Source organism: Pelobates fuscus, chromosome 10, assembly GCF_036172605.1.
Source record: "Pelobates fuscus isolate aPelFus1 chromosome 10, aPelFus1.pri, whole genome shotgun sequence".
Classification (NCBI taxonomy): domain Eukaryota; kingdom Metazoa; phylum Chordata; class Amphibia; order Anura; family Pelobatidae; genus Pelobates; species Pelobates fuscus.
In genome coordinates, this window is record NC_086326.1 from 107,607,555 (window position 1) to 107,679,643 (window position 72,089).

At 41.5% G+C, this 72,089-nt stretch overlaps 2 protein-coding genes across 2 annotated transcripts; one reads left to right on the forward strand and one right to left on the reverse strand.

Annotated features, from left to right (window-relative positions):
- Positions 1–13,960: 13,960 nt before the first annotated feature.
- On the reverse strand, positions 13,961–25,060 carry MED19 (mediator complex subunit 19). The gene is made up of 6 exons (XM_063434824.1): positions 24,489–25,060; positions 19,981–20,103; positions 18,529–18,662; positions 14,713–14,803; positions 14,530–14,627; positions 13,961–14,087 (listed from the first exon to the last, which is right to left on the reverse strand). The coding sequence occupies exons 1-6, from the start codon at positions 24,745–24,747 to the stop codon at positions 14,031–14,033; spliced, it is 762 nt and encodes a 253-aa protein (XP_063290894.1). The 5' UTR covers positions 24,748–25,060; the 3' UTR covers positions 13,961–14,030.
- A 192-nt stretch (positions 25,061–25,252) lies between these two features.
- Positions 25,253–52,808, forward strand: TMX2 (thioredoxin related transmembrane protein 2). The gene is made up of 8 exons (XM_063434823.1): positions 25,253–25,514; positions 27,392–27,452; positions 27,595–27,708; positions 30,886–30,962; positions 31,080–31,186; positions 31,897–31,962; positions 50,232–50,361; positions 50,609–52,808. Exons 1-8 carry the CDS (start codon positions 25,326–25,328, stop codon positions 50,750–50,752), a joined length of 888 nt encoding a protein of 295 aa, XP_063290893.1. The 5' UTR covers positions 25,253–25,325; the 3' UTR covers positions 50,753–52,808.
- The last annotated feature ends 19,281 nt before the right edge of the window (positions 52,809–72,089 follow it).

Genomic DNA, 72,089 nt, shown 5'->3' on the forward strand with positions numbered 1-72,089 from the left:
AGTAGATCTAGTGAGAAATCTTGCCAGAAATATGATCTTCACAATTTCCGCCAGACGGCGCTATGGCTTAGATCTTGGGCGGCTGACGCCTCATCCAAGAATAGTTTATGTTCCTTACCATTTCATGGGAATATGTCGTTCAGTAAGAACCTAGACGAATGTATTAAAAGGGCTGCCGAAGGGAATAAAGCCTTTTTACCGCAGGAAAGGAAATATAAGGGGTCCTTTCGTGCCCGTAGAGAATACCATTCCTTTTGGAATAGTAGATCGTACAAACCCGGAAGAGAATATGGCAGATTTCAAACTGGGAGAGGAGCCCAATCCGGAAACAAGTCCCGAGGCACTTCCTCCTCCAAGGTCTCTAGGAATTTAGGACTATATAACCCCCAGGTCAGAAGGAGTCGGGGCTTGTCTTCTTCAATACCAGTCCACATGGGCAGAATCCACAAGCGACCTTTGGGTGTTGGATATTACTCGGAGAGGATACCTTCTAGAATTTTATGAGCGACCTCCCAACAGATCTTTTCATCTCACAAAGTGGCCAGGGGACAAAGAAGCGTATAGCCCTACAGAATTTCATTGCATTCCTACAAGCAGAAAGGGTCATCATAAAGGTGCCGACATGCGAAAGAACTCAAGGATTTTACTCTCACATCTTCCTTACGAAAAAGTCCTCAGGAGGATGGAGACCTATTCTAGATCTGCACAGATTAAACAAACATCTACGCAAAAGTCCCACCAAAAGTTCCTGACGTTCATTGTAGAAGAAGGCCACTTCCAGTTCAGAGCCCTTCCGTTTGGTCTTAGTACAGCCCAAGGACGTTCACGAAGGTATTAGTGGTTCTGATCGCAGAGCTGAAGAAGCAGAATATCGCTATTTTCCATTATTTGGACGACATCCTGATCATAGGAAACGACAGGGATGCATTAGCCTCCCAAGCTATCACCAGCATTCAGTTTCTACAAGCGCACAGCTGGAAAATCAATGCCAAGAAGAGCCACCTCCACCTAACTCAATCTATGATATATTTAGGGGCTCAGTTCGACACTCGGCAGGGTACAGTTCAACTTTCTCTGACAAGAATTGCAAAGCTTAGGAAACAACTAAGGAATATGCTAGTATCCAGAAGTGCTCCTGCAAAGACAGTGATGATTCTCCTAGGATCTATGTCCTCCACAATAGGTCTGACCAGGTGGGCACAGTGGAGGATGAGACCATTCCAAACAAATTTCCTGCGGCAGTTTTCTTACAAGAATCTTCTCCAACCCATCAAGGTCTCCATGTCTGTTCGCCATTCTCTGATCTGGTGGCTGAGCAAGGAACACCTATCCAGGGGATGTCGCGTGGGTAACAGTAACAACAGATGCCAGCCAACGGGGATGGGGTGCCCATTGTCTCCACAGCTTTGCGCAGGAGGAATGGAGATTCGCGACAAGCAACGTACATTCCAATCTTCTAGAGCTACTGGCAGTCCTCAAAGCTTTTAAGCACTTCTCTGCACATCTCAGAGGGCAGTGGGTAAAAATAAGAACAGACAACACCACTGTGGTATCCTATATTAATCATCAAGGGGGAACCAGGAGCGACAAGATGATGGAGATTATGAAGCATCTGATGTGGTGGGCTTAGAGAATTCTGGCAGGTCTTACAGCCAACCATTTACCAGGAAAACAGAATCAACTGGAGGATTACCTCAGCAGATCCAGGATAGACCCAGGGGAATGGTGCTCATCAGACAAGGCGTTCTGCACTATTGTAGAAAAGTGGGGTCTCTCGCAAGTAGACCTACTGGCAACTCGAGCCAACAGGAAAGTGGAGGTTTTCTTCGCGAAAGAGAACAACCATCTAGCACTGGGAAGAGACGCTCTGTCCAGTCCCTGGAAATTCAGCATGGGATATGTGTTTCCTCCATTTCCACTGATATTCCCAATCCTGAGGAGAATGAGAACAGAACGAGTATCTCTCATCTTGATAGCTCCTTGCTGGCCTCGGAGGCCTTGATTTCCCCTCCTACAAAGTCTCTGTGTGGAACCTCCACTTCAGCTCCCAGGAGTTCAGGACCTACTGTCCCAGGGCCGGTGTTACATCCATCTTCCCTCAATCTCATGGCATGGAGACTGCAAGGGAAGGACTTGCGAGCAGAGGCTTCTCTCGGGCAGTGGTAGACACTATGCTGAAGGCAAGAAAGCATTCCACTTCAGCCACCTACTATAGAGTATGGGAAGTTTTTTCCACCGGGGCTCTTTCTAAGTGCATTGATATACAGAATCCCTCTACCACGGATATTTTGGAGTTCCTACAGTCTGGTCTTGATAAAGGCCTACGTTTTAATACGTTAAAAGTACATGTTTCGGCATTATCCGCCATGACCAATCACAGGTGGGCTTTGGATGTTATCAGGTTCATTAAGGGAATTCTTAAAATAAAACCTCCAATTAAGCCATTGGTCCCCTCTTGGAATCTAACTCTGGTCCTCAATGCCTTGAAATTGGAACCCTTTGAACCTTTCGAGTTAATCCCCCTGCATTTTCTTTCCATCAAAATGGCCTTGTTAATTGCCTTAGCTTCCGGCAGGAGAGTGTCAAAACGTCATGCCTTATCCATTGAAGAACTCTTTATGGTCTTCCACAAGGACAGAGTTATCCTCCGTACAGTTCCTGAATTTAGGCCGAAAGTCACCTCAGCCTTTCATATCAACGAAGATATTGTTCTTCCATCTCTGGGGTCTTAACTCCAGGAAGAGGAGGGTAAAGCAGACCTATCTTCATTGGACCTAGTAAGATGTCTTCGGATATATATTGAAAGAACCGCCGCATGGCGCTCTTCCAAGAGTCTTTTGGTCTTTCATAGCGGTTGTAAAAAGGGCATGCAGGCTTCCAAAACAACCATTAGCAGGTGGATAGTGGCGGCTATTATACAAGCCTATCAATCTTCAGAATGTCCGGTTCCTGCTGGGCTTAAAGCCCATTCTACTAGATCCCTGTCATCCTCCTGGGCAGCTGCAGTCTCTCCTGAACTCATTTGTAAGGCAGCCACATGGTCTTCAACCAATACATTCATTAGGAGTTACCAGATTGATGTCAGAGCAGGACGATCAGATCAATTTGCTAAGTCCGTTCTGTCAGTAACTGATGAGGGATTGTCTCTTTGGATATTTGTCAATTAATGATGGTGCTAATACACTTGTGCTGCCATGGATATAGCCAGGAAAAGGGAAAATTTATTCATACTTACCGTAATTTTCTTTTCCTGGACATTGGCCATGGCAGCACAAGGGTCCCACCCGGGCATATTGCTGGAAACAAGACTAGGGAAGGAGCGGTAGGAGGTGGTACTTATACCTCTTAATTATTAATCCTGTCCAATAGGGATAGGGAGGAGCTACCCAATGTTGTGCTGCTATGGCCTATGTCCAGGAAAAGAAAATTACAGTAAGTATGAATAAATTTTCATATATATATATATATATATATATATATATATATATATATATATATATATATTTGTGCTCGGAATTTAAATACGTAATGGATAGTAACTGTGAGCAAAGTTGGTTGTGGTGTGCAGAAAACAACGTACGAGTGGGCCTGTAAATAAAAGAGGGCAAAAGATAAATTCGAGAAATACACACTTTATTGCATATTTTTACAAGACCAAGTTCCTGAAAGCTTGGCGAAGCTCTTTCTCCGGCTGTGGAATATATGCAGTATATATGGAGGATTTCCACCGCCCCAGTCTCTTGACGATATGGACCGGTGTGTTAGTGCTAGAGGCTGCAGAGGCGGCTCCTATACGGAAGGAGTGCCCGGAGAATGCAGTCGGGTTGTGTCCGAGCTTAGATAACAGAGATCTGATCTGAACCATCAATTTTGCTGTGGTTAACGGGTGCCCTTGTAGTGTTAAGAGTGGAGAGTCCGGTAGGTGACCGTGCAGAGTTGACCGTAGGTGGTCTAGTACTTTTACCGGACACCAGGCATTATCAGTAGGGAAGAGAGGAATTATAGTAGGGTGTAGTGACCGGTTGGTTTTAGTTGTAGGGATCGAAAGTAGGTAGTGATCATCTATTTTAGTGAGATGTGATATTTTAAGGCTTAGCTTAATATCTCCTTGACAAATTACGGTGAACTCTCTAGGTCTGAGAAAACCGTAGAAAGCGAGATATATGGCTGATTGCTTCTAAATAGGATAAAAAGAGAGGACATGTACACAGGTAATCAGTATCCCCACGGATATGCCGCTGAACGCTAGAGCTGAAATGGTGTCACAATTATAAAGTAAGGGTGATCTCCCCCGTGTCTACAGGCATACCCAATGCCACTACCCAATAATCACTTATCCTTTCAGGCTTTAGAAAAGGTGACCCAAAATTCTAGAAAGGGCAATTTTAACTTAACTCTTCTTCGGAAAGAGTCCAGGTGGATTTATGAGTTCAAGACCTTGACCCCAGGGGGGATGAATGAAGAATTCAATTTTACCCCCTTTATTCATTAATCCACCTGGGCTCCTGTTCCTAGCTATTATTGAATACATTTAGATTCTATATAAATGTTTCGATGTTGCCACTAGGTACCACTGGGGTAGGCCAGATGTTTTGACTAATCCATAGTCACTCGTCTGTCCTCAAAACAACATCGATCTCACCCTATCTCATTAGTTGAAATGTTGTGAGCTCCCACATTTATGGACTCTGAGGCTCGATGTGAAAGTCTTTGTAACATCGAGCCCAAGTCCACTAGTCCTCTAATCTGCGATTTGTCCTTCCCATCAGTTGGGACCTAGTGGCGCTAGAGGGATTCCATTGTACAGTCACTCACTTCTATCGTTATCCTAGTGATATTCACCATATTCAACAGTATCTATTCATTAATCTTTACAATTATGGTTATTTTGACCATTAACTTATTGGCATCTTTGCAAATTATCCACCACTATTAATATAGTGTTGTGAATCATCCATAACAATCTTGGGGTTATTTTCCCGGGCATTCATCTCTCAATTCTGAGTGAATACATGTTATATTTACTATTTAACTAAAATGATATCAAACCCATAAACATCATGATATATGGACTGTGCATCACTCGAATACTAGGGTTAGTGTTCTATTTCCCACACTGAGCGCTTAGCGCAGGTTGAGCACTACGTGTTACATTCCGATAACATGTATCGGTTTGTTAACACTTATTGGTTGTACTAATTCACTTTGCCATGGTCTCTGTTATAATCATAGAAATGCTCTGGTTCTTTCTCTCCTGTTTTCTTGCTTTCAATTTTGGATCCCTGAAGGGGTTAACCTACCTCCTACTCAGCGCTCACACTGACAGGAGTGATCTCCGTGTCAGTGTCGAGATCTCACTATCTGCTGGTTTAAGCAAGGTAAAATTCGGCAGATCCCGATACTATTTCATCACACTCTATCGGGTGCACTACATATATACCTGGCCAGGGCCATTCTACAAATCCCTCCGACTATGTGGACACAAGTGCTCTAGTTTTTTCCTTTTCCCTATTTGGTTTTCATTATTGGACCCCTGAAGGGGTTAACCTATGGGACGTCAATATCACGTAGTGACATCACATCCCTACCTGATGTGGATTGGCCGATAACGGCTGATAGGTTTCTAGCTTTCCTCCAATGAAAACGCATCACTTACCTTCAAATACCGGCTCAGTTCCCGCACATCGGCTCCCCTCTGATGAGCTGCGGGCGAAACGCGCGCGCCAGGGGCTGACGATCCAGCTATATCACCATTTTTTGTTTATCATGGCATCAGTGATACTATGGGTCCAGAGTTGACTTCAACTCCCACTAGGAGAAACCCGGATAAGTGGCTACGGTCTTACGGTTATGTTGCAGTAGTACAAATCTTTACAGCATTAATTATTGTGTTGGCTGTGTTTCATCTTGTCTCCCCCGGGTTAACTTTGAAGTCTCTTTCTGACTTATTATGGAGTATCGATTTAGGGTACACTATTAATTGTGGCACCCGTGCATATATGTGTTAGGCTGTATAGGGTATCCTATGAGACATAGGGGTGTATACCTTATTAGCACTTGTGCTATACCATGCATTAAGGTTGTACCAGTTATAGTGGTTGTGTTAGCGATCTTTACTTAGGAGTTCCTCACTCCCAGGGTCGCTCAAACACTTCACACCTATTATCTATTATCTATGCCTACATCATATGTCCAAGTGATTTATCTGATACCTTACACCCTTGAGGTCTCAGTTTTTCATATATTTTTACGTGCGAAATTACTGCTCTTTTGCACATAGCTATTCATGAGAGGACACTGAAAACTTCTGAACAGGACCTCTCTCTAGATTCAGGCTTGAACGAACCAGTGTATAGACTTAGGATTGCCAATAACAGTACACTATTAAGTCCCACTTATGGCCTTAGGGATCTATAGAATGAGGTTTCTGTACACATGGGTATGCCTGTAGACATGGGGGAGATCACCCTTACTTTATAATTGTGACACCATTTCAGCTCTAGCGTTCAGCGGCATATCCGTGGGGATACTGATTACCTGTGTACATGTCCTCTCTTTTTATCCTATTTAGAAGCAGTTTGTACTTCCAACGTGGTGGGGGTCTACAGAATTGGGTTTTAACCCCTCACACGCTGGAACATCTGTTATAATCCGCAAAGATCATTATATTTACTACACATTATCAGTTTTTGTCACTGCATTCTATTGGAATTATAACAGGTTTTATTGGTTTACATTCTTTGGTGGTTTTCACCTATTTTTATTAATATATTATTAAAGGTTACGTATTAATGACGCAGGGCACTCATCCTGTTTCTGCTTTGCTTGTTACTACCCTGGTAGTTTTTTGAGGGTTATCCCCTGCCCATTGAGTGCTCGTTCAAGGCTTCCTTTCCTCCTTTTTGTCTGCTATATGGCAGATTTGATCACCGTATTTATGCCGATGTCGAATGGGGCTGTGTCAAGGAGATTGCTAAGTGACCTGAAGATAGGCCCATCTATAGGTAATCTAATGGAAGTGAGTGGAGGTGAAACCTTTGATATGCCTTTCAAAACCTTTTTGATGGGGTATGAAGACAGGAAAGGAGTGTTGTTAGGAAAATAGGTGAGGCTGTGGTGCTGGACCCCCGTGAGATAAAGTTTAATGGTGTTGTGAGATAGTTTAAGGTGTAGGTGGCAAAAAGAGGTAAAAGCCACCATGGTTTGAATAGAGAAGTCACCTTGTAAACCGAACTCTGCAGTGAATTTATTAAATATTTTAAGAGCCCTATTGTAAGTGATAGCCGTGTTTGGTGATAATGCTTGGTGAGTGAGTGCTCTAGCGTGGTTCAAGAGTGGTTCAAGAGTGTGCTTAATCCAGGATTAGTTCGTGGAACCGTGGTGTCCTGGATGGTTGTAGGTGAGCCGTTGGGAGTGCCACAATGGGATAAATTTCAAATAGTGCCGAGGTCTCTCTGAATCCTGGCAAGGCATCCGTATCAGAGGGCCAATGGCCCCTGAACCAGTGGTTCCCGAAAATGGCTGCAAAACCGGTATTGGCTGCTGCGTCTGTGTGGATGATGGGTGAAGAGGTGGAGAGAGGGGGGATAAACATGGAGATTCCATTCCAGTCCTTCAAAAACTTCCCCCACATAGCTAAGTCAGCCTTGGCGTGGTGGTCCAAAGAAACTGTGCCAGAGTCCGGAACTCCGTGCATCAGGCAAAGAAGTCTGGAAATGAAAGATCTTCCCTGCGGAATGATGCGCATAGCGAACTTTAGGGATCCGAGAAGGGACTGAAGTTCCTTCCTAGTGCAAACATCATTCCGCAGGAACAAGTCTATCTCCCCTCTCAAACGTGCCAGTTTGTCGTGAGGGAGGCTAGCTCTGAGGTTAACCGAGTCCAGTTCTATCCCCAGAAAGGTAAATTTAGTTGTGGGGCCTATAGTTTTGGCTGGGGACAAAGGGACTCCAAGTGTAGCAAATAGTGCAGTAGTGCTTTTGATTGCTGTGGGTGATGGTGACCCTGGCTCTATAAGTAAAAAGTCGTCGAGGTAGTGGATAACGGAGTGACACCTGGTGATGTTCAGAAGTAGCCAGCATAATGATTCTGTGAAAATGTCGAACAGTTTGGGGCTGCTACGAGAACCGAAAGTGAGTCGTGTAGAGAAGTAGTATTTCCCACACCATTTAATACCGTGTAAGTGCCAGAGTGAGGGGTGCATGGGTAGTAATTTAAAAGCGTTTGTAATGTCCGTTTTGTTAAGCCAGGGTCGGTTACCAGATGATATGATGGACTGTATGGCGTCGTCGATGGTTACGTATTGAAGTGAAAATTCGTCTGCTGGAATGAGTGCGTTTATGCTAGGAACAAAAGAGGAGTGCGGTGCCGATAAATCAATAATTAGACTTTTTTATTAGAATATTTGTGAATAGCAATACCAATGGGGTTAGTGCGCCAGGAGGAGAATGGTGAAGAGGTGAAGGGGCCTATCATGAACCACTGACACTGACTTGTGGTAGTCATAGAAAGAGGAGCCCCCATACTTGATGCCTAGATCCACCACCTTGTGCAGATAAAGGTCTAATTCTTCTCTCCTGTGGGGGTACACCGTGCAAATAACATCTCGATATATCCCGAAGGCTATCACAAACTGGGGTATTGACAATTTTTTATTAAGCCTGGGATCCCTTGTCTTGAGCACCACAGAAATGTCACCATAGTTGAAAGCCTTGTTCTCAAGAACATCCTGAGAGGATATGAGCAGAGACACCAGACACACATCCTTCCCGTCTAGGATATCTTTCTTGATAGAGTCAGGGACGGAGTGTGCTGGTGACTCAAATGGTGTAATGGCTGTGCCTGGTGCTGGGGGGGGGGGTATTGGAGGGCCTGTTGGTATGTCGGGTACAGCCGTGATAGGGACTGGGACTACCGTGATAGGGGCTGGGACTACCGTGGTAGTACCTGGGGAGGAGATGGCGCTCTCCACCTTAGATAGCCTGTTATTGAGGGTCTGTAGATTGGCCAAGATCTCTGCCAGGATATCCTGGTTGGCCGTGCTGTAGCTTGGTGGTTGTCCTTGGGAGCTAGTGCCTGGCCTAGGCTCGGGGGCTTGGTGGGTCAGTAGCCTATAAAGTTCAGCCTTTCTGGCTGTGGCCAGAAAGGGGATTCCCCTGAGCCTAAGTTCGGCCGTAATTTTGGGAATAGTCCATGCTCTCAAGGACGTGGGGGTTGAAAGGGTGAGTGAATCGCCTGGAGACTCGGGTCTGGTTGGCGTGAACGGTATGTCTTCTGTCAGTTCTTCAGTTGGCATTGGTTCTTGGGACATTCTAAAAAGGAATTATTATGTGAAGATATATTAGTGAGGGAGTAAGGAAGTTGGGGGTGTGTGGGGGGTGGAGTAAAAGGAAGAACTGGACTGTAATGCTAGATGCCGAAGCGAAGAGTTTAACTGTTGAATGTTTGGGTAGGTGAGGCCCTGCTAATGCCAAGTGGCGGTGAGAGGCTCTACCTATGATTTGGCTTATGACGTAGTTGCCACAGATGTGGTGGCAGGATGTTGGCCTCTCGGTGACAGTAAAGAGAGATCAAAACGTGTGGCCGTGACAGGTGAGGCCCTGACTAGAGCCCTATAGTAGGGCATGCAAGGTTTCTAACTATGATTTGGGCGTGGGGCCGTACCTCCGTGTTGAGGTGGGGTGGGGGTGGAATGCCTCGCGGGATTGGATTTCCTAATAGGGTGAGCTAAGGCATTAGCCTAGACCCTTGTAGCCAGTTCGACTGTATACTAAAGGGTATAGTGCGAGGACTGGAGAGGTATGTGGATACTAACCTTGACTGGTCGCAAATGGTCCCTGGAACCTTTTGGTAATATTAATGTAGTGAGTCTTGTCTTGTAGTTGTCCTCGAGGAAGAATCCTGGGGATTTAAGACAGATGTTGGTGTATTTAAACGTATCGTGGTGGCGTATGATTTGTATTTGTAAGGGGCGTGACGTGTGATCCTGCGTTGAGGGATCTGGAAGGTTTGGGGTGTGTGAATTGGATGATTTAGATATTTTGAGAAGGCTGAATGAGGCCTTGGGTTGGACAATGGACGTATTTGGGAAGGGCGTAAGTACCTGAAGGTATGGCTGAGTACCGGGTCAGGATTTGGTGTTTTTCCAGAGCCTGAAGGCCGTAAGACCGTATGTCTGGGTAGAAGATAAAAGAGTTAACGTACCGTGGGCGTAAGCCTTTGACAAAGTAGTAATAAAAATTGAGACCACGTGATGTCTTAGTATGAACAGTTGTAAGTTGAAATAGAGAACTATACCTTAGTTAGACGTACAGAGATTGTGTTAAACGTAGTAGGTTTTACCAGTGTAGAACCGGTGGAAGCCTAGGTAAATACTGGAGCTAAGGGTTAACCGAAGAAAAATTATAGTAGTTAACAACAGATGTGGTAGTATGTAATAAAAGCTTAATAGTTTAAATTAATTTTTTTTTTTTTTTTTTTTTAGGCCTAGACCTTGATGACTCAAAGTGATAAAAATACCATACCTGTTCCTGTAATAAAGACCTTGAAATAACAATTTTAGCACAGAAAAGCGAGAAACCGATGCACTCTGTAAAACCAAAAATATGTGACAGCGTGATTATATGGGAAATGATTAGTGCATATGTCGATGTACCGGGTATTATGTTTAGACAAAGAATTTATTTGTATACGTTACGTATGACAGTATGAATTTATAGGTTATATATATATATAGGAACCGTATGTTTTATAATGGTAGTGGATGTTTGTTTAGTAAAATAAATGTAACTGATTAACATAGATGGAAAAATCAAAAGGCTGGTATTTAAATAAGTTAAATATATCTTCAAACTGGTGAGTAGGTATCAGTAGTAACCGAACATGGAATATACATAAAAGCAGGTAGAAATCGTGTAAAATACGCCTAAGTGCATACCGTAGCCAATTATAATAATATTTAACGGAATATGTGTTAGAGCATAGTGTTCGAGCTTAATTTATACGAAATACATAGGTCCTGGTTGACCGAACGGAACAAGAGGATACCAGTAATGATATGGAGTATAACTGTATATGCTAATTCGGTAGATTACGTACGAAAATGTAAACGAGGTGAGAAAAGTGCAGAGTGACTGTTTAGTGTGAACGCTGAATTGTATGAATGAGCATGTAATAGTACGAGTAAGTTTAGAGGGAGCCTACCCCCACGTTTTTAGGCCCGAACGGCGGGAAATAGCGGAACGCTATTTCTTACGCCTAACTCACGTGTACGTGCCGGTCTCGTGACCGGAAGCCGGGTACCTCGACCGGAAAACCGATTGGAGGGCCTTGAACGGACGGAGAACTGTATCAGGACGTCAGACTGCTGGAAACACGAGAAATTCTGGCAGGAAGCTGGACCGGAAGTGCTGGTTGTAATGGAGACAAGACAATCAGCTGAACTGCAGAGGTGAGTAGGGGCTGGGAGTTTAAGTAGGGGACTTACTCCTCCCACAAATTCAGGCCTCCACAAGTTCAGGCCTTTTAACATTATATATATATATATATATATATATTGTGATAAAGTGAAGGCAGAGAGGCCTTTTAACCCCAGGGGGAGTTAGTGTAGTTTGTGTTGTAGGCAACACAAAGCTAAGTTTAGTTATGGGCCCCTGGGGTGGAGCATTTTGAGAGCAGGGTGGACCAATGCTCCACTCCACAGTTTAGTGGGTTTCTTGGGAGACATATATCCAGGCCAGGGTTTTTTGGACTGTCTCCAACCCACGGCTCACCTGCAGATAATCAGCTGTAGCAGTGGGAATAAACCCCTCCCTGCTAGGCAGGTAAGGGGAGATTGCTGGCTTCCTCCCAGGAAGCAGGTAGGAGAGAGGCTGTTCTCTCCAGTGAGAGTGTCAAGGAGACTAGGCACTAGGAGTGCAGAAGGAAGCTGTCAAGGCTGGCTTGGAGCACTGGGAGTGGAGAAAGGAAAGCAACAGACTAGCTAGCAGAGTGTTGCTATCTAATAAGGTTGGTGCGATATGTTTTTGTTAGTTTAATCCTGATAGAGAGGGATATTAAAAGTGAGTCAGTGCTCAGACGAGCTAGGTTTTTGTTTAAAGGGGAAACCTGTTATATTTATGTTTTAGTTGTGTTGCTGTGTGGACTTGCCAATAAAGTTGCCTGGATTATATGAAAACCAAAGGACTGTGCCTGTTGTTTACCCTAGAGGACCGTGCTACCTGCTGACAAGGATCACTATATATATATATATATATATATATATATATATATATATATATATATATATATATATCTGCGCATGCTACATCAACATTCAGTACGATTCCCTGAATTAAAGGGACACTATAGGCTTCAAAACAATTTTCGCTTAATGAAGCAGTTTTAGTGTATAACTCACACTCCTGCAGTCTCCCTGCCCAATTTTCTGTCATTTAGGAGTAAAATAACATTTGTTTCTGTTTATGCAGCCCTAGCTATACCTTTCATGGCTGTAACTCACACAGCCTGCATGGGGGGAGGGGGCGGAGTTGAATGTTCATTTGTTAATTTACTTTAGAAGTTATTCCCTACTCTCTAAATTGGACTTTAAATTACATACACAGTAAGACTCCTGCAATTGTGAATTAAACAGAATGTGCAATAAAGTTTAAAATATATACATACATCTCTTTACAGGAAGTGTTAAGGAAGGCCATGCAAGTCACATGCATGGGGGTGTGATGAAGGCTGTATATACCAGTGATTTAACTTCTGAAAATGGCGCAGAATTGAGCAGTGAGACTACAGGGGCATGGTCTATACACAAAAACCACTCCATTAAGCTCCATTGTTTTGGTGCCTACAGTGTCCCTGTAACACTAAATTGAATTTAGTTAATACCCCATATACAGGGTTAGTCATGACATTCTGAATCTACCCTAGATTACAGCAAATAGTTTAAGAAAAATATTAATAAGGTGAGGCTTGCTTTACCGATTATGGTACCAGGAGTGCCCCGGGGTCCTACGCATTGTAAGCAATCAGTATTAGAAACATAGAAACATAGAATGTGACGGCAGATAAGAACCATTCGGACCATCTAGTCTGCCCAGTTTTCTAAATACTTTCATTAGTCCCTGGGCTTATCTTATAGTTAGGATAGCCTTATGCCTATCCCACGCATGCTTAAACTCCTTTACTGTGTTAACCTCTACCACTTCAGCTGGAAGGCTATTCCATGCATCCACTACCCTCTCAGTAAAGTAATACTTCCTGATATTATTTTTAAACCTTTGTCCCTCTAATTTAAGACTATGTCCTCTTGTTGTGGTAGTTTTTCTTCTTTTAAATATAGTCTCCTCCTTTACTGTGTTGATTCCCTTTATGTATTTAAATGTTTCTATCATATCCACCCTGTCTCGTCTTTCCTCCAAGCTATACATGTTAAGATCCTTTAACCTTTCCTGGTAAGTTTTATCCTGCAATCCATGAACCAGTTTAGTAGCCCTTCTTTGAACTCTCTCTAAGGTATCAATATCCTTTTGAAGATAGGGTCTCCAGTACTGTGTACAGTACTTCAAGTGAGGTCTCACCAGTGTTCTGTACAATGGCATGAGCACTTCCCTCTTTCTACTGCTAATACCTCTCCCTAGAATGGTTTAACTTCTTACCTTGGACCTGCTGGGCTCCATTTCCCATCTCCTCTTTAGAAAAGCAGAAGTCTGCAGAGGAGGAGTAGAGCAGCAATTGGCAGAACCCAGGTAAGTGGTCAAAACCATTCTAAATCTGTTTGACTACTTACCGTTGAGGGAGAACCAACGCACATACGAAAACATAACCAAGACAGCACGCTGTAGTGGTTGTGGTGCTTGCCATCTTCCTTTAATGATATCTGGATTTTCACCTGTGTATCTTCCTAGATTGTTACACTTCAATAAAGTGGTTTTGAATAAAATGAATCAGGAAAGTGGCAAACACTAGGTAAAGATTAGTGAGTTTTATTTAAAAAGAAAACAATGTAAAAAGGGGTTTGTAATATGCACAACAGCCATTTAGCGAACACCACTCTGTGAACCTGCTGCTCCTGGGTGCTCAGGGCTATGGCGACTCTAAAAATAAAAGGGAAGAAATAAATAAAACATTTCAAATCTCTCGTATAGTATATGTTAGGTAAAAGGATGACAGAGCTCTAGATTATAAATATAAAGCTAGAATAATCACTTGTAGCACTAACAGGATTATGCATGTTATCAATACTAAGTTTCTTGGATAGGAAAAGCAGACATTTTACTTACTGTAAATTATTTTTTCCTTAAACAGCCTGTAAACAAAATAATTAGCATGTCCCTTTCCTTCATACATTAAAGAAACACTATAGTCAGCAGAATAACTACAGCTTAATGTAGTTGTTCAGGTGTCTACAGCCTGTTACTGCAGGGTTTGTAATGTAAGCACTGCCTTTTTGGAGAACAAAAAAAGTACATTTTTCATAAAAGCAAATGGTCATGAGTATCCCATTAGTTTTTTCTTCTATTGCATATATATGCTCACCTTCTTTTTCTTTTTATCTTTCTTTTTCCTACGTCTTTCTGGGTCATCTTCTCTTTGCTTCTTCTTCTTTTTCCTGTGATCAGAATCGGATGGGGTTTCTAAAACATGGGTAAAGACCGTTATCAACAGGAATAAACAAATTCAAAGAAAAAATAAAATTATAATAGAAGAAGCAGCACAGACCTGGGGGTGCTGGCTCCTGTGTCCTAGTTTTGTGTTTTTTATTCTTCTTCTTTGGGGGTTGTATGTGCATCAAACGGCATTGTTCTGGGAGCTGAAAAATAAAGACACCATATTATATAATAGATAACACACAAATAAATTAAGTTTTCTTTATTTTCAGCTGGTAATGCTCAAAACCCCTTGATTCAAACAGATGTTATTAGTTAGTTATAAAGTAAAATAGGACAAAAAAAAAAGCCAATCTACTTCAACATTTCACATATGTTTTTATGCTGTTCATCCAAAAACAGGGAAAACCACCCCAAACAAAACAAAAGTGAAGCATTTTTTAGAGGTGCTGAAAAAACTGGAAAAAAACTTTCTTGCAATTACCTTTTCCTCTTCACTAACAAGTGGTTAGTAGCACTATGCCAGGGGTAGGCAACCTTCGGCACTCCAGATGTTGTGGACTGCATCCCCCACAATGCGGATAAAGCATCATGGAAGTTGTAGTCCAAAACATCTGGAGTGTCGAAGGTTGCCTATGCCTGCACTATAAGAACTATTATAGTTCTAAACATCTTGCTCTGTTTTTCAGCTTGCTGGAGTGCTGTGTGTGGCTGGAGCCTGCCTTTATTTTTATTTTTTTAAATATACCCCAATAGAAAGAAAAAAAGGCCAAAAAAAATTTAAACAATTTTCAGTGGTTTCATATTTGCGTTAAGAAGAAATTATCCTTACTAGGCATCAAAACACTCTGGGGTGTCCTATTAATTGATTCAGATGTAATAGAAGGAATGTGTATATGGAAACGCTGACAGTCATAAATAGATTATTTTCACATAGGAGATTGTCTAAACATTGACAAAATATAGAATTTTGGCTTAAGCCTCTCAACTATGTTAGGATGTAGAGTAAAGGTTAATGCATTTTAGGGTTAGAGACAGGTTAGGGGTAAGGGTAAGGTAGGAGGAGTATGGTTATAGTTAGGGGGAGTGTTGGTAGAGGGTTAGTGTTCACTACCAAACATTTAGATCCTAACCACAGGAAGCATTTAACAATCAGGACTGATACGTGAATCTAGCTATAGATATTCTTCATTAGTTGCACATGATGTGTAAAAAATATTATAGGTAAAAATAATTCTGTATTCCCCTAATTTTTTTTACTTTTTATTCGCACTTAATATTGAGTTAGGTATACATATAGGATATTAAAAGAAAACCATTTCTATCCTTCAAAACATGAAAATCAAAAAAGCAATATTTGGCAATACGTATGGGGTCAATTAAAGAGAAATACTTAAATTACGGTGGAACAAACACATAGCACAAATCCTAAGCTTTGTTTTAGAAGCCTCCATCCTTAAAGAAGTGGTCTGGGTGCCAGGTCCTTCAGGTCTTAACCCTTCAGATGTAAACACAGCAGTTTCCTATTACGCCCTATTTTAAGCTCTTAACGCCGCCGGGCGTAATAGTACGCCCTCAGGTTTTTGTTACTTACCCGGTCGCCGGCGATCCCACGCCGGCGATCGCGGTTGGGGGGAGGACTCCCAGGGAGCCCCCCGCGGCACGTCCTTCCTCCTGGGGGCCCCTCGGCCATGTGAGAGTGAGGTCCTTGCGAGGACCTCACAATCACATGGGCGGGTTAGCTGGCTCAGGCATTGCCAGCAGAGGGGCTAACTGAAATGTCAACGTTTCAGTCAGTATAGACTTTTCAAGACAATTCATGCAATGAATAAACCATGATTATATACGTTACAAAATAATTCTTATTGGAGGGCGAAAAAAATGAAAACGAGGTCAGATTACGTCATAATTGACGTGATAGAAAAATCTTAACCAGGTGATTCTTGACTCAATCAGGGTCAAGGAGTGAATTAGTACTAATTAAATATGCAAAAAGCTATTTACAAACTCTAAAGATAAAAGCTAAAAAAGAATAATAATTATAATAATAATAATAAATAAACCTAAAAAATACTCACTATATCATAAAATCCTGCTAACTAATGGGATTCCTGATTCTTCCGTCTACCAGTTTTGTGGTGCATATAAGCCAAATATGTATATCAAGGCAAAATCAATCTATATCATCCCTACCAAGGAATCTCCTAACACTGTACATCAATTATATTACATTTGTAACAAAGAAACGTATCATTTTGAGATCATAATATCCTACAAACACTTTATAGGTAGCAATATTATCTTCTATTCAAAAAACAATAAAGGGCAGCATTTATTTTGATATATGACAAGACTCCAGAGTGCGCTCTACTTGGATATTATACATTGGTCAGAGATTGCTTGCACCGGAGCACGAAAAAGACCGGGAACATTGAGTGCTGGGATCGGGGAATATATATATATATATATATATATATATATATATATATATATATATATATACACACACACACACACACACTGTCTATGTGTATTTTACTGATATATATATATAAAATTACACGTAGACTGATACGGATTAAATATATTATATATATATATAATTTTACATATTATAAATAAAAAAATATTCAGCGAAGTCTCCAGAGTACAACAGTACCCCTCATGTACAGGTTTTATGGTGTTTTCAAAAGTTACAGCATCAAATATAAGGCTTGTGTTTCATTTTTTTCACATTAAAATTCGCCAGATTGGTTACGTTGCCTTTGAGACCCTATGGTAGCTCAAGAATGAAAATTACCCCTATGATGGCATACCATTTGCAATAGTAGACAAACCAAGGTATTGCAAATGGGGTATGTCCAGTCTTTTTTAGTAGCCACTTAGTCACAAGCACTGGCCAAAATTGGCGTTTTTTGAATTTTTCACACACAAACAAATACTAACGCTAACTTTGGCCAGTGTTTGTGACCAAACGGCTACTAAAAAAAGACTGGACATACCCCATTTGCAATATCTTGGGTTGTCTACTATTGCAAATGGTATGCCATTATGGGTGTAAATTTAATTCCTGGACTACTATACAGTCTCAAATGCAACGTAACCAATCTGGCGAATTTCAATTTCGAATGTAACGTGCTATATGTAACCCTGTAACTTCCCAAAACACCATAAAACCTGTACATAGGGGGTACTGTTTTACACGTGAGACTTTGCTAAATACAAATGTGTATTTTATTGCAGTAAAAGCAAACAGTATTATGACATTGACAGTTAAAATGTCATGTAGAACGAAAAAAATCAAAAAAAAAATCTTATTTTCTCCCATTTTTTTCATATTAAATTATGTTTCATAGCTAAATATTTGATATTAAATGAAAGCCCTGTTTCCCCTGAATAAAATGATATATAATAAGGGGGGGTGCATTTAAAATGAAAGAGGTGAATTACAGTTGGACAGACATATAGCACAAATGCCAGGTTTTGTTTACGTTTTGTTCACAACGCGTACATTTGGCTCAGTCCTTAAGGGGTTAATCCAAGCTCTAGTGGCTGACTTCCTGACAGCCGCTAGACGTGCATCTGCGATCGCATCCAGCGTGCAGAACGTCCATAGGAAAGCATTGAGAAATACTTTCCTATGAACTGTTAGAATGCGCGCACAGCATGCGCATTCCGCTCCACTCGGGAGCTGACCTCGGCGGGGAAGGATAGGTCACCAGTGCCGAGGGAGCCCGGCTCTGGATAAAGGTAAGCTGCTGAAGGAGTTTTAACCCCTTCAGCACCAAGGGCGGGGGACCCTGAGGGTTGGGGCACCCTTAGGGCACTATAGTGTCAGGAAAACGGGTTTGTTTTCCTGACACTATAGTAATCCTTTAAAAGGTGTTAACATAATTTTCCCTTCCAAAACCCAATGGGCAAAACTCACCGGTCCAGCATGAAGTCTGAATCCTGTTAGCAATGCGCCTGTCAGCGGGGTGAATGAGTTCCCACAGATTGGTGGCTTCTCAATCAATGAACGCAAGCTGCTGTTATCCTGAGATCCTGGAGTATCAATCATACCTAGGAAATATCCAGAATGCCATCACTGAGCACGCTATGAATATCAAAAGAATCTGTGGCCAAAAAACAATATGCATAACATGCACCAAAGCCAATTTAAAAGTGTGCCTTGAACCAACATACCACCTAGAGGGGACAGCATTTTACTATCCTACCTGGAGTGAACTGCAATTATGAACAATTTGACATAGACATAGTGGCAAAATGCAGTCTTCTCTAAGCTTAGCAAAAAACACCACAAGCTTTATATTTGTCACATGGGAATGCAAGCTCCGTTAGGCCTCAAATTCAGTGCCAACTGCTTTGTAAGCCTGTACAGAGAGCTTAACAACGTTGTTTTGGTGCATAAAAATAAAAACTTAAGACTGCAGGCAAATGATCTATGCACCAAAAAAAAAAAAAAAAAACACTTTGTTAAGCTCACTGTGGGTTATTTTTTAACATTCTGCATATCTTAACAGTTGAAATTTTAAATTGAAACTGAATTTGATTTTAAACATATCTCCTGCTCTCTCAATTGCTTGGTAATGCAAAGCAGCCTCCTGTGTGAGATTAGAAAAAGTTAAAAAGAAAAGAAAATCACAAATTCACAGGAACAACATTTTTTTGAAACCAGCAGACTTTCCCAACAAACACATTTTGGGACCCACTCATTCAAAATTTGAGGTTTTTTTTTTTTCTTATTCATATAATTTGGAAAACTTTGGACACTGCGTGTCCTTATAAAGTAGTAATTGGTGAGCGGGGATATTCCTCCCTTTCTTCTCAAACAGATATAATGTCTTGCATCAGCTATGGCACTGTCAAGTTACTACAGTTTCTTCTTTTGACAGCAGTAGGATAAGGGACATGAGACAGGACAAAGATCCTCCTTCCACCACAGACCATGCAGTCAGCATGGATTGTTACAGTGCTTTAAACATCCCTGTAAGTTTCCAGCTATCAACGCACATCCCTACATCTTAAACCACAAGTGCAGAGACCAAGGTTAGTTAGTTCTTACCAAAACCTGTGTTACTTAGTTTTTGTATTGGATTTGTCACCGTTTGTGACGGATGACAAACTGCAATTCTTTGGGATACTCTTCAACACCTTTTTTTCCCTCAATCATACGCCATACATTCATCAAATGTTCAACTTTTTTTTTTTCTTTATAGCTTACTCTTCAAACCGCTTGACAACATAAAAAAAAACATGGGTACATCTAACAAATAGCTAAATTTTTGTGTGTATATTTGCAGATATCTGAGCTTGCAACTCTAAAATAAGGAACTCATTTTCATAGCCCACACCAGTGCTAGCTTCTCATCTTACTCACCTGGAAGGTCAGGAAGAAAATTACTGAGCTTTTCTTTAACTTTTTTGCCACAGAACTTACTGAAGGAATGTTCTAGGTTATAATGTACTATGAGATTAACACTACCCGTCAGGTCTGAAAGCCCTGTGTGAAAACAAGATAAAAAAAATATGTTATATTAGTAAACTATTACAATATACATCTTAGAACAGTTGTAAAAGAACATTGTAAAAAAACAGTGGGTTATTTTTTTTTCACATTCTGCATATCTTACCAGTTTTGATTTTATTCTACATTGCTGCAATGTTGCATAGTTTGTTTTATGTTCAGAGGCAGATGCTAAAATGCCCCTGCTTTTGTAACAATAGCAAGTCCCTATTTGCAAACCCAACAAAGACACTTAAAGGGACACTATAGTCACCCAGACCACTTCAGCTCAATGAAATGGTCTGGGTGCAATGTCCCTCGGGTTTTAACCCTTCACATGGAAACATAGCAGTTACATTTGGGGTTAACCCAGCCTCTAGTGGCTGTCTTCTGGACAGCCGCTAGAGGCTCGTCTGCGATGCTGGATGCGAATTTCGCATCCATCGCGCTGACTGTCCATAGGAAAGCATTTGAATATGCGCGCGGCACTTGCCGCACATGCGCATTCAGCTCCACTGACGTCGGAGCTGACGTCACCAGCGGTGATTTATAGTAAGTAACTGAAGGGGTTTTAACCTTATGAATTCAATAATTTTATGGAATCATTCCTTAAGAAAATGGTTCCATGCTGACACCACAGTATCTCATAGTTTGTGCATAATTATTCAGTAACAATTTCACGCTGCAAACCTTGGGCATCGTCTAGCAAGAATACTGTGTCTGTGTACATACACAAGCTCATGAGTTGAGTACTTATCGAGTAGTTAGTGTTCATATTTGTTTGTGTGAAAAATGCAAAAAACGAATTTGAAAGCTAATTTTGGCCAGTGTTTGTGACTAAGTGGCTACTAAATAAAAAGACTGGACATACCCCACTTGCAATACCTTGGGTTGTCTACTTTTGCAAATGGCATGCCATCATGGGGGGTAATTCTCGTTCCTGCACTACCATACCGTCTCAAGGACAGCATACCCAATCTGGCAAATTTAAATGTGAAAAAAATTAAATGCAAGTCTTATATACCACTCCACGCTATACTTTAAGAGCCACTGCATAGGTTCCATAACAAGTAAGCATTTATATAATTTTATAATGTACCTAATGTATATTATTCAAAGGTACTACATTATATTATTTCATCTGTGTGTTTTTGTCTATATGCCCCAGATTAATGACTGGGATCAACAGATACAGCAAGAATCCATAAATGGAATTGATACAGCTCACACGTAAAAAAAAAAGTGGAGGTCTTGACAGCTCCATCCACTTGTGAGTATATTTCCTTTTATCTCTCCCACTGTGTGAAAAATACTACACTATATACACTTCTCCATTTTTTCACTTTCCCCGTCATCAGCTGAATGCGTGCGCGGCACGAGCCGTGCGCGCATTCAGCCCAGGGCCGGCGCTACCTGTAAGGCGGACTAGGCAGCCGCCTAGGGCGCCCCTTGGGAAGGGGCGCCGCCAGGAGCGCCGGCCCCCCTAATGCTGCAGCCGCCCGAGCGCTCTGTAGAGAGCCTCAGGCGGCTGCAGGTTTGCCCGGGCTGGTGCGTCCATGAGGGCGCACCGCCCGGGCACAGCATGAGGAGAGGGAGGGGGCTGACAGGAGGGAAGCGCTCAGCGCTCCCTCCTGTCACTCCCTCTCTGTAGCGTGACCGAGCGCAGTATAGTCCGCCGGTACAGGGAGCATCTGTCTCCTGTACTCGGACGGACTAACAGGAAGTGAACACTGGTGTTCACTTCCTGTTAGTCCGCCGGGTACAGGAAACAAAAGCTCCCTGTACCCGCGGACCATGATACAGAGCTCGGCCACGCTACTATAGAGGTAGGGGAGGGTGGGGGGAATAAATAGAGAGGGGGGGGGGAGATAAATACACGGAGAGGGAGGGGAGGAGGAGAAATCAATGAAGAGGGAGGGGGGGGGGAGAAATAAATGGAGAGGGGGGGGGAGGAGAAATAAATGGAGAGGGAGGGGAGGAGGAGAAATCAATGAAGGAGGGGGGGGGAGAAATAAATGGACAGGGAGGGGAGGAGGAGAAATCAATGAAGAGGGAGGGGGGGAGAAATAAATGGACAGGGAGGGGGGAGAAATAAATGGACAGGGAGGGGGGAGAAATAAATGGACAGGGAGGGGGGAGAAATAAATGGACAGGGAGGGGGGGGATAAATGGACAGGGAGGGGGGAAATAAATGGACAGGGAGGGGGGAAATAAATGGACAGGGAGGGGGGGAAATAAATGGACAGGGAGGGGGGGAAATAAATGGACAGGGAGGGGGGGAAATAAATGGACAGGGAGGGGGGGAAATAAATGGACAGGGGGGGAGGACAGGGAGGGGGAAATAAATGGACAGGCAGGGTGGGGGGAATAAATGGACAGACAGGGAGGGGGGAATAAATGGACAGACAGGGAAGGGGGAATAAATGGACAGGGGGGGGGGAAATAAATGGACAGGGAGGGGGGGAAATAAATGGACAGGGAGGGGGGGAAATAAATGGACAGGGAGGGGGAGGGAATAAATGGACAGGGAGGGGGAGGGAATAAATGGACAGGAGGGGGAGGGAATAAATGGACAGGGAGGGGGGGGGGATAAATGGACAGGGAGGGGGGGGGATAAATGGACAGGGAGGGGGGGGGGATAAATGGACAGGGAGGGGGGGGGAATAAGTGGACAGGCAGGGTGGGGGGAATAAATTGAAAGGGGGGGGGGATAAATTGACAGGGAGGGGAATTGACGGGATTAGGAGGGGGAATGAGAGTGGGGAGGGGAGAAGAGAGTGACAACGGGGGAGACGAGAGTGACAAGGGAGGGGGAGAAGAGAGGGACACGCAGGGGAGAAGAGAGTGACAAGGGAGGAGGGGGGAGAAGAGAGGGACAAGAGGGGGGAGAAGAGAGGGACAAGAGGGGGGAGAAGAGAGGGACAAGAGGGGGGAGAGATTGACATCCATCACACACACACAATGCACCCCTTGCACACAGAAAAACACACAATGCATTACACACAGACACACACACACAAGCAATTCAACCCTTACACACAATGCATCCCTTACACACACAGAAACACACAATGCATACCTTACACACACTCAATGCACCCCTTACAGACGCACACACTGCATCCCGTACATACACAGAAACACTCATTGCAGCCCTTACACATACAAACACAGATTCACACAATGCATTCCTTACTCACATATCAGGACATCCCCTACTCCTGTGAACAAACTAATTGGTGGAACATTAAGGTGGACCCTGGGGCCCAGACCTTGAGCTGTGCAAAGGGCCTTAAAAAAAATGGAGCCTTCTTCCTGTTCTCCCAGAATACAAACAGCCTCCAGAGAGCCTGTTCTACACCAGACCAGTGGAGCCAGACTGCAGGTAGAGCCCATCACCATCCTCATCTGATTGTAAGTAGGCAATCTAGTATATTATTCGTGGCACTAATCTCTAATTTACCTCACATTAAAGGGACACTTTAGTCCCCAGAACCACTGCAGCTTAATGTAGTGGTTCTGGTGTCTATAGCCTGTCCCTGCAGGCCTTTTAATGTAAACACGGTGGCACTGCAGCACTTGCGTTAGTTAACATGGGGCATTGTGATGTCATATCGGGGGGGGATGGGGGGCGGCAAACTTTACTTTTGCCTAGGGCGGCAAAAATCCTTGCACCGGCCCTGATTCAGCCAGTCTCATAGGAAGCATTCTTAATGCTTTCCTATGGAGGCTGGTGTCTTCTCACTGAAAATCAAAGTGAGAAGCGCAGAAGCACCTCTAGCGGCTGTCGATGAGCCAGCCACTAGAGGCTGGATTAACCCTAAAGTAAACATAGCAGTTTCTCTGAAACTATGTTTACAGCAGAAAGGGTTAATCCTAGATGGACCTGACACCCAGACCACTTCATTGAGCTGAAGTGGTCTGGGTGCCTATAGTGGTCCTTTAAAGATTTTTTTTTTTATCCCATTAAAGTGTAACATTTTAATTATACTGAATCTTGATCTTTATAGTTAGAAGCATAGATATATTTAACATATTTTTTGTTGTCTTTTTTTCAAATGTATATCGGAAAATGGTGAAGTAATGTGCATACAAGCTGTGACTACAAAAGGCTGGATTTAATATGGACGTTTAAGGATTATTTTACCAACATCTTTACAATCAGAGACCATTTTATAAATCTTTATTGTGCACTGTTCTAAGTTTTGCCATATGTCTGACAGGGTCAGATTGTGACAGGGTGAGATTTCTAAGGTTTTATTTTATAGGTCTCCTATTTTTCTCTACCGTTTTGTTATCACTACGTTAGTTACTGGACGGTCTCCCTTTATTTATCGGTGCTGGCAGTAGGGTGGCACCGCTCACTGTGTGCCCGCGCTCACCCGGCAGCTCCCGGAGGAGGTAGAAGGGGCCAGACGGGGATCTTCGGGCTGAGTCGTCCCCGGCGGAGCCCACGGAGAGCGGCGGCGGAGGCGGCAGCGGGGGGCCGGGCACCGAAGAATTCGCAGTCCCCGTCACTTGGGGCTTGCTCGACCCGAACCCGCCGCTGGACGCAGGGACGCCGGATGGAGCTCCCGGAACGGACGGCAGAGGCGGCGGCGGCTCCGCGGAAGCGAAGAGTGCTGAGAATCCCTCCATCATCGCGGGTCAACAACCAGGAACATCAATGCCCCCCTCCCCGCGATAACATCAATCAGAGCCGGCTGCGGTGGTCACGGAATCCGTGCCGATCACATGGCTGCCCTCGGGAAAACGGGAATATAACTGGCTTGCTGCCGATTCGCTGCTTCCAGCTCTAGCGAGCTCTAAATCGGTAAAGTCGTCTTTCCTGAATGGCGTTTCTTATAGAAAAGTGTCTCCAGTGCCTTTGGCTGTAGCTCAATGTAAACCGTCCATGCGTTTGGAGCCTGGTTTCTACGAAACTCAACGGAAATGGCTCCTACAAAATGGCTCCTGTACTGGAGACGCTGCGAGTAGTCGGTATCTAGAACATCTATGTTATAAACAACGAAAAGCATGTATCCTTGTCGCTGATTGGTTGTTCTAGTTCTATACGAGTAGTTTGGGATTGGTTGTAGTTTTTACCCCCTCAGTATCGTAGTTTGTGATTGGCTGGAGGAATACTAGGGTTGCGTTCTGCGATTGGCTGTTGCCTCTGTGCCTTTGCCATTGGTTTGCTGCGGTGGTGGTGTTTGGGTGCACGGTGTGTGTGTGGAGACATGGCAGTGCTCACTCCGATCCTCGCTATTTTGTATTCGGCTCCCGGACTATGGCGCTGGGTGTCACAGCCCTATTACCTACTCTCCGCCCTGCTGTCCGCCTCATTCATCCTAATTCGGAAGGTCCCCCCGGTCTGCGAACACCTGCCGACACAGCGAGAGGATGGGAACCCCTGTGACTTTGACTGGGTGAGGGCATGCCTGCCTTTAGAGGACAGTCTGTGACTAAACCTCCAGCAAGCCATTGGGCTCACAGGCCCTGATTGTATTAACCCCTTAAGGACACGCGACATGTCATGATTCCCTTTTATTGCAGAAGTTTGGTCCTTAAGGGGTTAAAGGGAAACGATTGACCCTCGTTTATTAGAGAATTAAAAAAAATCCTAAATAAAATGAAGATAAACCTGTTAAGTTGGTTATTTAGTGGGTCTGCTAGCTGCTACTGGCCATTGCCACCATAGGTAGGAAGATACTTATCCCACATTCCGATCCCATAATCAACTGTGATCCACCAGGAGTATATGGGATAAATATTAATTCCCCCGGAGTAGTTACCACCCATCATAACTCCTATACTCTCTACAAACCTATAGTCATACTATTATCACCAGCATTTATAACTAAAGCATAGGATCTCTCTACAAACCTATAGCCATACTATTATTATCATCAGCATTTATAAAGAAGGCATAGGATCTCTCTATAAACTTATAGCCATACTAATGTCATAAGCATTTATATAGAATGCATAGTAGCTTTTTATAAACCTGATAGCCATGCTATTATCATCAGCATTTATATAGAATGCGTAGAATCTCTCTACAAAACTGCCATACTATTATCACCAGTGTTTATATAGAAAGCATAGACCTCTCTGTAAACCTATAGCCATACTACTATTATCACCAGTGTTTATATAGAAACCATAGACCTCTCTATAAACCTATAGCTATACTATTATTATCATCAGTGTTTATATAGAAAGCATAGACCTCTCTATAAACATATAGCCATCCTATTATTATCATCAGTGTTTATATAGAAAGCATAGGACCTCTCTATAAACTGATAGTCATACTATTATCATCAGCATTTATACAGAATGTGTAGAATCTCTCTATAAACTTATGGCCATACTATTTTTATTAGTATTTATATAGAATGCATGGGATCTTTTAGAAACTGATAGCCATACTTTTATCATCAGCATTTGCATAGAACCTCTCTATAATCTTATAGCCGTATTATTATTATTATCAGCATTTATATAGCACTAAGTTATTAAACAGCACTTTACAATATTATAAAGCAGGAACTTTGACAATAAGACAATTTAAAAATGTTACAGAAACGTTACGTTGATGAGGACCCTGGTTGAAAGAGATGACAATTTAGACTGCCCAGTTAAAGGACCACTATAGGCACCCAGACCACTTCAGCTTAATGAAGTGGTCTGGGTGCCAGGTCCATCTAGGATTAACCCTTTCTGCTGTAAACATAGCAGTTTCAGAGAAACTGCTATGTTTATGTATGGGTTAATCCAGCCTCTAGTGGCTGTCTCATTGACCGCCGCTAGAGGCACTTCCGCGCTTCTCACTGTGATTTTCACAGTGAGAAGACGCTAGCGTCCATAGGAAAGCATTGAGAATGTTTTACTATGGACTGGCTGCGCGCGAGGGAGCCCGGCGGTGGAGAAAAGGTATGTGTTTAAGCCCTTCCTCACCCTAGAGCCCGGCGAGAGGGGGACCCTAAGGGTGGGGGGAACCTAGAGACCCTATAGTGCCAGGAAAATGAGTGTTTTCCTGGCATTATAGTGGTCCTTTAACTGTATAGTGGGAGGGGCGAGCTCAATACGTACATGTGCACATGTGCGGCACAACAAACATCATGTGTGTGTAATTGTATTATTTACTTATTTATAAAAGATGTAAACATGGTTACACTTTTCCTCAGTGTACAGTTGATTTCATTCATTGAGAAGCAACATTGTTTGCTTCGTTCACACTAATGCAGTCATCTCTTTTACTTGCCACATTTCTACAATGTTTGACTTCTTTGTATTTCAGAGGGAGGTGGAGATCTTAATGTTCCTCAGTGCTATTGTCATGATGAAAAACAGACGCTGCAGTGAGTATCACTGTAGTCTTAGTGTAATGCATATTTAACCATTACGCTTGCATGTTGATTTTCTTAAACTAAATGAGTGCATTTGTTAAAAGAAATGTCAGTAGCTAATTTTTTTTTATATACTCTACTTTCATTCGCACAGTCACCATTGAACAGCACATAGGAAATATCTTCATGTTCAGTAAAGTTGCCAACACTATCCTCTTCTTCCGCCTGGACCTGCGTATGGGACTCTTGTATGTAACACTCTGTCTAGGTAAGAAACCATGAACATTCCCTGTGTAGTGGTTGGCAGTATGCCCAAGTTGACCTTTCTGTGATGCAGAATGCAAGATGTTTGGTTTTCCCCCTAGACAGAATTACTTGTTGATTCACTGTCAAAATGGTATAATACAAACATGCTAAATAATGTGTAATCCCCTTGGAAACAAACAGAATGTCTCTTAACATTTGGCACTTTGCACCGAAAATATCACAGGTTTTGTCTTGTTAAATTCCACCTCACACTCCCAATGTGTTATGTATTTATAGGTAATTAACTTAAAAAAAGTGGTCAGGAAAGTATTGTCATTATAAACAACACACTAATGCTTTATCTTATACGAGTGCAGCACTTTTACAGTGTCATTCATATAATGCTTCAAAGGGAACGCCTGTGCACTCCAAGTGGTTTTCGAGAGCAGACTTTATTAGATAGAGCAACATTTCAGCACTGCAATTGAGCCTTTATTAAGCTTGATAAAGCCTCAATTGCAGATCAGAAACATTGCTATATCTAATATAGTTTGCTAAAAATAAATGCTTTGAGTGCATAGGCAATTTCTTTGAAGTACTGTTTCGAGGTTGCACCCAGATTGGTCTATTTTAGAAGGATGTGCAATCCCCATCTTGTATTTGATTCATAAAATGCTTAAAATTTCAAGCTTGCAGTTTTAAAGGGACACTATAAGCACCAAACCAACTGTATAGTCTAGCTGCTCAGGAGTTAAATCACTTTGTTTATGCAGCCCTAGGCACACCTTCCCTGCACGTGTACAACACATTTCCTGCAAAGAGAGATCTAATGTCTCATATCTGACTTAGCTAGGTTTAATCACTTTACACACTAGAAAATTAGATGGAAGTTGCACAGGTGGGCTGAAATAGCTGAATAGGATATATTCTCTCCACCTCTATTATATTTTCACTTCTGCCATTTAGGCCTAAAGTATAGGGTAGACTGATCTACAGCTTTTGTCCCTTCTCCCTGTACAATAAGGCTCCATTAAAAAACCTTCAGGAGTTTTGACAATTTTTTTTTTTTCTTATTCCTCAACCCTCGGCCAGTTACTTGAGCGAGTGTTTGGTAGCTTTTATGTATCTCTCACCAAACACCAGAAAAGTGTAGGGAAGATCAATGTATATTTTATTATTAGAAACACAAGTGGAGCATAAAACATAACATCAGGTTTAGTTGAATTACACTACTGGTGTCTGAGTGTCTTAGCAGCACTAACTCAACTAAAGGGCAGGCTCTACTGAGAAAATTAAACTTTCCTACAAAATCTAAAATAGATTTTAGAACGTAAGATTTATACAGTATTAACCCCTTATATGTTCACCTGTTCTGTTAAGTGTCACAGAGGGCTGGACAAGAGTAACCCAATTTTAATTTAAAAAAACTAAAACTTTATGCAGTGTTGTTTGTTTATTTTATATATATATATATATATATATGTCCCAGCACTCAATGCTCCCGGTCTTTTAATGCTCCGGTGCTGTCTCCAACCAAATTGTATACGATACTAGTAGAGAGCACTCAGGAGTCTTTCAAGGTAAATTTCATCTGTTGCTTTATTGAGCAATTACAAATTCACACAACGTTTCAGTCTGTAAAATACTTTTACAGACCGAAACGTCGACTGGAACGTTGTGTGAATTTGTAATTGCTCAATAAAGCAACAGATGAAATTTACCTTGAAAGACTCCTGAGTGCTCTCTACTGGTATCGTGTGTGTGTGTGTGTGTGTGTATATATATTAAACAAAAATCTGCACACCAGACAAGCCATAAGACTTGTTTTTCCCACAGAAATCACAAATCTGCAGGGATGTTACTATCGCAAAGAGTTCAGGGTGGGCATTTGCAAATTAGTTCAACAAAGAATCCCATTTTTGCGTTATTCCATTTTAAACATGGATTCCTTTTGTGTTTGCTGTATACAACAGCTTGAAACACAACTTAGGAAAAGATGCAATGCCAATGAACCACTCATGGACAGCTCTTTCATTGTTAATGCAAATCATCAGCATGTGTGTGTGTGTGTGTGTGTATGTGTGTGTATATATATATATATATATATATATATCTACATCTGCGTGCGCACTTGCACCTTAAAAAAATCGGTTTCTCGCACATCTGTCAATCAGTTCTTAGTGTAGACCTCTATGCCGAGGATTGAGTGACAAGTTAGAACAGTAAATACCTCTATAGGTGGTTATCTTGCTCTCTGTAGCCTTGCTATTTCTCTGACAAGCATGTCTCACAATTGCTGGGGGAATGTAGAAACTGAATGAATGTCACTCTTTTCTGATGCCCTTGCAATGGAGCCAGAGTTTCAGCGATTGCTTTGTTATGGGAGTATCCCCACATTACAGAAGGGCAGGACTGGAGGGTGGATGTTAGTAGCATAACACCTTCAAGCATGTCGACACTTGAACACTATAGAGGAAATTAGTAAATTCATAACGACTCCTGAAGAAATTAAATATAATTTATCTTTATGCTTTAATTTTATATTTACTGCTTTAGGAGCTGTTGTACGTTAAAGTGAACTTGTCATGACTATTTACACTTTTTTAAACCTGTTTTGTACTTCCCTAGCCTTACATTTCTGATTCCCCAATGTCTGCATGAACATGTCTTCATACACCTGAACCCATGTTTAAAAGGATACTTTAAGCACCAAAACAACTTTAGCTTAATATAGCAGTTTTAGTGTATAATCATGCCCCTCCGGTCTCACTGCTGAGTTGCGCATGTGTATTGGATCCTCCATTTGTGTGATGTCACTGAAGGAGGAGACACAGACAATGCAGGGGGACTTTAAAGCTGGGTTTAAGATGAACGGGGAAAAAAAGGGGTGAAGGGCAGTGGGGTGGCACCTAAAAAAGTAGGGACAGACGCATTCTATAGAGTTTGAAATACAGTTTTATATTCCTAACACAATAGTGTTCCTTTAAGGTTAATATTTTACGTTGACATAGCCTTTAGGCCTCGTGATTGAGTTATATTCACATACGTAAAAGTTAATTTATGTTCTCTTTCCCAAAATAAACAAGTCTCATTTCAATGTAGCAAAAAATGAGAATTTCGTAACTTTTATCATGACAGAAATCAGACTGGGCATACAACCTACCGGTATATGCTCTTATGCTTTCTCTTTTCCTTTTAGTGTTTCTAATGACGTGCAAGCCTCCTCTCTATATGGGACCTGAACATATCAAATATTTTAGCGACAAAACCATAGAGGTAAATGTATTTTGCACACTATCTGTCCTTTGAGAATAATGTTGTTTATTTTGAGCAATACTTCATGAATTGGTGCTTGTTTTTAAAAATGTGCATTTTTTTTTTCTTCTTTCAAAGGAAGAGATGCAGTCTGATGGACGTGTATCATGGATTGTAGAATACTTTGCCAACTGGTCATCAGAATGTCAATCATTTGCCCCTATATATGCAGAGTTATCTCTGAAGTGAGTGTGAGTGCTATGGTCTTTTGTTAATGGGTAGCCAGTGAGATAGATATGTAGTTATTGCACTGAACTGCCATTCCTGTTCAAACTTTGAGCTCACAAGGTTTCCCAGAATAGTTTGCTCATCTTTTCGCAGTTGATAAAACAGCATCAATCATTAAGATTTAAAAAAAAAAAAAGTTGAAGCAAGTAACAAAAATCGATGGGCATGGCCACTGGTCCCACACAGCCCATCTGCTCCATCCATATTGCTAGAATGTGGGATAGAGCACAGATAAGAGATATAATAGGCAAGAATGTGTCCCAGTATCTTTAAATGTGTCAACAGATAATGCTTTGAAAAAAAACCTTAATAAAGGAGGTCAAATAATAAAAGGAAATTACTTCCCTTTTAAAGATCCTAAAACTGTAGCTTACTCATCACATGGACGACTTTCATCTTTGAAAGAAATATATATATATATATATATATATATAGTTATATACACGTACATTTATTTTTTACAATTTTCCTATTATACAATTGGTAGTTTGAGTGGTGGGGAGGCGGGCAGACCAATTGCCCACTCCCTCTGACATTGAGTCCATCAATTGCAAGGAGGACATTTTTGTTCATTTTTCACATTTTCAGAACAAATCTGGGGGGGGGGTGTTACCTTTATGTTTTCACTTCTGTTGTCACTCATCATTTTTTATTTATTTTGTTTCAGATATAACTGTGCTGGATTGAAATTTGGAAAAGTTGATATAGGAAGGTATCCTGACCTTAGTACCAGGTGAGGAGTTTACACAACTATGATTTAACATTATAACAACATTTTAAAAAAAATTATATACCTGCATGATACGATATGTGGTATAAGGTGTGGCAGCATACTACGTAGCAGGGTTCCATCACCATTGGGAAAATCCGTACAGAATTGACTATTGTTTAATGAAGCCTGCAAGTCTGGGACTGTTCTCATATGCAAGAGTTTAAAATAGATTTCACACACTGCATCATTATTGACTGTGCATATCTATATGGAATTCCTATCACTGATGTATTTTATATCGCCTGTCATAAATAAAATAAATTGGGGGGGGGGGGGGGGAGGTGGAACAAGTGCATGGTACAAGAAAGTGGGTATTTACTTAATACAAATAGAAACCCACAATGCATTCCATTTGTACAAAAAGGCAAATGCTGAAGTGGGCTGTACATTTTTAACATAAGACCCATGGCTAATTTCAGGGCTGCTGACTGAGCGAGCGTCACCACCAGGCTCCATGTGTTGCTCATGAAAGTGCAAGACTTGGGGCAGCTCACATTTGTTTTCATATTCCTCCAACCCCCAACAACAAGAAAAAAAAAATGCAGGGTGTGTAACCAGAATGTCATTAGAACTGAAACCAGTTTTTACTGTCCTGACTGCCCCTTTTAGTCTTGCCTTTGCATTGGAAATTGTTTCAACTTCCATCATACACAGGACTAAAAGTAGGAGATTAGAATTTAGGGAATAATTTTAGCAATTGTGTGAGTAATCCATTTAATCTGTTGATATATCTGGTTAAAAGGTAAAAAATGCTGAGGAATGTCGTGGCTGAAAAGGTTTAAGATTCTGACAGCTTACTCAATGGTGACAAAGTGCCTCAGAGTTCGATGCAGCTAAATGTATCAAAGATGATTTGCCTGATTCCTAGGGCAAATAGAAACATTGACGCGGACAAATTCTTGCACAAAATCTAAATTCTTTCATAGCAAAAAAATAAATACATTTTATCCCACCAGTGTACCTGAACTAAAAAAAAAAAAAAAAAACCTGGGCAGTCACAATGCTAATGGTGATTCTAAAGAAGCCAAATTGATCAATATATCACCAGACTGTAATTCCGAGTGTAAAAAAAGTCTGCGTAAAACAAGAAAAAATATTGCCACTACAATTTGCTGTAAGTGCTGAATAATGATTTAAATGGTTACTCCAACCATTTTTATTTTTTTTTATTTTTCTATTTTAATTTTAAAATGTCTAAAACCACTTTTGTCTTATTTCCTCCCATTTTTTTCCCTCCTTCTCGTAAAAAACCTGTAAAAGAAGCTTAAAATTTACCTTGCATTTAACGCCTGACCAAGTTCTCCCAGATCCTTTACACGCCTTCTGCCGCGTCACTCCACATCAACTGTTTTCGGTTCGGTGTCCTATCAAATGCTTTTCTATCAGAAGCAGTACATGCTACACCTCGCATGTGCACAGTGTTGAGCGTTCATGTGCGGTGAGATGAGTTTAGAGATGGATCATCTTACTATTAAGGAAGGAGGAAGGGTGAGGCGGACAAGGGTAGAGAGGCTAAAATGGTGTAGAGACATATAATCTATCGAGGAAAGCTATCTTTAGGGAGAGAGGGGAAAATTTACCTATTGGACCATTTTAATTGCTCTGTGAGCACATGACTCCTAGAGGGTATCAGTGCACAGTGCGTGCTGACAACGGACTTTATTTTGCACAGAACTCATATTTGTCAATCTCGAACAGAGTTCAGGGCAGACAAAGTCTCATGTGCCTGGGTGTAACTACACCCAAGCACAAAATCAGATTTCTGTGTATAGGCAGCATATAAACAGAAACACTGCACATTTGGATTGTTTGTTCAAAGACCACTTCTAAAAGCAGAAATGGTCATGGAGGTTGGAGTAAAAGTTACATATCCTGGGATATCTACTTTTGCAATTATTGTACCCTTGTACATAATTTTAATTGATGAGCTGTTTTCAGTATAATTATGAGCTGCTAATATTAGACATAGGCCCAGCATCAAAATTCAAACTTTTTAAAATATGAAATAAGTGTCTCAAATTTGCCTCTTCATCATTCACACTTTCCCAGCTGGCAAAGGTATACCTAGAGTTATAGGGGTATAAATCATAGCTGAGTTACAAATTGTTATAGTGAAATATGACACATAAGGATTACAAAATATAAAGCAAAATTAAAAAGGCTTATTACCACTATTACTATTGGTACAAACTAGTGAGGAAATTAGTTAAAGGAAAAAGGTTCAAAATATGCAGTTTGAGATGTGGTATCTACTTTAAAGGGACACGCCACTGTCCAAATGCAAAACAATACATAAATATAAGAATCAACGTTTTCAAAAAGAATACAAATAGGTGTGCTAGTTGGCGCTTAATGTGGATATTACATTTTTGTAAATAACAGCAGCTATAATACTCCTGTAATCCGTTAGATCACACACAAAAAATCGCCAATACAAAGAAATCGAACTCCGTGTTTTAGGTGATGTTCCCTAGCAAAACACACAAAGTGCGAGTGCAGCGCTAATGGTTTCTTTAGATAGCACTTACCCCATAATGATTGTACCAGTGCAGCATATATGTATATGCATAAATATGAATGAATGAATAAGAAAAAGAAAAAAATTCTGTGACAGGTATAAATTGGTATCAAAGTGAGTGAATAAAAAAAACAAACAAAAAAAACTCAAATTTTAAGAGCATTTTAAAGAGAGAAAGGCTCCAAATGTGTACATTTCTGTGCCCTTAAAGGACCACTCTAGGCACCCAGACCACTTCAGCTTAATGAAGTGGTCTGGGTGCCAGGTCCAGCTAGGGTTAACTAATTGTTTTATAAACATAGCAGTTTCAGAGAAACTGCTATGTTTATCAATTAGTTAAGCCTTCCCCCTAATCCTCTAGTGGCTGTCTCACTGACAGCCGCTAGAGGCGCTTAAGTGAATCACAGTGAGAGCACGCAAGCGTCCATAGGAAAGCATTATGAATGCTTTCCTATGTGACCGGCTGAATGCGCTCAGCTCGTGCCGCGCGTGCGCATTCAGCCGACGGGGAGGAACGGAGAGGAGGAGGAGGAGAGCTCTCCGCCCAGCGCTGGAAAAAGGTACGTTTTTACCCCTTTCCAGAGCCGGGCGGGAGGGGGTCCCTGAGGGTGGGTGCACCCTCAGGGCACTCTAGTGCCAGGAAAACGAGTATGCTTTCCTGGCACTAGAGTGGTCCTTTAAGGTGGCAGTAATACCATCTTTAATGATGATTATGATAACATACTTCCAGAAGTTGGTGTCATATGAAATACAAAAAAGAAGAGCAAAATAATGCTGGTATAAAAAAAAATATTGTTTGCTATAAAAACCTTAAAATTGATATCTACCAAACATTTCTGCACACCTCAAGAGCCTGTAAATGGCTGGCTCCAAGTTTGTAGGGGGAAAAATGTCTACAACAAAGTTTGGCATAAACTGGTGAAAATAATGGCAGCAGTAGATACTTTGAAGTGTCTTTCAAAACTGGTAGGCCATTGTGGGGTAATTTGATCAGTCAAACTGCAATAGTGCCACAATACGAAATATAGACCCATCAAACCCATTGTCACATCATGCCGTGTTCTCTGGAGATGTCTGGCTTTGGCTTCTGGTATCCAGTACTATTTTTACAATCCTTGCTTAGTTTTTCTGGTTTTCTAGTCTGTCTGGTTTTCTTTATTGCTGGGATTTCTGGGTTCATTCCTGTAATCCATCCCAGGGATTCCCAGTCTCCAGGTTTCCTTTAAATGTTTGTTTTATGTTGCCACACCCGTTTGTTTTCCATTTTCCTTTTGTTTCTGTCTGGACCTGCAGCAATGTTTCAAGTCTCTGCCCTTTCTTGCAGGTAAGTATTATTGTGGTTTAGTATGGTTCTTTTAGCGAACATTAGGCAGTGTAGGACCTGCCGAATATTGGCGTTGTGGCAGGCTTATGCAATGTATGATCATATAATGTAACTAAATCGCCATACTTTTCATGTATAGTGCTTAGTTATGTCTCCTCTTGTTTTGTCTATTATATCTTGTCTTGTTTTATTTTGTAATCCCAGTCCATGTACAATCCTGTCCTGCCCTGTTTAGTTAATGTCCCCTTATGTATTGTGTTCATGCTCTGGGTTTAGCTTCCTATCCATCTCTGGTTCTGGGTTCTACTTGTTTTGTCTTGTTTTCTTGTTTGGTGTCTATTCTAGTCTTGCCTTGTTTCTGTACTGGATACATGTCTGCTGCAGAGCCCCCCTATCCAGTTCCTGGGAGGTCTGCATATCTAGCTCCTAGTTCCTGGGATCCGCATAAGCTGCATCAGGGTTATGGTTTGTGGCTGCACAAACGCTGGTGCTCAACACCAGGGGGCGTGCGGTTACCCTGCACCAGGCCCTGATAAATCCACTTCCACGCTGAAGACTCCAACTTCTCATCAGGCACTCAGGGGTCCGGTTTCCGTACTGCCACCCGTGACCGATGGCCGTAGGCACTTGGAGTTCGTGAAGTGGACTTTGCAGCTTTCCTGTCCTGCTTTTGTTCCTGTCTGGTCAGCATGCAAGAGATCCTTATCTGGACCAGTCTGTTGGAGATGGCTTCCTTATTTTTTGTCATGGAGGAAGTCGATCTGCTAAGCGGTACGGTGGTCGCTTTAGGTGTTCTCTTGTGATGCTTGGTTCCTTGTTCTAGTTCCTGTTGGTTATTCGGCATGCAAGAGATCCTGTATCTGGACCAGTCTGTTGGAGATGGCTTCCTTATTTTTTGTCATGGAGGAAGTCGATCTGCTAAGCGGTACGATGGTCGCTTTAGGTGTTCTCTTGTGATGCTTGGTTCCTTGTTCTAGTTCCTGTTGGTTATTCGGCATGCAAGAGATCCTGTATCTGGACCAGTCTGCTGGAGATGGCTTCCTTATTTTTGTCGTGGAGGAGGTCGATCTGCAAAGCTGTACGGTGGTCGCTTCAGGTGTTCTCTTGAGATGCTTGGTTCCTGGTTTCTTGTTCTAGTTCCTGTTGGTTTTTCAGCATGCAAGAGTTCCTGTATCTGGACCAGTCTGCTGGAGATGGCTTCCTTATTTTTGTCGTGGAGGAGGTTGATCTGCTAAGCTGTACGGTGGTCGCTTCAGGTGTTCTCTTGTGATGCTTGGTTACTGTTTTGTGGCAGTGCTCCTATTCTGGAGTGGATCTCGGTCCTGGCTGGTGGTTCCTTTGCAGGAGACCTTCCCAAAGGAAGTAAAGTAGTTTGGAATGGCATTGTGAGCCGCAAACTACTTTCCTGCTGTGTCAGGGAATCCTTGCCTCCGGCAAGTCTTGAGGACTTAGTTGCTGGATCCTCGCTTCTTTCCTGGTCTCTGCCTGAGAGCTGCTTGTCACTCCTTAAGAGGGGAGTTATGTCACATCATGCCATGTTCTGTGGAGATGTCTGGCTTTGGCTTCTGGTATCCAGTACTCTTTTTACAATCCTTTCTCTTGTTTTTTCTGGTTTTCTAGTCTGTCTGGTTTTCTTTATTGCTGGGATTTCTGGGTTCATTCCTGTAATCCATCCCTGGGATTCCCAGTCTCCAGGTTTCCTGTTCCTGGTTTCCTGAGAGTGCTTTATCATTGTGAATCTGATTTCCTGGTATCCTGATCTTGGCTTTTCCCTGCTTATTCGGAGTTCTGGTTTCCCTGACTTGGCTTGTGTAAACGGTATTGTGTATTTTCTGGCTTCCTTGACCTCGGCTTTCCCTTTGACCGTTCTCTGTCTCTAGCGTATTAATCCGGCCATTCTAAGGTCCGGTTTACGCTCTGTCCTTTTATTTTCCTTTTCTTGCCTATGTATATGTTTACATAGTTTCTGCCTGCTGGACCACATTAATAGTCGTGACACCCATCTCTTAAAATTATAACTCTAAAAGCTGAAGTGGGCTATTTCTGTAGTTTCGCAGGATAGGGGCAAAGGCATATACGTTGTGGGTATCGTTGTACTCATAAGATGTAGATGTACACAATTTATACAGGAGTAGCATATATCAGATTTATGAAATGCACTTCAATCCGCTAATGATTGAGGCACTTCTCCAATGTCTGAATCAAAACATCGAATCAAAAAATAAAAATGCGTGCAATATGTTTGTTCCACTGTAATTTAATGGTTACTCTTTACGTTTCTCATACATATTATATTTTGTTTTTAAAGGACATATATTGCTTTCTTTTACCCTATATCAGGGGTAGGCAACCTTTGGCACTCCAGATGTTGCAGACTGCATCTCCCGGGGTGCTTTACCAGCATTATGACTGTATGAGCATTTGAGATTAGTCCACAACATCTGGAGTGCCCAAGGTTGCTTATCCCTATCCTATATGTATATCTAATGCAAAAGTAAGTATTAACTAGTAAAGCTACAATGTCTGGGGAAATTGTGTGAAGTGTTCTCGCCTCCACCAGTAGTCTACAACTGGAGTGGGCGGAGTAACTGTTATTATTTATTTATATAGCACATTTAATTGCAACGTTGTTGCCCAAAGTGCTTCACAGTTACATTAAAACATACAGTTATAAAAACATTAGCAGGTGCAAAAGGCCCTGTCTATGACATCACTTGCTGCTGCAGCCTGGCACAGTTCAGAATATTTTTGCGGTTGCCATCTTCAAACGGTCGTATTGTAAAAACTATAAATCCTACAGTGAAGAGCTTTATATTGTGAGAATCACAAGACCCAGACCTACATTTTGATGTATAGTATGTCTCTGAGATATTAACAATGAAGGCACAGTCGCAGTTTAGAAATTGCCCTTCAAATGTGAGCTTTGCAGAGTGGAGTTTCAATGAATGTAAATGGACGGCGTGAGTTGCAAACAAATAGTCATATTGTGAAAACGATCAGGACTATGGCTTAGCTGTAAACATTTTTAGTGGCAGCAGGGATAGCTGAACGTTTTGATATAAGATTTGTGTAGGTGGGCCTGAAAATGAGGGAGTGGTGGCAGTTTAGAAATCATGTCCTGATTTTTCAGCTTTTGCCAGCTCCCACTCTAGCTTTGCCATTCATTCCTATGGGACAAATTTCGCCACAAGAACGACGATATTCCGAGAACCATTCGGCGAAACATTCCACAAAGTAATAGCAATCCGATCGGGATCAATCTGCACGTTTTGGTAAATTTTTGTCTATGTAGTGTAAAAACTGTGGGAGTAGTTAGGGTGGCAAATTTGGCTATAATAATAATAATATATATGTGAGATAACAGTAAGTGGTCTTGCTATGCAAGAACACTTAATAACTAGAAAAGCTACAATTTCTGGGGAAATTGTGAAGTGTTCTTGCCTCCACCAGTAGTCTACAACTGGAGTGGGCGGAGTAACTGTTATTATTTATTTATATAGCACATTTAATTGCAATGTTGTTGCGCAAAGTGCTTCACAGTTACATTAACCCCTTAACACCGCAGCCAAATGTACAAGTTGTGAACGAAACAAAACGTAAACAAAACCTGTCATTTGCGCTATATGTCTGTCCAACCGTAATTCACCTCTTTCATATTAAATGCACCCCCCCTTATTATATATCATTTTATTCAGGGGAAACAGGGCTTTCATTTAATGTCAAATATTTAGCTATGAAACATAATTTAATATGAAAAAAATGGGAGAAAATAAGATTTTTTTTTGATTTTTTTCGTTCTACATGACATTTTAACTGTCACAATACTGTTTGCTTTTACTGCAATAAAATACACATATTTGTATTCAGCAAAGTCTCACGTGTAAAACAGTACCCCCTATGTACAGGTTTTATGGTGTTTTGGGAAGTTACAGGGTCAAATATAGCGTGTTACATTTGAAATTGAAATTCGCCAGATTGGTTACGTTGCCTTTGAGACTGTATAGTAGCCCAGGAAATAAATTTACACCCATAATGGCAGGCCATTTGCAATAGTAGATGACCCAAGGTATTGCAAATAAGCGATGTCCAGTCTTTTTTAGTAGCCATTTGGTCACAAACACTGGCCAAAGTTAGCGTTCGTATTTGTTTGTGTGTGAAAAATGCAAAAAACGCCAATTTTGGCCAGTGTTTGTGACTAAGTGGCTACTAAAAAAGACTGGACATACCCCATTTGCAATACCTTTGGTTGTCTACTATTGCAAATGGTATGCCATCATAGGGGTAATTTTCATTCTTGGGCTACCATAGGGTCATAAAGGCAACGTAAGCAATCTGGCGAATTTTAATGTGAAAAAAAGTAAACACAAGCCTTATATTTGACGCTGTAATTTTTGAAAACACCATAAAACCTGTACATGAGGAGTACTGTTGTACTCAGGAGACTTCGCTGAACACATATTTGTGTTTCAAAACAGTAAAAAGTATTGCAGCAATAATATCGTCCCTGTAAGTGCTGTTTGTGCGTGAAAAATGCAAAAAACGTCACTTTTACTGGCGATATCATGGTTGTAATACATTTTACTGCTTTGAAACACTAATATTTGTGTTCAGCGAAGTCTCCCGAGTAAAACAGTACCCCCCATGTACAGGTTTTATGGTGTCTTGGAAAGTTATAGGGTTAAATATAGTGCTAGCAAATTAAATTCCCTATACTTTCGGCATGGGTGGTCAGGCAGGTCCCGCTAATTGTAATTAATTAGGATAACTAATTATGTAAAATTATTACATAAATATATGTGTAGAATTAATATATGTATATATATATATATACATATGTGTATATATACGTATATATATATATTTTTTTTAATATTTTTATTTATATATAGGTATACATATAGTGATATATATACGTATATATTTATGTATATAGATATATATATTATTTCGTTCTACGTGTATTTTGATATAAATATATATATATATTAATATCACAATACAGTTAGAACGAAATAAAACACATCTATATATTTTTTAATATTTTATTTTTAATTATTTTTTTATTTTATTTTTTTACGTATTTACATATTTTTTTTTATATTATTTATAAATATATATATATATATATATAACAATAATTATATATATATTTAATCAGTATCAGTCTACGTGTAATTTGATATTAATATATATATAAATATATATATTAATATTAAAATACACCTAGACGGTGTATGTGTGTGTATGTATATGTGTATATATATACTTAGATCATATATATATAATATATATATATATATATATGATCTAAGTATAACATTTTTTTTTTTACACTTTTAACATTATTTTTATTTGATTTTCAGCCAGCAGGGGGACCAACTGTCATTACAGTTAGTCCCCCTGCTGGCAATACAGAAGCCAGCTATACCGGCCATGTGATTGTGAGGTCCTCGCAAGGACCTCACTCTCACATGACCGGGAGGGACCGGAGGAGGAAGTTGTGCCGCGGGGGGGCTCCCTGGGAGTCCCCCCAACCGCGATCGCCGGCGTGGGACCGCCGGCGACCGGGTAAGTTACTAAAAACCGGAGGGCGTACTATTACGCCCTGCGGCGTTTAGAGCCGCTTTTAAAAGGACGTAATAGTACGCCCTCCGGTCTTAAGGGGTTAAAACATACAGTTATAAAAAATTAGCAGGTGTAAAAGGCTTTGTCTATGACATCACTTGCTGCTGCAGCCTTGCACAGGTCAGAGTATTTTGGCGGTTGCCATCTTCAAACGGTCGTATTTTAAAAACTATAAATCCTACAGTGAAGAGCTTTATATTGTGAGAATCACAAGACCCAGACCTACATTTTGATGTATAGTATGTCTCTGAGATATTAACAATGAAGGCACAGGGGGGGCGGAGCCTGGCAGCCAAGCAGCCCAGACGTGTTTAGCACGAGCTCCCACGTCTAGGGACGTAAAACGGGGTGTTTCACCCAGAAATAGACACTATCAGACCGCAGCTTCTACTAATTGAACCCGGGAGAGGCTGCTGCACCAGACGGTACCGCTCCCGAATCTCTACGATAAGTGGATCGACCAAACAAAGTCTGCGGCCTACAAAGAGCTGAGTCCAGGAGAGGCGGACGCTCTCTGGGACCTCAAGCAGAAGGTGGGCACCCTGTGAACCCTTCTCACCTCCCCCCCCCCGGGACCGGTGGGGGTCATCCCGGTCCGCATCGAGCACAGGCACTTACCTTGTGGAAAGCGGATAACGGAGACAGCGAGAAACTGATACAAGGCAATCCTCCTCAAAATGGCGAGAATACCCTCTGCAAGCGACACGAGGCAGGCCACGCTAGACGGGTGCGCCGCAATTGATCGCATGCTGCTACACCTCGATGAGATCTTCGCCCGATTCTGGGTGCAATTAGACACACGTGCAGCAGAGGTGGCTGAGGGATGGAGAAGCGGACGAAGGCGAGCGGGAGAAGGGGTGCATGAAGCCACGTGGGGCACAACAGCCCACCCAGCATCCAAACCACACGCACGCAGCTCACCTGGGCAGAAAGCCAACAGAGAACTCAGCCCAAAGCCACAAAAGCCACAACAAAAGGCCCCACAACAGCTGACAAAACGCTTCGCTCCCGGGCGGATTACAACTTTGCAGCAGCAGCCTATGGCAATGAAGAAGGCCCCAACATGGCGGCACGTAAAGCGACATACATCACACCAGCTGCGGGCGCCAAGCGAGTGGTCACTGTCGACGAGTAAGCCAGCTACCACAAATGAGGTAACAGAGGTGACATCGACCCCGGTGAATGGCCTTGCCCTACAACCCCCTCTGAAGCATGGAAGCGCAAGTCACTCTCCCTGGCTATTGGGACATTACCTGTCGGGTATAGGCTGAACTGACTCTGCAGCCTGTCAGCCACATGGACTAGGGCTATATATGCTCTTCAGTTCCTTTTCACCAGTGGTACTCTCTCTTATGTTTGTTTTCTTCCCTTATGTTTTTCTTTAAAATCCATATTGTCTAAACTCATATTCTGTTTTATCGACTACGCCTGACATGATATACTTGGGAGCTGTTTTACCAAGTATTAATAACGCTTTAGCACTGCTTATTTAATATCGATGTAATAACGCTAACACACTGCAACTCCAGACTACAGTAGCTTCTAAGAGTAAGTGTAGCCTGCTTAGACCAAGCCTGAAGGATGACAAGCTTAGATCAATCTATATTCATGTTTTTGCTTATTTAAGCGTTATAACCTGCAACTCACCCTCCAAACCTTGAAATTGTGCATGCTCCCACAAATGTCAAGCTACTATAAAAGTGTGCTTATATACATGTCCAAATACACAGATGTGCATAATAGCTTACGTCTTGCCCCTTGTTTAGACAAGAGGGACTATGCTCTTAACTCCTGTAATGTCTAATCCTTGCTCTATGAGCTGATTACACACACATGCAAAGGAGAAAAAACAAAAATCTTTAGAATAAGCTTCAGTGGCAGCATCTTTCCAAGTTGTTGTAATTCAACGGGTCGTGCAGCGTAGTAAAAAGCAGTCCCCACATGAAGCCCTAGTTCTGCGTTATATGACACACTGTGCCAGTTCAAATACTCTGTTATGTAGAAATTCTATGCCTAGTACTTCATTACCACAACCACTTGTGCCTAACTTTCCAGACACAGCGATACCCTAACAAAAATAAAATGAAGCAGACACACCTGAGAATGTATATCAATGTTAATGACTATTGCATATGTATGTAAAATCACTGATATATTATTCTTCCTTTTCTTCGTTTCTGTAACAACCTCACAATGCTTCAACAATGAAGGCACAGTCGCAGTTTAGAAATTGCCCTTCAAATGTGAGCTTTGCAGAGTGGAGTTTCAATGAATGTCAATGGAAGGCGTGAGTTGCAAACAAATGGTCATATTGTGAAAACTATCAGGACTATGGCTTAGCCGTGGACATTTCTAGTGGCAGCAGGGATAGCTGAACGTTTTTATATATGATTTGTGTAGGTGGGCCTGAAAATGAGGGAGTGGTGGCAGTTTAGAAATCATGTCCTGATTTTTCAGCTTTTGCCAGCTCCCACTCTAGCTTTGCCATTCATTCCTATGGGACAAATTTCGCCACAAGAACGACGATATTCCGTGAACCATTCGGCGAAACGTTCCACAAAGTAATAGCAATCCGATCGGGAACAATCTGCACGTTTTGGTATATTTTTGTCTATGTAGTGTAAAAACTGTGGGAGGAGTTAGGGTGGCAAATTTGGCTATAATAAGAATAATAATAATATATATGTGAGATAACAGTAAGTGGTCTTGCTATGCAAGAACACTTAATATATATGTGAGATAACAGTAAGTGGTCTTGCTATGCAAGAACACTTAATAATAATAATAATATATATGTGAGATAACCGTAAGTGGTCTTGCTATGCAAGAACACTTAATAAAATGTCAAAACTCAAAGTAAATTAATGTATCCATCCTGATTATTAAATGCCTCATATGTCTAGGATCTAAATTCATTTTGGTGGTTAATTCTAAACTTTTACCAATCCTAACCTTATGCTTACACTAATACTAGCCATACACCTACCCTAACCTAAACACTACACAGTCCAGAACCCTAAAATGGCATTAACCCTTACTTTACACTAAGCTTAAATGGATTCTCTGGACCCCTAAAGCTCTTTAACTTGCTGAAATATGTGTTGTGTGAAGTGTCGTTCCCCCCCCCCCCCCCTTTTTTTTGTAATTCTTTAATTGTGAGTGAGCAATCAGGTGGAAAGACAATCATACATGACACAATAAGTAGCAGGCATCTGCAAAACACATATACCAATACAGAATATCGCACATCGGTACATAAGGGTTGCACGCAGGCAATCTGCTCCCTACATCCCCGTGCCGTTCTGTCTGTCCGCACCCTAATCCCTAGTTTGCAGTTTTTTTTGTTTTTATAACCATACTCATTATCTAGCTAGGCCTCAGGTTGTGGGTGGTCTGTAGTAACGCTTGGTGTTGCCTCCACATCGCTTTTTATCTGTAGTGTCCCCTTTTTAATTTTACAAAAAGTGCAGATTTCAATAGAGGCTGGCACTTTAAAAACTTGACATTGTTACACCCTTGGCTTTCAAGCAAACAGGTCCTGTTACTTCCTGGTCTGAGGCAAGCAATAGATCAGAACACCTGCCTTGGAAACACTTCTCATTGTGCTGCATTGAAAAGTCTGTGGTTGTCAGGCACAGAAGGTATGCTCCGGAGAAGAATGGGAAGGCTTGCAAAGACAGCAGACAAAAGAATTGTAGTTTTTTTTTTTTAATTTGTGCTTGGATATACCTGCAGTAAAAATGCATGTCTACTAAGCAGTATTTTTTTATATTTGGGCAGTGTCGTGTCCTTACTCAAATATACCAAGGATCAGTTGGACCGAATGCTCAAAAGTAACTGAACATTAAATGAGCAAATGTTGACCGAATGTGAACCGTATTTTAGTGGTAAAGTACCATTTAATCCGTCATAAGCTGGACTGGATTTAGCTTCAGAATATAAGAATAGGTAGGTAGGTGTGCATAAGTAAAATAATGTGACTTTTAACATTTTATTGTGTAAATGATAATTTATACATGTATACTCCCTGTCAAATTAAAGCCCCTTTTGTCCTTTAAGACTGGTATATTTAGAGTATAGCTATAGTATCATTCAATAATTACCGTATTTTTCGCTCCATAAGACGCACTTTTTTTCCCCTCAAAAGTGAGGGGAAATGTCTGTGCGTCTTATGGAGCGAATATGAAGCTTTACTTACCTGTCTTGCAGCGTTGGCCAGCAGCACAGGGCGCACCGCGGTAGTGGAACTTGAATTTCATGTTCCGGTTTCCGGCGGGACTGAAAGGAAGTGTGCACAAGCTGAGTGCGCACTTCCTTTCAGTCCCGCCAGAAACCGGAACATGAAATTGAAGTTCCACTACCGCGGTGCGCCCTGTGCTGCCGGACAACACTACAAGACAGGTAAGTAATTATGGGACAAGGGGAGGGGGACAGTATGGGAGAGAAGAATGCTAATGCATTTTCATTTGTAATAAAAACTTATTTAATATTTTATTAACTTTGAAAATGTGTAGTAAATGGTTGATGGGGTTATGGTATATTAAAGGAATAGTCTAAATCTAATGGTATATTAAGGAGATACCAAATATTTAATGCATTGTAAAGTAGTGAAAGGGCTAAAAATCAAAACAAATATCAGTAATTGTTAAAAAAAAAAAAACACAAAAAAAAACCAATGGATTACTGCTTTTTGGTGTGACCACTGACTAAAATTGAAATTATCTTACACCGTCAATACAATATGACATTTGCATAGTTGTAATATCAATATCTGGGCACATCTGGAGGCTTGTTATGAAGGCAGATTTATCTAGTGGGGGGGGGGGGATAAAGTCTATGGGGGGATAAAGTCTATGGGGAGGGGGGGGATAAAGTCTATGGGGAGGGGGGGGATAAAGTCTATGGGGAGGGAGGGGGGGGGGGGATAAAGTCTATGGGGAGGGAGGGGGGGGGGGGGATGAAGTCTATGGGGAGGGAGGGGGGGGATGAAGTCTATGGGGAGGGAGGGGGGGGATGAAGTCTATGGGGAGGGAGGGGGGGATGAAGTCTATGGGGAGGGAGGGGGGGATGAAGTCTATGGGGAGGGAGGGGGGGATGAAGTCTATGGGGAGGGAGGGGGGGATGAAGTCTATGGGGAGGGAGGGGGGGGGGTGAAGTCTATGGGGAGGGAGGGGGGGGGGGTGAAGTCTATGGGGAGGGGGGGGGTGAAGTCTATGGGGAGGGGGGGGGTGAAGTCTATGGGGAGGGGGGGGGTGAAGTCTATGGGGAGGGGGGGGGTGAAGTCTATGGGGAGGGAGGGGGGGGGGGTGAAGTCTATGGGGAGGGAGGGGGGTGAAGTCTATGGGGAGGGGGGGGGGTGAAGTCTATGGGGAGGGGGGGGGGTGAAGTCTATGGGGAGGGGGGGGGGTGAAGTCTATGGGGAGGGGGGGGGTGAAGTCTATGGGGAGGGGGGGGGGTGAAGTCTATGGGGAGGGGGGGGGTGAAGTCTATGGGGAGGGGGGGGGGTGAAGTCTATGGGGAGGGGGGGGGGGTGAAGTCTATGGGGAGGGGGGGGGTGAAGTCTATGGGGAGGGGGGGGGTGAAGTCTATGGGGAGGGGGGGGGTGAAGTCTATGGGGAGGGGGGGGGTGAAGTCTATGGGGAGGGGGGGGGTGAAGTCTATGGGGAGGGGGGGGGTGAAGTCTATGGGGAGGGGGGGGGTGAAGTCTATGGGGAGGGGGGGGGGTGAAGTCTATGGGGAGGGGGGGGGGTGAAGTCTATGGGGAGGGGGGGGGGTGAAGTCTATGGGGAGGGGGGGGGGGTGAAGTCTATGGGGAGGGGGGGGGGGTGAAGTCTATGGGGAGGGGGGGGGGGGTGAAGTCTATGGGGAGGGGGGGGGTGAAGTCTATGGGGAGGGGGGGGGGTGAAGTCTATGGGGAGGGGGGGGGGTGAAGTCTATGGGGAGGGGGGGGGGTGAAGTCTATGGGGAGGGGGGGGGTGAAGTCTATGGGGAGGGGGGGGGGTGAAGTCTATGGGGAGGGGGGGGGATGAAGTCTATGGGGAGGGGGGGGGATGAAGTCTATGGGGAGGGGGGGGGGATGAAGACTATGGGACAGGGGAGAAAAAAAATATTCTGTACAAACTGTCCCATAGTAAGAAACATTTTGGGACAGTTTGTTCAGAATATTTTTTTTCTGGGTTTCTTCCTCTAAAAACTAGGTGCGTCTTATGGTGAGGTGTGTCTTATGGAGCGAAAAATACGGTAATCTTATTGTTTAGGACTCTTTCTGAGCTTTTCAGGCTGATTTGGTGGCATCTTTTTTAGTGTTCATCTGGATCCATTCAGAAGCAGTTTAAACTGTTTTGTATGCTGTTAAATTTGATGAAGTATCTGTCAAATGTTACTTACCAATTGCCCATTTGTCCAGAATGGATTTCTCTTGAATTTTCCTTTACACATTTAGAGCTTATTTGATAACTGTAAGTGACTCAGAGCATCCTTTATCTGTAAAAACAAGAGGGTAACATCCTTAACCCCTTAAGACCGCAGCCAAATGTACAAGTTGTGATCCAAAAAAACGTAAACAAAACCTGGCATTTGCGCTATATGTCTGTCCAACCATAATTCACCTCTTTCATATTAAATGCACCCCCCATTATTATATATCATTTTATTCAGGGGAAACGGGGCTTTCGTTTAACATCAAATATTTAGGTATGGAACATAATTTAATATGAAAAAAATATTTTAAAAATGGGAGAAAATAAGAATTTTTTTAATTTTTTTAGTTCTACGTGACATTCTAACTGTGAATGTCATAATACTGTTTGCTTTTACTGCAATACAATACACATATTTGTATTCAGCGATGTCTCGCGTGTAAAACAGTACCCCCTGTGTACAGGTTTTATGGTGTTTTGGGAAGTTACAGGGTCAAATATAGCGTGTTACATATTTCAGTTTTTTTACATTGAAATTCGCCAGATTGGTTACGTTGCCTTTGAGACCATATGGTAGCCCAGAAATAAGAATTACCCCCATGATGGCATACCATTTGCAAAAGTAGACAACCCAAGGTATTGCAAATTGAGTATGTCCAGTCTTTTTTAGTAGCCACTTGGTCACAAACACTGGCCAAAGTTAGTGTTAATATTTGAAAATGCAAAAAACTAATTTGAACGCAAATTTTGGCCAGTGTTTGTGACTAAGTGGCTACTAAAAAAAACTGAACATACCCTATTTGCAATACCCTGGGTTGTCTACTATTGCAAATGGTATGCCATCATGGGGATAATTTTCATTCCTGGGCTACCATACGGTCTCAAAGGCAACCTGGCGAATTTTAATGTGAAAAAACTGAAACGCAAACCTTATATTTGACTCTGTAACTTTTGAAAACACCATAAAACCTGTACATGAGGGGTACTGTTATACTCAGGAGACTTCGCTGAACACAAATATTAGTGTTTCAAAACAGTAAAACGTATCACAACAATTATATCGTCAGTGTAAGTGCCATTTGTGTGTGAAAAATGCAAAAAATGTCACTGTCACTGACGATATCGTCGTTGTAATATATTTTACTGTTTTGAAACACTAATATTTGTGTTCAGCGAAGTCTTCCGAGTAAAACAGTACCCCCCATGTACAGGTTTCATGGTGTCTTGGAAAGTTACAGAGTTAAATATAGTGCTAGACAATGTAATTCCCTGAACTTTTGGCCTGGGTTGGCAGGCAGGTCCTGCAAATTGTAATTAATAAAATGACCTAATTATGTAAAATTATTACATAAATATATGCGTAGAATTATTATATATATATGTGTGTGTATATATATATATATGTGTATATATGTATATAATTTTTTTTAATTATTTTTATTTATATATAGGTATATACATAGTGATATATACGTATATACTTATGTATATAGATATATATATTATTTCGTTCTACATGTATTTTGATATCAATATATATATATTAATTTTAAAATACAGTTAGAACGAAATTACGCATGTTTATATATTTTTTATCTATTTTTTTTTTATTATTTTTTTATTTTTTTTTTATTATTTTTTTTAACGTATTTATATATTTATTTTTTATTATATATAAATATATATATAATGAAAATTATATATATATTTAATCAATATCATTGTACGTGTATTTTGATATTAATATATATATATAATTATGTATATATTAATATTAAAATACACGTAGACAGTGTATGCATATTTATGTGTATGTGTGTATATGTGTGTATATATATACTTAGATCATATATATAATAAATATATATATGATCTAAGTATATATAATTTATTTTTACACTGTTTTAACATTTTTTATTTTTTTTTCAGACAGCAGGGGGAGTACCTGTCATTACAGGCACTCCCCCTGCTGGCAATGCCTTGGACGGCTATGCCGTCCATGTGATCGCGGGGTCCTCGCAAGGACCTCGCGATCACATGGCCCTGAGCGGCTGAAGAGGACGCAGGGGGACTCCCTGGGCTCCCAGGTAAGTCCCCCATACCGCGATCGCCGGCGACCGGGTAAGTACATAAGATCGCAGGACGTACTATGCCGTCCTGCGGCTTTTAGAGCCACCAAAATAAGGACGGCATAGTACGTCCTGCGGTCTTAAGGGGTTAAAGCATGTACGTAAACATACTTGTTTATTTCACGGTTTTGTTTATATATTAATATGGTGATATTTTTTTTTTTTTTTCATCTGTAAATTAATTTAATATACTTTGGCAACTTTTTGTCTTGCAGGTATAATGTCAGTACATCTCCTTTGTCCAAGCAGTTACCAACCCTCATTTTATTTCAAGGTGGTAAAGAGATTTTGCGGAGGCCTCAAGTAGATAAAAAAGGCCGTGCTGTGTCTTGGAGCTTTACCCAGGTACTAAGGAAATAATTGTCCTCATTTTAAATTATAAATTGTCAAGCCACAAAAACATCTTTAAATAAAATAAAAAAATCTCCTTTCTGACTTCTGCTCTCATAATTTACCCATATTTCTTTTATAGTTGCTCTGAACTCTAGAACATGCAGTCTTCTTTCTTCACAATGTTCTGCTTTCATGCATTTTGTACCATTTTTATGTTCGTTCACAATATGATGCACTGCATCTCTGACTTCTCTCACAGGAAAACGTTATTCGAGAATTTAATCTGAATGAGCTTTACCAGAAGGCAAAGAAGATTAAGAAGCAACGAGATGATACCACTGCTGATACAGCTGCGGATACAGAGAATGAGACGGCTGTCACAGAGAGCAAAAAGGACCAGTAATAGCAGCTGTGAGGGTGTGCAGTCTACTCTCTGCAAATAGCCTGTTACTACCATCATTAAAAGATAATGGAGTCATCCTTGTAGCACAGATTGAAGTGCTAGTACGTTTGAAGCCTAGTCTGTATATCTATCTTGCCATGTAACATCTTTCAGTCATGTCCTGTTGATTATTTATTTTCACTTAAGGTATGGGTTAATCCTTCTCAGGTGGTCCGAAATAGTTAGGTTGCTTAAACTTTTAATTTTCCTAATATGTGTTTTTTTTTTTTTGTGTAATTATCTCCTATTGTAAAATCACCATTTTTTTTTTTATTATTATTGTGATTGATTTTACAATGGTGGCCTTCTTTGTGTCATGGCGCAAGACAAATTTTGGTTACAGAAACCTCGGTGTCTCCGTTCAGGAAGTCTAAGCTTCTTGGACAAAAAAATGATCTATATAGCACATTTCATGATATATGTAAATATTTTGCAAATTTTTGTTCCTTAGACTTAGAACTGAACTCCTATTGTAATACTCAACTTCGCTGAAAGTTTCACTTTTGTGGACTACTGGAAGTGTTTGAATCTCAGTCCTAATGTTAGTTTTAGGAGATACCTAGGTAAGTATAATGTGCATGTAGAACATTTCATGTTTGAGACTTGTCTTATTTTAGTTTTATGTGGATGCGAGTGCAATTTTTTTTTTTTTAGCACCTATTTTCGGATGAATATATGAACTTTTCACAGATATAGGTCTTCTATGGTAGCTTTCTGCTGTAGTTTGCGATTCAACTGGTTACAAAAATAGGGCTAGTAGAAATCTGAGGAAAGACTAGTTTATTCATGCATTTTGAGAAATGAACAGATATAAGCATTACAGTATTTATGATTGACAAACTAAAATATTAAGCTACATGTGTTATTAGAAGCTATGACATTTCCCCAATCATATGTTGTGGGAGCATCCAGTGGCACTAGTTAACTTTGCAGGTTAGGGTCTTCTGAGAACATTGTTCATGGGAACTCATTAGTAAACACCAAACTAAACGCTGTATTTACATATTTGGATAAATTCTATTCCCACATCACTTGAAACGTGCATACAAACTCTTAGCATATAACTAACAAGAATACAGCCAACACACTGACAATCTTTGTCCAGACTTTCAGGTTTTGGCACACAGACATACAGAGACTTCCTGCCCTAATGTAATGTTTGTTGTCAATGTCAAATGTAAAGTTTAAGACCTCATTGTCACGCATAAGATTGTCGCATGTCATTCATAAACATAATCACTGTAAAATACTGTTAATTGTTTATTATTTGTAATGCTTAGATTACATCTTTTAATTTTTCAGAACGCATGAATAAAGGCTTTCCCCCAGATTTCTACTAGCCATAACTCTGTAACAGTGTCTCAGGCTCAGCAGCATGCTATCATAGAGGATTTATACCTGTTAATAAATCCGGTTTCTATCTGGTGCCCCACCAGAGAAATTCAATCCAAAAGTAAGGGAAATGTTTAAAAAAAATTGCACATTACTGCTGCCATAAAAAAGTCTTCGATTGGAAATGTTCTGCATGCGCACGCTTACCTAGCTTCCCTCTAAAAAAATGTTTTAAAAACATTAGAACTTCTCTTCTCATTATGAATTGACCATAAAAGTGGAACTTTAGCATTATATTCTGTGTCTAAAATGTCTACATGTGTACACCTTATAATGTACTCTAGAGATCAGTTTCTAATACAAGGAAATAGGACCACCCTGAGCTGAGAAATGTAGGTTTCAGTAAATATCTGTATAACCAAAATTTGTTGTCTGCCATGCAAAAAGGATGGCCACCGTGATTAAACCAAGTAAGATTTATTTTGTATTTTTTTTTATGGTGGTTTTGCAATACCAATACATAGCGGTAATCACTCAAAAATAAATTATTACAAATGGTCAAGCAACCAACTCTGTAAGTATTGGACCACTTTGTGACTTCTTTTTTTTTCTTGCCAAGAAAGGTTATTGCTGATAATGTGCCTCATTTCAATTAATACCAATAAACTGAAACATGTAAATATTGCTTTTGTGTGTAGGGTGTTGAATTCAATTTCTGTCTTTACTAGTGATTGCAAACTAAATATCAGTCGATTTTATATCTTGCATTTATACAAATATTACTCAAAAATCCATGAGCACCTGTGGGTTTTTAATTACAGAAACTAGATTTTTTTTAAACTTCCATTATTTCTTGCTATTTTTATATATATTTAAAATCTGCGGCTGCAGGGAGTCATTAACATTCTTTCCAGGAAATGGTTTATTAAGTGGAAATGGAAGGTAGTGTCAGGAAGCAGCGCCTATGGTACTCTTCTCAAGCTCCGGGCAATATGGGGGAGGAGTAATCCCCACAAAGGATATCACTTGCGAGTCCTCTGGTTCCTGACGATAAAACTATTGGATGTTTAAAAGGATAGGCTGGGAGGCTCCAAATGGCATAAAATGACTATCTTTATTGGAGACAAGCAGAATAAAAACAATATAGTTAAAGGGCTTTTAAGAACACGTTTCACCTGTTAGCAAGGCTTTTTCAAAGTGTTACAGCATGAAGGGCCTATCCTGTTTAAATAGCATTACAATTGGTGACATCGTTGATCATGTGACAAAACATTCAGTAGAAAATCTGAATAATAAAAGTCAAAATAGAAATGGAAACAGAATAAAAATGAACTTAGAATCCTAATAATATAAAAGTTAGTTTTATAAAGAATTTTAAAAAGAGAGTGGGATAGCTTTAAAGGGGGCACCACGATGGCTGGTGGGACATGTTACTTGGGACACCAAAATGGCCACCACCAGCTTACATGTAAATTCTGGAGCAGAGGCACAAGTATTTAATTAATTAAAAAACGTGGGTATATTTGAAAGGGTTTGGGAGATGAGAGGAGCCAGTCCCTTATTGAAAACAAGCAGTTATTACTCAGACTCCTGCGAACTGCAGACTCAGAGTTTCCAAAATGGCGGCCGGACCACGTGATCAGTTGCGTTGCCATGGAGATCATATTGCGCCGGTCTCCTAACTGAGAGGAGAGCTGGGAGGAACTACAGGCAAGATGGCGGACGCCAATGCACAGAAGATACTTGGTTGCTGCTATTTGGTATAGGAATACATTGAAGACGCCTTTTGTGAGTGCACCAAAACCATCATCATCATCTATAGACGGGGATTGTACCTTCCAGGCTCATATATCTGGAGCTGAATATAAGCTCCAGAAAACTGTAAGTGCAATTTTCATTTATTTACTATAACCAGTAAATAATATAAATAATATAAAATATCCTACACTATATTTGCGTCCTCTCCCTCCCACCCCCCCATATTGCTCTGAGCTTGAGAAGAGTACCATAGGCGCTGCTTCATGACACTACCTTCCATACCTACCGTATTGCCAGAAAAGACGAGAAAATAATAAAACGAGGGTTTAAAATAGTTTAATCTAAGGATTGAAAATGGGACATGTGACAAATCGGTACTTCCGCAAAACGGAAGTTAAACCAAACTGACTCATGGGAAATGTAGTTATAATCCCAGAGTCAGTAAAAACTGGCCAATAATAATTACATTAATGGAGTTAAACACTGCAGTTAAAAAATGGATGAATAATAAGAGATATTAAAGGAAATAGGGACTAAAATAATTAATTGGATAAAAACAAATAGTTTTTAGAATAAGAGCAAGTTATTTTGCAGTAAAATGGAAGTATGGAAACAGCTTATAATTTTAAGTCTATATGGAAAACATTAAGAACATATACATTTAAAGGTACAGGCATAGTTAAACATACAAAATCATAAAAAGTTGTGTAAATCAAAATCTGCATTAAGACCATGGGGTATAAGAGTCTGAAGATTATACACCCATTCCATCTCTGTTTTTCCAAGCAGCTTTTTTATATCACCTCCACGCCAGGATTTGTCACATGTCCTATTTTCAATCCTTAGATTAAACTATTTTAAACCCTCGTTTTATTATTTTAACCCTTAAATTGACAAGAGAGCCACTGCTACTAATTATAAATATACTATTTGAGGTGTTTTTATGCGGCCACAGGTCGCAGCAAAACTAAACTACAACTCCCATAAGACATTGCGGCTAAAACTTCCGAAATGCGGAAGTACCTTGTCACATGACTATCTTAAAAGGATTAAATCTATACTTTCCTGCCCTCGTTTTTCTTCAGAAATATCAGGAATAAGTTATACTATTATAAACTACATATGATTATTTTAAACACACGTTTTAAAGCTTTTTAATATGTTCTTATTTCTGATTGGTCAGACCAACTTTTGGCGCCAAATTTACTTTTGCTCCTATATAATACCTATTAGCCAGGTAATTTTTGTTAATCCATTTGAAAAAGTCTCTGACGAAACGCGTTATGGATATTTATATTTGTGTTTTTATAATATATTAAAGTATTTTTTGGACATTTGTTTGTGCCAAAATATCTTTTTTTATAGAAACTTAATTATTTTACCCTGGCTTTTTAATCTTTATTGGTTTTATTACACCTTGATAAAAACCCTGGAAGTTTCCTGCATTTTAAAGAAATCCTAGGTGGGGATCAATCCACCAAAGCTGTCTACACAGAGCAGTCGGTCTGCTCTTGGTTTGTGACTATACTCTTTTATTATTTTATCCACTTTGCCAAACAGTGAGCACTATCGGATGTTTCTTTTATCTTTTTGAGAATTGGACACCAAGAACACAGAGAGGAACCCATTTAAATCCCATAAGCGGGGATTATACCGCTGTATGCGCTTTATTCCAGAGCTAGGACAGTAGCTCTGGTAAATGTGAGTTCTCAACTATTATTATTATTTCTATCCACATCAGTATTGTGCATACTACACTATTGGTTGTCCATCTCTTCCCTTCTGTCTTTCATATGAGAGGAACTACTACATTGGTAGAGGACACCACCAGCAAAGACCTCCTGTAAGGACACACCAGTTGGACTTTTCCTCCCTTTGGACTTTACACTGTGTCTGTTTTTATCGTAAGCGCAGCCTTTTTATTATTTTTTACTTATCTAGCTCTAAAGGGTTTGAGGGATCCCCTTTTAATAGGTTGCTGCTTTTTAGTTACCTAGCGCTGTCTCATTTTTATTTATTTTTGTTACTGTTCGTGAGCATACCTCTAGTTTCCTCCAGAAGTCATCAAAGATAAGGGTAAGTCGAGCCACCATGTCCAGCTTCTTACTATCAGATTCACTGCAGCCGCCATTTTGCAGGACACGTGGTATCCCCGCAGGGCAGCATTGCGTGCCTTCAGTTTTGCTATGGGACCTCTAGGATGTGGACCGGGATGACCCCCACCGGTCCAAAGGGGGGAGGGGACAGGGCCAGCGCCTCTTGGCTCAGAGGGTCCAGCTTGCTGCAAACAGGCAGGATAGCAGGGTGGTGGTCGTCCACCCCATTCACCGCCTGAGTAGGCCTCAGTCACGGAGGTAATGGAACTAAGGCCGAGAAGCAAGGTTTGGGCCGAACCTTGGGACCATCACCGTCTAGTGCAAACAACTGCTATCGTGTTTTAGATTTAATGGGCCCTTCACTGCTATACGGGGAGACATTTGGGGGTGAGGAGGTGGACTACTCGCTTTCATCCACCCCTTGACATTTGGGGGTGAGGAGGTGGACTACTCGCTTTCATCCACCCACTGCTAATACAGGAAATAGTACAGCCAATACTCCTGCTCCAATGTTGGAGCAGTATTGTACTGGTGGAATTATCCCAGTCTGAAAATGTGTACTTAGTTCATAAATCTTGGGCAAATTATGACTGAGCAAAAGGACCCAGTGCACATCTTAATCCCACAAAAGATTTTCAGGTTTATTCATGAAAGGGAGAATTGTCAGGATTTCAAATTCAAGGACAAACTGGAAACATTCTCTGAGTCAGCTATGTAATTATGGCCTCAAAGTTGATATCCACTTTAGTTAATAATTACCCTGTCTGTGTGTTATTGAGATCCATGCCATTATGAAGAACTTCATGTTGCATGAGGTGAAGGTTGGAACCTTACACTTCACCTGCATGTGCCTTTGCAATATTGGAAGGCCCTCAAGAAAATTTTTAAAATTGCCCAAACATCCCGGTCAGCAGTCCCACTTGACCCCAGGTTTAAAAAATCCACCCAGCTAAAAAAATAATGTGAGAGTGTTGGGGGGAAATGTGTGTGTATATCTGTCAGTGTGAGTGAGTGTGTGCCTGTGAGTGTGAGAGTGAATGGATGTGTGTGTGTCTGTCAGTGAATATGTGTATGTCTGTCAGTGTGTGTCTGTGAGGGAGCCTGTGTGTCTATCAGTGAATGTGAGTGTGTGTCTGTCTGTCAGTCAGTGAATATGTGTGTGTGTCTGAGTGATTGTGTATGCATCTCAGTGTGTATGTGTCTGTCAGATTGTGTCAAATCAGTGAGTGTGTGTTAGTCTTTAACAGGAAGAGGTGTAGCCTTGACAGGAAGGGGTGGGGCAAATTGATATTAGGGGTTGCCCGAGTTCCATCATGCCTTAGGCAGCACAGATCCAAAATACACCACTGCCAATTTCACAAACAAAAACACCTTCCACATGCAGTCCTTCAAAAGTGATGAAAGTCCATTTTTCGAATGCTCCCATTCTCAAACAACCTCACCCCTTTCTTCAATATATAGTTGAAGTAGATGCAATCAAGCAGTTGGGGCAATACTATCACACAGGGATTCTCCTTGTTCTCCTTTGCATTCCATCGCTTTTCTTTCTAAAAAAAAACTATTTCAAACTTCTAGCAATCAAAATCGCTTTAGTAGAATGGAGACACATACTTGATGGTAGTCTTGTTCCATTCGTTATCTTTACAGATCACAAGACTTTAGAATATCTTAAATCCGCAAAAATGTTCAGTTCAAAGCTAGCTAGATGGGCTCCCTTTTTTTAACGGTTAAACTTTCATATTACATACAGACCCAGTAGAAAAAATGGCAATGCAGATGCCCTATCGATCTAGATGTTTTGATATAGAAACCATTCCCTCTGACCAAGAGATATTTTCTTCTTCTCAAGTCAGTGCACTCACCACTACATTGACTCAAGAAATAATTTATCTTATAACCCTAATGATCCATCCAGCAATTTAAAACTATCCAAAAGAAACCAGAATGACCTTATCTACATCCCTGAGACAAATATAAATAAAACCGGGGCGCAGGGGGGCAGGGCCTGACAGCCATGCTGGACAGTCGCATGCTTTGCTAGCTCTCACAAAATATTGAAAATAACTCCTGATTCTAAATTGATAAAGAGATAGAGGGTATAATGTGTTGGACTAGCCAACTCCATAGCCTTTATAGAGGTTATAAGGGGCTTAACCCCAAAATAAATCTAAACAAAAAAAGGAGAATGGGATGGAGAACCACTCACACATAGTGAGTGGAGTCCATACTCATTCACAAATATATACCTCTTAATGTCAATGTAACATGGAGAGGGGGTATAAACCTTTATTAGAAAAATGAAAGAAATTTTATTAAAAATTGGTAAAGAGTTACCAAGAGTAGACACACCGGAACAGTGTGTGAATAAAGTGAGATTAAACACTCTTAGTAAAAATCTGGGATAGATATTCCTAAATGACATATAGTAGTCTACAGATGAATCTATATGGGGGCCCATTATATACAAAGTGTAAGGTAGGAGTGCCAAACCATTGGCATTTGGCCCAAAAAATGTTGGTAGGGATGTATAGTGCCTGGCAGTGGTTATGGTGCCACAGGGCTGCAGTCACTAGTACAAGCAAATGTGTATAGGGGATGTATAGAGAATAGAAACTCGTTTCTATAGAGTGAAAAAATACATCCACCTGCACACAGGTACTGGGGTTGTGTAATATATTACAAAGCAATCTCTCTGGTAGTAATCAATGCCCCCCGGGGCATATAGTGCATATAAATAGAGAGCAATAGGGATGCTCCTGATCGGTAAATCCGGTTAGGAGCCCCTCAGGTGTAGCCACAACAGTACCCTAGATTGCCCTGGACTAACTGTCTAGCTCACATAGTGGAAAAACTGAACTCACTGCTACTTCAAGGCAGCCTCAAGCATATCCCTACCATCCCATAAAGATACTAAACCATATAAATAGATAAGGACATAATAGACCCAGATGGAGAGAAAAAAAGTAGTGAAAGACCAAAAGGAAATCAAAATCAAAGTAATTGCATCGGCAAAAAGGTTGCTCGACGTGCGTTTCGGCGTCTTGATATGCCTTTGTCAAGAGCTAGACGGTGACTGGGCTGAGAGCGGATTATAAGGGGAAGTCAACCCCTCCCTCTGAGCCAACCCCACCAATCCGTGTCCAGGAGCCGCCCATGAAAGGTACGTCATGTCTGTACCTCCTCCTGTACTCTCTTGTCCAATGAGATATGAAAAGGGGCGTGGTAAATGAACATAGAAGAAAAGCGGTGTAAATTCAAAAACCCGATAGTAATAAAGAGTGGTAGCCATAAAAGAATGTGTGAAGCAAAAGATCCACACATTTGGTCAATAGATTGATTAGATATATCACTGTATCGGTTTTGTAAATAACGTAACCGCTGTATCACTCAGGGAGTTCATCCATTATAAATGTATCGAAATGTTGTAACATTAGGCACATTAGATAGGTATAAAACTTGTATGCCCATCCTGTATATATTTGTAGCTTAACTGAACAGGAGAGAGATGGAACTGAAGCTTCTTAGATTTATACATGACTGACTCACACATAAATTCAGTATCAGAGAAAAATAAACAGTATACATGCTTATCGATTTCTTATTGTTGGGTCAGAGAAAGATACAGTAGAAGTAAAATGAAGATAGTACTTGTTTTTCAAAAGGAAATAAGATAATTTACATTTTAATTGTAAAAGGAGAAAGTAATAGTACAGAATCTAAGTCAGATTCAAGTATATTGAAAGGAAATGGAGATGCTCAGCAGGATAAAGCAGTCCATGTCACCATATATCATAAAGGTTGCATCACCCCAAAATGTATACATAGATAAATCACTTATTATATATTTATTCGACAAAAAAGTATAATCATAAAAGTGGAAATAATGTTAATTGCAAAAAACAGAATTATTATGTAGATATATACAGAAGTTATGTTAAATTAAATTTTAAAATGAATTAAACAGCAAATATATGTGGAAGGTATCCTATTTAAATAAAAGGGGAGAAGGAAAAACCTTCATTGAGACCTCTTGGGTTAAGAGTATTTAGTTTGTAGATCCACCTGTACTCTTTTTGGCACAGGATTTTATGGAAATCCCCCCGTCTTTGTTCTCGCTTAACTAATTCCAGACCACAGAACCGTATGTCCTTAGATGAACCCCCATGATGTTCCTTGAGGTGTCTGGAGATTGGAGTCTCCAGGCGTTTTTTTGTGCATCTCACGTGTTCTTTAATACGTTCCTTACAGGGCCGAAACGTCTTTCCAACATACATCAATTTATAGCTGCAGGTGAGGAGGTAGATTACACCTGCCGAGTTACAATTGAAGAAATGCATTATCTGGAAAGACTGTTTACCCTCACTGTCACTTACTCTCTTTGAGTCCCTCAGAATAAACCTGCAGGCTATGCATCTTTCACATCTGTATGTGCCAGCTGGAATTTGACGCCCCAACCATGTGGTCTGGAGATTTTGTTTGACCGAAAAATGGCTGGGGACCAGGATGTCACGGAGGTTTTTGCCTCTCCGGGCTGTGATTGTAACTTGTGGCCCTAATACTTCTTTTAAATGGGTATCCTTAAGTAAAATGGGCCAAAATCTTTGAAGAGACCCTTTTACTTCATTCCAGCCAGTATCGAATGTTCCTATCATCCTGATGGTTTTATTCGTGATGACTTTGGGATTATGCGAGTCTGACAGGAGGTCTACCCTGTTAGTCAAAAGTGCCCTTTCATATGCTCTTTTGAGGCATTTGTTCGGGTATCCCTTCTCTTTGAATTGTTGTCTCAAAGATTTAGCTTTTATTTGAAAATCCTCTAGATATGAACAGTTTTGTCGCAGTCTAAGGTGCATCTTATAATTAAATGCAGTCATTGGAAAAAAAAAAAAAAGAATAAAAAATTAATAATAATAATTTTACATTTCTACCTTTCCGTACATGTGACAATACTAACCCTTCACTACAGAGTTATCTTACCCAAATCGATATTAACCTCAATCAAATTAAGCAAAACCTAGACACAGCCCAAACCTTGTAAAAAAAAATAATAATATTCAGACATTGGCCGACTCCCTTCCATTCCTTTGCAAATTGGTGATAAGGTATCACTCTCTACTAAATTCCTCAAACTTCAATGTCCATCAAAAAAATGATCAAATTATTTCATAGGTCCTTTTCTGTCCTTCAACAAATCAATAATGTTACATTTAAGCTTGATTTACCTAACCACTTTAAGATCCATCCTGTTTTCCATTATTCCCTGTTAAAACCTTACCTTGTTGATGTCACTCATCCAGTATGTATTTATCCTCCTCCTTTCCTTGTGGATAATGAAGAGGAATAGGGGGTTGAACAAATACTTGACTTGAGAGATTGCGTTATGGAAGAGTTGAATATTTTATTAAATGGAAGGGTTATGATAATATAAATAATTAATGGATTCCACATTATGATGTACATGCTTGTGATATGCTTAGTGATTTAGTGGGCTAAATTTAACAACCTCCTGATTAACGCTTTCTCTCTGGTAACTCCCATTATTCGACTGATTTATGGTAAAGAACTCTGGCTTGTTTATTTCTAAGCGTTATACTTGGACTGATTTTTGGTAATAACCTCTGGCTTATATTTTGGTTAACTCTCAAATGATTATGAATGGACAGAATTCATAATAATTACCTTTCGTTATCCAGTTAATAACAATACCATTATATTTCTTTCATTGACCTGAAGATTTCTGACAAATTTATTTTATCTGGACCAATTACTTTTCCTGCTATATTATCAAAATACTGCCATAAGAACAAAATGTTACTTGAGAAGTCTACTCAGAGTAAGTTACTTTATTTTTCTTTTTATGTAATTTGATTGCACTATCCTTTGGGCATCAGAAAACATAAAACCTGGTACTTGACCCCAAGGGGAGAGTGAATCCTTTGTGATTTAAGGCCATGTATCGACTACATCAATAACAAAATTGCTCGATAGACTAAAATAAGCTACTGTATTTACTAAATATCATCTCAGGGGTGCTTACAATCTAGTACGTATCTAAGAATATCATGAGTGAAAGACTGCCTTTAACACTAGGAGTGGTAAATATGAGTACACTGTGATTCCTTTTGGCCTCTGTAATGCCTCAGCGGTTTTTCAGGATTTTATGAATTATGTTTTAAAGGAAAACATCTTGATATATTTACCTGTTCTGTGTACTCTTCATATTTATGTCAGACAGATTTTACAGACACTTCTTGTCAATGGCCTTTACTGCAAACTCGAGAAGTGTCTGTTCAATCAAACAGAGGTGCAATTCCTCGGCTATCTTGTTTCTGCTAATGGATTTACTATGGATCCCAAAAAGCTTTCTGTGGTTACAGACTGGCCGTTACTACATGGTTTAAAAGCCACCCAGAATTTTTTAAAATCTATTATTGCACTTGTATGGACTCCAGAAGCTCTTGCTGCCTTTCGTTTTGCTTCTGCTCCTGTTCTTAAGCACCTGAACCCTTACTTGCCTTTTGTACTGGAGGTAGATGCATCAGAGGTGGGAGGGGGGTTCAGTTCTTTCCCAAAGAGAGTCCCCGACAAACCACTGCACCCTTGTGGATTTCTTTCCAAATGTCTAAGGCTGAAAAGAACGATGTTGGCAATAAGGAACTCTTACTTGCCATCATCGTAGTGCTTAAAGAATGGAGAAATATCTAGGTGGGTTCTAGGAAACCTCCTGTTGTTTTAACGGATCACAAGAATCTTTCTTATCTAAGAGATGCTAAGAGGTTGTCTTCTAGACACACTTGGTGGTCTCTGTTCTTAACACGCTTCAATTGCATAATTACCTACAGACCTGGTAACCACAACACCAAAGCAGATACCCTCTAGGCAGTTTGAGACCACTGATAAACAAGAAGTAGACCTCACTCCTGTCATACCACCTGACAGAATAATCGCTACTACCATTCTCTCTATTTCTTCTTACATTTTATAAATTACACAATGCAAACAAAATGAGGCTCTAAAGGAGAAACCCCCTGGCAAGTTATATGTCACCCATACAGATAGGCTAAACATTATGTCACAAAAAGATATGGAAGGGCTGCGCCAAATAAGGGTAGATAGTCCAGTAAAGTATTGCTAGGGTGCCAATAGATGGTCTAGGATACTTGATAGAGTTCCTCTGTGGATGCGCCTAGTGTAGACCGTTCCTTATATGTAACCTATCACAATTGAGAGCACTATTGCTGCATTTTATTTTTCTATATTGGAGCCTTGGATCACCAGACGGTGCTGACGGACTTATCGCCGCAACAAATCCTATAAGCGGGGATTATACCGCTGTACGCTATCCACACCAGAGCTGGCCATAGCTCCCTCAAATGTGAGTTTTTTACCTCTTCTTATCTGCACACTGAACCACATCAAAATTGAGAGCACTATTGTCGCTTTCTGTCTTTATTTTCCGAGTTCTGGACTACCAGACGGTGTTGACGGAGACCCCCTCCCTACATATCCCATAAGCGGGGATTATACCGCTGTACGCAATCCACACCAGAGCTGGCCATAGCTCTCTTGAATGTGAGTTCTCTACATTTTGTTACCTATCACACCCTGAACTTTCATACTATACCATTAGTCGCCTCTACCTCTCCATATATTTTTGTATCTATCCACCGAAGGACCCGAGGGGTTTTCCTTCATTTGGGTTGCTGCCTACCTTGACTAATTTTGTGATTACTAGCGCTGAATTCTTTTTGTGTTTATAAACATTATGTCACTCTACCATGAGACTAAGACAACTGGACATCCTGGTATCTCTAAAACATTTCCTGTAGTTTCAGCGAACGTCTGGTGGCCCTCTATTCACAAAGACATAAAAGAGTACATACAAGCTTGTGTCACTTGTGCCAGCATGAAGTCCTCCCGTAGGGTCCCTTGTGGGCTATTGCAGCAATTGCATATACCTGATAAACCTTGATATAATCTATCAATGGATTTTATTGTTGACCTTCCCTCTTCCAAAGGCAAAATGGTCATCATGATAGTTGGTAGATTCTCTAAGATGGCTTGTTTTGTGCCAATTGTCAAGTTACCCTTTTCCAAAGATTTGTGTTAAATGTTTTTTTATTATGATGGTATAGTAAAGGCATACATATTGCTGATTTACAGAAAAAGAACTTGTGGTTGCCTGCGCAGAGGCGTACATAACAAGGTGAGCTAGCATTGATATAAAATGGATTTGCATAGACTGCGAGAGTACGTATATCAAAGGCAATGGAAAGCGTAACATGCATGCTTATGCTTGATTGTTGTTGAGTGTAGTGGAATGGAATACGATTCTTAATTTAACAACTGCGAGCAATCTATTACCATGCACAACGAGCATAAGATTGCAATGTTCTGGCAGGGAGATCATTGTGTTGTGTCTAGAAGTGTGTACGTCGGTGTTGGGTCGGGTTTTTAAGTTGCAGGGCTTTCTCAGTGTGAATTACTGGCGTGCGGGAGTTAGGTTGGGTGGGTGGTGATGTGTGCTTATGTTGCCTTCCCTCTCGTTTCCTGGGTGTGACTCAGTCAGTTGGTTAGTTGTTCATCCCCGGCTGAAAGGGAACTGCCGAGGTGTGTGGGGTTCATGTCGTATGTTTGTGTGGTATCGTTGCCTGTCTGGGCCCATCGGTGGTGCGTGTGCTCTTCCAAAGATTTGGCTAATATATTGGCTAATATGTTCAGATTACATGGTATAAAAAAGGGGTGGAAGGTTAGCGCTAATAATATACTAAACAGGCAGCGACCTTATAGAGGGTAACCCTCTAACCCTCTATCAAAGAAATACACAGTAAAAACAAAGAAAAGGCTGCGCCAAAGAGATAAATAAAATAGATAATAAATAAAAGATAAAAATAAATTGAAATGAAAAAAATAAAAATAATAATAAGTACGTTCCAATGAGTATCAGGAGATCGGATGAATATAGTCAATATTTCCGCTGTGGGGTGGTGATTTCTCTTGTTGTATTGGTTCACCCCGTCTCGTGATATGGAAAACACAAGAAGAGAGGACCAATCGTGCGGAGTGTATACAGTATTTGAAGCAGTATTAAAACATATATATTGCACTCACATTTAGATGAGCTATAGCCAGCTCAGGATTTGTAGGCATATAGCGGAATAATCCCCGCTTACAGGATGTGATGGTGCTTGTCCTCCAGGGGTTTTGTCCAACTCTCAGAAGAAGAAGGAGATAAAAACAGCAGATAGTGCTCTCTGATAATATATTTGAGGTAGTAAATTAAATGAGATAAATATACTCACAAGAGAAGTGCAGGTCACACTGCACTTTAAAGATAGCGTTAGTGGTATAATCTCCATGGTATACCTGATTCTATAGTTTCTGACAGGAGTAGCCAGTTAATTTCCCGGTTCTGGAGAGCCTTTTGCTCAGAGATGGGTATTATTATATCCCTTTCCTCTGCCTACCACCCCCAAACTAATAAAGCTGCTGAACGTGCCAACGAGTCCCTAGAGTAATATCTTTGCTGTTTTGTTTCCCAACATCAGGCTGACCTGCTACCTTGGTCTGATTTTGCTGCTCATGAGTCTTCCACAACAGTCCTTTTTAAGTTGTTTATGGCTAGCATCCTGTTGTCCTCCTGTCTGCATTCTCTGTCTGAATGCCGATTCTGGAAGAATATTTAGCTGGTTTGCATGGGACTTGGGTTCGGCATTTCCTGGCGGATTCTAGGGCTCGTCAGAAGATTCAGGCTAAATATATAGATGTGAAATAAATGTCCTGGTTGTCCTGAATAAAATGATATATAGTAAGTGTGGGTGCACTTGATATGAAAGAGGTAAATTATGATTGAACAAACTTATAGTGCAAATTACAGGTTTTGCTTTGATCAGAACTTGTACAATTTTAAGTCCACCCCACGGTGTTAAGCAAAAGTATCATAGTTATAAACGCAGGTATAAGACACAGATGTTGGAGAGACTGTTTAAGAAGTTACAATAGTTTATTTTGGCCAGCAGTTTGGAGACATTAATACTTGTGCCGTACCTTAAAGCAGCACAGTCATGGCCACATCAGTTTGTTTGTTTTTAAGCCCACTCCCGGACGCTATTTTGGCGAAATTTGGACAGGAATTTCAGCTATTCGTTCATTCATCAGAAAGACAAATGTATGAATAGAAATTTCACAGAACGAACGAAGCCCAAATTTCGATTCGGTCTTCGTTCGTGCATTTAGTTCATTACAAGGAGGGAACTACCGGCTCAGGGCTCCCTCCTTGTAATGTATAAAAAAAGAAGCGACAGAGAGCTTGTCTACTAAGACCCCACCCAAATATATTAAACTGCACCATGATGGGGTACCTACTTAAATAATTAATGTCCCCCTAGTCCCCTTCCATGGCGGATATTATACTAAACTGGGGACCTAGTGTCCCTCCTGGCCCCCCCACCCATTAGCAGTGGTAGAGGCCAAAAGTGACAAAATGGGGTGAACCTATTGTTTCCCCCCTCTCAGCCCCCACCCATTATTGGCAGGTGGGGACCCTAAGTAACAAACAGAGGTGGAAAAAATACATTAAAAAAACATACTGCGCCAAATAATAAATCCTAGATAATCTTATATAGATATATATGTATATGCAATATTATGTATAAAAATATTGAGATGGGCGCCGGGCCGACTGGACGTCATCTGCCTGGGCTCCAGATCTAGGCTCACAGAAAAGGCTCAAAGGTCGATACAGACTGCTGTAAAACCGGAATATCTGCAGCCACTGAGCAGAGAATGGCCCCAGCTACAACCCAATACCCGTAGGAAGCATATCACTCACCGGATAAGCAGAAACGTCAGTTCCAGGCCTACACGCTGCCGCGAGCCTGGTCCCACGTGGCCACGAAGTATGACCCAACACCGCAGAGACATGCACCATTGAGCCGAGATGAGCCACACGGACGCAACCCCCGGGCGTGCGGAAAAATCCTGGCTCGGGGTACGGCCCCGCTCCCCCCCCTTGGCCGGCGGGGGTTATCCCGGCAACATAGCGGCGGCTCACACTGCGGCGGGAGATCCCACGTTGGTCCCATGCCGTTCGCCTGTACCAGCAATGGCTGCATGAAACAGCCGACCAGCAGTTATGAATGTAGAACACAGAGACAGTCTAAGCCCCTAATACAAGCCCGGCACTTACCACGAGCCTGACCACTAAGCTCACGCTGGCACCTGCAGAAGAGACGGAGGAGATGGAGGATTCACGTGGACGAGATAACTCACCCTTGCCCCCTCTCTCGGAATGCCTCACTACACTTTTGAACAATCAGTGATGGAGCACCAGCGAAAGCTATCCACCGTAAGGGGTGAACTGGACGGCTCATGCAGACCCAGGCACTGCTGAGCGCCGGACGGATCCTCCACACTGTTTGCCCGCCAGCCGAAGAAGTGAGTGCCCTGACCTTTGGGTCTGAGAGGTCCCCTGAGGGCCTTGTCCCTGGTGTCGTGAGCCCTATGGGGCGGGCTTGTGCGGTCCCTCCGGCGGACCGGTGGCTGTGGGGGAAGTGCACCAGCCCCAAGTATGTGGCCGGCCCCGGGAAAGACATGTGGGCGCACACTTCGCAGGGGAGGTGCAGGGGTCGAACAGCCCGCGGACTCTAGGTGGGGGGGGTCGAGTGGAAGATTCAGCTGAGGTAATGCAGCTGAACCATGGGTGGCCCTTCTCGGACGGCTATTAAGAATTGCTTACTTACATCTGATTGTCATGGACTGCCGGGTCTGACTGGGGTGGATGGGGGGAACCTGTTCAATATCTGTATTACCATTCTCTTACTTTCTTTCTTTTATTATTTTACCTCAGGGTGTCTTATTATGCCCTGCCGCGCGTGCACGGCACAGGGCCCCTTTTTGACCGCTGGGATACACTCTCACTGGTGCTTAAATGGGGACTTCACGTAGACCCTTTCTTCCCCTTTTTTTATGTCTCCCCTTCTCAGGCGGGAACAATTTTGTTTTATAACATGACGTGACCGATACTATGCTTTGCACTGTTTTATGTTATTACTGTTTAGCCAAATATGCTTAATTATGCTTTGAATCAGTATACAGGTAGTGATGGACTGCACTGCCCAAATAAACACAGGAAACCTGTGCCATTAATGGCTACTATAGTTTATATAATGCTTCAATATTAAACTGACGTTTATACTGACTTAGGTTAAATGTTTGGACGTTGGCTTAGACTAGGTAGGCTAGATATGCTAGATAGGCACCTTATGCAGAAATAGGCTTTCTGTTTCTATGCCTAAATGTACTGTCTTATCATTATAAACCATTATCGCCTAGCAAACGCACCATAATTGGACTTTGACCTAAAGTGACAGAGTACAACGGAACTTATAACTTCATCACAGCCAGAACCAGCTGACATAAATGGCTATCAAATCAGTGTAATGCCTTTACACTGTTGTGATATTCAGACTTAAATTAATATAACATTTTGAGACTGGCATACATGGAGACATACTTAGACCAGGGCCGCCATCAGGGGGTTACAACCATGACGGTTGTCATGGGCCCGGCGGCCCTGGGGACCCGGTAGGGCCGCCATCAGGGGGTGACAACCATGACGGTTGTCATAGGCCCGGCGGCCCTGGGGTGCCCGGACTGCTCTGGCAGTCCTGGGCCCCACTTTCTTTCTCTGCACACACAGATAGCGAATATCGCTATCTATGTGTGCTGCCTGGGCCCCCTCTGCGGTAACAGAGGGCCCGGGGGCCCCCACCCACATGCCACCGAACCACCAGGGATGGAATCCCCCCCCCCTCCCTGGACACAGGTAAGCAGGGAGAAACATTTACATTTAATTTAATACAAAATTAATGGGAAAATGCCCCTTCCTCTCCCCCCCCCCCAGATTGCACATTTACACACACACACAACACTGCATACACTAACACAACACACACACTGCATACACTAACACACACACACACACTGCATACACTGACAACACACACTGCATACACTAACACAACACACTGCATACACTGACACTGTATTGTGTCACTGCATACACTGACACAACACACTGCATACATAAACATAAACCTTGGAACATCTCACAGGCTAGGGCATATAATGTACAGTGGTATACAGTACCCTACAAGTGAGGGGCTTCTGCTTTGAGGTGTGACTGTGCTCAACTGCTATACGTTCTTGCTAATCGGGCAGTGTCGGATTCTAACCATAGAGTCTGAGCGCACTATAGTTAAGTCTACACCTTGTAAAGACATAAATATGAACCATAGAACATCTCACTAGCAAGGACATATGATGTGCAGTGATATACAATACCCTACAGGGAAGGGCCTTCTACCCTTAGGTGTAAGTCCATTCCGCCGTCATTCTGGGGACTATAGCCGGCGAGGATGCCAGAGGTGTTGGTATTGGTATACCCCAGTCCTGTATGCAGTCAGTTTCCGTCGCCACGGCATGGATCACCCCGTTTCTGTATCAGCAGCTTCGCCGGTTATCCCCACCGATAGCAGATATCATTGGATCTGAGCGTGGTTGTGATCAGGGACATCAATTTCCTAAACTGCAGCGTGGCAGCCGACAGTTCTGCGAAGACTTTGATGTTGGCTTATGGCTCGGGAAGGGATGTATTCCAACAGGCCTTCGTGATGCGCTCCTTCACGTGATAGAAATGGATGCGTGCGATAACATCCCTTGCGGTAGTAGCAGGTAGGTGGCTGGGTCTGCACAGACGGTGGGCTCTATCGATCACCAGGAGGTCTGGATGGGTAGCTGGGATTAATTCGGTCAGGTCAGGTATTTGTTCAGTTCTGTGGTTTGAACTGATTCTGGTATAACCCTGAAGCGAAGATTGTTCCTTCTAGACCTATCTTCCAGGTCTGCAACTTTGCGTTTCTGGGTCTCTAGTATGGTCTCAAGCTCTTGTAGGTTGAAAAAGAAAGAAAAATGATCGAGGGTTCTAAGACATAGACCCAAGATCATAACTTGGATATCTGTTGATAGAGTGGTAGAAATAAAAATAATAAATAACTTTATTGAATATATACACAACCTACTTGTTTGTAAAACAAAAAATCAGGTTGTTTGCAAGGCTGTTATGGGCCACTTCGAAGTCATCCAATGATTTCTCCACGTGGGCCGCATGGATCTGTACTTTAATGCTTGCCTGTAGCTTGTCAGGCTGCTCTTCCATCAGGGTTCTCATCCGTGTAACTGTGAGGGGGCCTTCCTCTGAGGCCGAGCTCGGAGAGGGCAGGGTGAAACCTCGCCTGAGCGCTGGTCGACGCAATCATGGGACCGGCCTTCTCTGCTTTTCCCTGCCGGAGGAGGCTTTTTCCACTCTGGGGGTCTTGCCCTTTCTTCTTTGTGACATGGTGGAGGTAAGTGCTCGGCTTGCTGTTGATGGGTAGCCTGTAATGCCGGTTATTTTAGCCCCTTAAGACCTGGGCTGCGGGAGCTGCACATAAATGCAGGCCGGTTCCATCGAGCTCCAATCCACGCCCCCAGACACGTAATTTTAACCAGACAAATGGACGCAGAGAAACAGAAGGGTTGAGGTCTTTGCTCAATGCTCAATGGCCTTGACGGGACATACTTAGGACTTGTAAGCAAGCACCAGAATCTTAAATTGAGCCCTATATCTAACTGGAAGCCAATGTAGTGATTGACAGAGGGGGAGGCATTAGAGGTGCAGGCGGACGGACAGACAGGAAAATGAGCCTTGTCTTCGCATTCATTATAGATTGCAGTGGTGCAATGTGGAAACACGCAAGACCACTGAGAAGGGGATAGCAGTAGTCAAGACGAGAAAGAACAATGGCATGGACCAGCACCTTAGCTGCGTCTGGCGTTAAGTTGGGGCGGATGCTCGCAATGTTTTTGAGATAGAAGCAGCAGGATTTGGCGATCGACTGGACATGAGGGGTGAAGGAGAGGTCGGAGTCAAAGAGAAAACCTAGGCAGCGAGCCTGCGAGGTAGATGTGATGGTGGCGCTGTTGACTTAAAGGGAGATAGACATGGGAGTAGCAACACTTGAGAGAGAGGAACAACCAGAAGTTCTGTTTTGGACAAGTTGAGTTTAAGGAAGTGAGCAGCCATCCAGTTGGAAATCGCAGAGAGGCAGTCAGAGACATGAGTCAAGATAAGTGGAGAGAGATCAGGAGAGGACAGGTAGATTTGTGTGTCATCTGCATGTAAAGGATAATGGAAGCCAAATGAGCTGATGAGTTTACCAAGGTAGGCAGTATAGATGGAGAACAGTAGAGGACCAAGGGCAGAACTTTGGGGAACGCCAACAGAGAGGGTTTAGGGAGAAGAGGCAGAGACAGAGAAAGAAACACTAAAAAAGCGCTGGGAGTGGGAGGAGGAGCACCAGGACAAAGCAGTATCTTGTAGATCGAGATTATGGAGAATGAGAAGAAGCTGTTGATGATCAACAGTGTCAAAGGCAGCAGAAAGATCAAGGATAATTAGGATAGCGTAATAGCCGCGAGATTTAGCAACGATTAAATTGTTGGATACTTTGGTCACAGCTGTTTCAACAGAGTGACAAGCGCAGACTCCAGACTAAAGCAGGTCAAGCAAAGAGGAAGTCTGTCAGTCAGTCAGTCAATCTTGTAGTTTGTCAATATATACATTTGTCCTGATGAAAATAATATATGTGATGGGAGTTGAGGGGTGCATTGAGGAAACTGGACTTGGTTCAGGTTCAGCAAAAAGTGTAAATCCAGACCTGTTAATGTCCTTTAACTGATGGTCAGGAAGGGGTGTTGGCAAACAGAACTTTACTGCATACCAGTCTTAATTATGTATTGGGGAACCTACAAGGTGAAGATTGCCATCGCCTCCCTCTGTTGCTCGTATTTTTTTTTTTAGACAATCTTTATTTTAAAATTTCTTATATGCAAAACAAAAGTAAGTACATCGATTAGACGTTCAGCCACTCGCAGTCGGTTTACGCAGTTAACAACGGTAATGTGTTAGAACAATAATAGCGGATATACAAGCACATTCTTTTCGTGTATGTTCTCTTAATTTGTAGCAAAGGTTATATAGGTCATAGGGAGCTATGGGTAGCATCTTATTG

Excerpts from the sequence above, each read along its gene's own strand:
- MED19 (XM_063434824.1), bottom strand. The coding sequence starts at position 24,747 with ATGATGGAGGGATTCTCAGCACTCTTCGCTTCCGCGGAGCCGCCGCCG. Across the intron at positions 20,104-24,488 it reads CCTCCTCCGGGAGCTGCCGG|GGCTTTCAGACCTGACGGGT; the intron begins GTGAGCGCGGGC and ends GTTTTCACACAG. Across the intron at positions 14,628-14,712 it reads ACAGGAGCCAGCACCCCCAG|AAACCCCATCCGATTCTGAT; the intron begins GTCTGTGCTGCT and ends CCCATGTTTTAG.
- TMX2 (XM_063434823.1), top strand. The coding sequence starts at position 25,326 with ATGGCAGTGCTCACTCCGATCCTCGCTATTTTGTATTCGGCTCCCGGA. Across the intron at positions 27,453-27,594 it reads GATGAAAAACAGACGCTGCA|TCACCATTGAACAGCACATA; the intron begins GTGAGTATCACT and ends TCATTCGCACAG. Across the intron at positions 50,362-50,608 it reads TGTCTTGGAGCTTTACCCAG|GAAAACGTTATTCGAGAATT; the intron begins GTACTAAGGAAA and ends CTTCTCTCACAG.